At 41.5% G+C, this 72,089-nt stretch overlaps 2 protein-coding genes across 2 annotated transcripts; both read right to left on the minus strand.

Annotated features, from left to right (window-relative positions):
* Positions 1–6,007: 6,007 nt before the first annotated feature.
* Positions 6,008–11,272, minus strand: RDH14 (retinol dehydrogenase 14). The gene is made up of 2 exons (XM_056344081.1): positions 10,896–11,272; positions 6,008–7,546 (listed from the first exon to the last, which is right to left on the minus strand). Exons 1-2 carry the CDS (start codon positions 11,247–11,249, stop codon positions 6,929–6,931), a joined length of 972 nt encoding a protein of 323 aa, XP_056200056.1. The 5' UTR covers positions 11,250–11,272; the 3' UTR covers positions 6,008–6,928.
* A 6,035-nt stretch (positions 11,273–17,307) lies between these two features.
* NT5C1B (5'-nucleotidase, cytosolic IB) lies at positions 17,308–24,452 on the minus strand. The gene is made up of 6 exons (XM_056344080.1): positions 23,913–24,452; positions 23,659–23,826; positions 20,713–20,842; positions 20,092–20,214; positions 19,231–19,415; positions 17,308–18,222 (listed from the first exon to the last, which is right to left on the minus strand). Exons 1-6 carry the CDS (start codon positions 24,039–24,041, stop codon positions 17,884–17,886), a joined length of 1,074 nt encoding a protein of 357 aa, XP_056200055.1. The 5' UTR covers positions 24,042–24,452; the 3' UTR covers positions 17,308–17,883.
* Positions 24,453–72,089: the final 47,637 nt, after the last annotated feature.

Consider the following 72,089-nt stretch of genomic DNA (forward strand, 5'->3'; position numbering starts at 1 on the left):
CACTGGTTGTCTCAAGGGCAGGTGGGATTTGGAGGGTGGATGGTCATGCAGTGACCTACTGCTAGGGAAGGCTGCAACAAGACTTGGATAAACTGAAATAACATCACTCATCACCAAACTGCAGTTCAGGTGGCAAACTGACAAAAATCCCAACAACTGCAAAGATGGGCTGACATTTCTTTGGGGAAAACCCACACATTTCTGGAGAATGTTGCAGGATATTTAATATATACATAACACCACTACCACCACCACCACCCTACCACCGTAATTTGTGAAGTATTTTTTTTTCAGAATGCCACACATACACAGAAGTGCATAAAGCCTCATTCATCAAGCTTGAAAGAATCATCATCCAACTGGCTGTAAGAGTCCTACTGCTCAAACCCAAAACCAGAAGATCAAGATTAGCAAAAATATTTAGGTGTCTGACTCCCAAAGCTGTTAGTGGGACCACAGATTCAGACTGCTTGCTTTGGCCATGAAGCAGACAGTGAGAAATGCTCAGTACTTTGCCAAAGTGATTATTATAAATTTCAGGCATGTGACAGCCTCCTGAATCTTTCATGGTGGATAAACTATGGATTCCTTCCCTACCCAGATCAATTATGTTTCTTTTATGTTACCTGAAAAGAACTGATCACTCTCAAATGTAGAAAAAAAGGGCTATCATCCCTGTTAGGTGGTCAGTGTGCAAGCCTTCCCCCCAAAAGCAATCAGGAAAGCACTACTTTCTCCATGTTACATAGGACATTTGGAATTAATTAAATATTCAAATTATTTTCTCTGATCCGAATCCAGTTACGACAGGTGTGAGGCTGCTAGTGGTAGCTAAAACGGTAAGTAAAAAGTCTAGAGGGAGGTCGTCATTTTCTGTTATGAGAAATAGCAGCACCATTCTGGGACAGATCAAAAATAATAATTCAACTGTGGAGGCCTCCTGGATCGTTTTGCAAGTCAATTACTCTCTTAAGTGATTAGTTTGGAAAAAGTTATGTGAAAAAGGGAACAGGCCTCCCATTTTAAAATTATTTGTATGGCTCTTGCTAGTTGTTTATTTTCTTTATAGCCTTAGGTGGAAAGAAATTAAGTGTGCTTGAAGTGGGACATATCCACATTTTTCAGCAAAAGCATAATCACACCGCACATTCACAGGGCTCAGGCTTTGAAGCCTGTGAGGCGTTCACGTAGAGTAGGAAGCCTAGGCAAACCAGGCAACCGCTGAAGAAAGAGAGGAGCATTTAAATACTTCTGTTTTTATTGCATCATGGAAAAAACTGATCATTTATCTCATTAAGATGGAGAATTTTTACAGGAGAACCCCCGCTGGGTTTATAAGCTTGCCTGCTGTGTTGGCTGTAGTAACTGAAAAAGCAGTGTTGTCCCTTGGCCTGGGGGTAGATGTTGGCCTTTGTGGCAAAGTAAGGAAGGTAAATTGGTGACAGATTCAGACTATTTTTTAAAAAATGTACGTAAGTCTCCCTTGACTTAAACAGATGGGGCATATAAAATAAATACATGCAACTGCAATTTCGTTCACTTGCAGAAACCTCAGCTATAATAGCTACATGTGTGTGGGGAGGACTGCTATAGCCAGGGCCTCAGACTGGTAAACAAAAGCAAGAAAGAAAGTTAAAAAAAGGAAATTATTCCTTTCTTAAACTCTTGGTCTGTCCATGAGGGAAGTTGGTTACAGTGGCACTTTCAAAAGCACCACAGCCAAGGATGAATAAATTATACTGAAGCATTTAAAACATGTTCCCCTTAAGACATTTGACGCCTGTTTCTCTTGACCGATACACAGGGAGGTTTCCCCCCTCGGCTGTGCCTGTGTGTTCTCCGGCTGCAAAAGCAGACAGTGGGTATGTCTACCCAGACGCAACCAGGATGAGCTCAGCCCTGAGCTCAGGGCCAACAGATCTGCCCCCAAGCCCAAGGTATCATCATGTACCAAAGCAGTGCAGGTGGTAGGTGACACTCCCATGCTAATAACTCTCTCTCCTCTCCCCTCAGTCCTTGGTAAAGCCTTGACAGCTCTTCCTGTCCATCGTTTAAAACAAGGGATTAAATTGCACCTGCCTGTGTGTTTGCGCACACACACCAATTTTGAAATAGCCCTTTTTGAGTACAGTGTGATGTTGTTGCCATACAAGAGGTGATCATTTTGGGCCAACTCGGAAGCATTCCCACTTATTGCTGAGACTGGCCGAAGGCTCCAGGGGGGGAATTTGCAAATAGCCAAAGTTACTCGCTGCTGTGGCTCTCCACCTCTCAGCTGCGGCAAAGCAGAGGCAGTTCCCCTGTAAAAAGCACAAGGGCAGGGGCTACGTTCTCAGGGGTCACTGTGCCCCGTACACATCTGAGCCAGTTTTTAAATCCCCAGGGCCCAGGTATGGAGCACTGACCCAACACTGCTGGTGGACCCAAAATCAAACACTCACATCCTAACAATTTAAGATAGATGAAGGCACGTCTTGGCTTGGGAAAGAGTTGCCTTGTAACATTTATGTTTATCACAGACCTCAACAAGACCTTAACCTCGACTGTGGCTTCCTTGCATATCCGTAACGTACTTGCCGGCAGTGTGGTCACTGTCTGTGCCTGCCGATGAATACTGCATTTCCCTGGCCACTGTCTACCTCTTCCACCCTTAGCTTTAAAAAGTTTCATTCTTCATGGGAAAGAAGTTTAATTTGAGGGTGGTGGTGTTCATATGATGGTGATGGTGGAAGGAGGTACCTGGAACGTGTCCCAGTTTCAGCTGCATGATCTTGATATAAATCATTTATACAATAGTAATATACAGAGCCTGCCACATCTTTATGGACACTGTTATTCTGGGGTGAAGTGTGAAGATGCTCTTCTACACTTAGACCATTCTCTACCAACTCCAAAAGAAGACACTCAGCAAACAGTCCCAAATCATGCACATATATCTGAGTTTACTAAGATCCTGTAGAGTAGAGATATCTCCTTAGCCAAAATGCTGGGTTCTAACCTAGACTCAGTCAACACTACTGCTTGTTGAAATATGGGCTCTTCTTTGGTTTTGCACTTATATTTTGCAAGATCTGTTGACCTATGAGGTCTCCAGTTCCCAGATGCTACTAGAATAAAAAAGGCATCACACAAACAAACATTCACAGCAGTCTTAAGATAGTAAGCAAAGCTTTCTGGCCCACAGAGGCTAAATTACACTCAGCCTCAAAAGTGACAAATTTTACTTTTTCCCAGATATTGAAAAAAGCTTACCTTTTGGTAAGTTCCTAACAACCCATCCTTTCAAATTGTTTTCAAGCAATATAAATTCATTAATATTCCATTAAGAGTATCATGTGATCACTCTCCTACTTTGGAAGAGGGCTGTAATTCGGTTATGATTGCCAGAATGTAATCCCTTTCTGACAATGGCTCTTGTTTCCGTATGTTTCAAAAGAAATTAAACCAAGTACCTGGTAAATGTATGAAGCATTAAAAGTTCAACAAGGCTGAGTACAAGGCCCTACACCTGGGTTAGGGCACCCAACTCCCAGTATCAATGCAGGCTGGGTGGAGAATGGATTGAGAGCAGCCCTGAGGACTTTGGGGTACGGGTGGACAAAAGGCTCAGCACGAGATGGCAATGTGCACTTGCAGCCCAGAAAGCCAAACGAATCCTGAGCTGCATCAAAAGAACCATGGCCAGCAGGGTGAGGGAGGTGATCCTCCCCCTCTGCTCTACTCTCATGAGACCCTACCTGGAGTGCTGATCCAGCTGTGGGGCCCCCGACATAAGAGGGACATGGACTTGTTGGAAGGAGGGCCATGGAGGTGATCAGAGGGTTGGAGCACCTCTTCTATGAAGACAGGCTGAGAGAGTTGCGGTTGCTCAGCCTGGAGAAGGCTCCAGGGACACCTTATAGCAGCCTGCCAGTACCTAAAAGGTTTCTGTAGGCTGGAGAGGGACTTGTAACAAGGGCATGTAGGGATAGGATAAGGGGTAATGGCTTTAAACTGAAACGGTAGATTTAGATTAGCTATTAGGAAGAAATTCTTTACTCTGAGGGTGGCAAGGTACGGGAAAAGGTTGCCCAGAGCTGTGGACTCCCCATGCCTGGAAGTGTTCAAGGCCAGGTTGGATGGGGCTTTGAGCAACCTGGGCTAGTGGAAGGTGGAACTAGATGATCTTTAAAGGCCCCTTCCAACCCAAACCATTCTACAATTCTATGTTATGCAGCCATACTACATGACTGGGACTTCTTATTCTGCATCCCTTGTTTCAGTAGAAATTCACCTTTGCTGTTTTGAAGGCAAGTGCACATCCTATGTTGGTCATTCAGTATGAAAACCTACATATTTCTTTGCTCTTCAGCCAGTTTCAGTGCAGTTCTTTACTACAGCATTTTCAGAGTTGCCATCTTGTTCACTTTCCGCCTCTGCATCTAAGGCTTTCCTTGCAAGAGGTATACACCTGTGTCAGCAGTGAGACAATACAATAATGTTCCCTTGGTATTGCTACAGAAGCATCGAAAACACAAACCCATGTTTGACTCGGCTTCTCTGTATCTCTTCAGAGAGAAGTTAATAACCTTTTAATTCTTAAGCTAGCTGCTTAAAGCTGTGTGCAGCTATTTACAAGTATTTAGAGTGAAAATGTGAAATGCAGCCTGAAGATCAAAGCAGAACTTCGCCAAGTACGTTACTGTGCTGGGTCTGGCTGAGCCCCATAGCAGCCCCCATAGCGCTGTGCTTGCACTGGTAGCCAGAGAGGTGGGGGTAACACACCGGTGTGTGGCTACTGCCCAGCAGCGCTCGCACAGCATCAGGTCTGCCTCTTCGACCTTCTCCCCCACCTCACCAGTGGGCTGGGGGTGGGCAAGGTCTTGGGAAGCGACAGAGCCAGGGCAGCTGACCCAAAGTGACCAGTGGGATATTCCATACCATATGGTGTCTGCTCAGATATAAAAGCTAAAGGGAGGAGGAAGGCCATGGCAGGGCATGACACACATTTGTTATTTACGACATTTGTCCTCCAGAGTACCTGCTAGGTGTACTGAAGCTCTGCTTCCCGGGAAGTGGCCAAACATCACCTGCTGATGGGAAATAGAGAATAACAACTCTTGTTTTCCTTCGCTTCTGCACACACAGCTTTTGCTATTGCTTCATTAAACTGCCTTTATTATGATACACAAGGGTTTTTTTCATTTGATTTTCTCCTCCCGTTCTGTTGAGGGGAGTGATAGACCAACTTGGTGGGCACCTGGTGTTCAGCCAAGGTCAACCCACCACAGTCACACATCTCACTCTGGCATTAGAGAACTTTGTTCAATGCTCAGTTACGCTTTGACAACATGTCCATCTCTATACCTTGCCTTACAGTGAGCACTGCAAAACGCAACATGTTACAAAACCTTAAAAAATTGCTGTTTCATAGCTTGCCTTGTGATTTTCTGGAATGCCACCTTCTGCCTCCACCCAAGCCACTCACCCAGAACACAATCTTGCTGGTGAAGGGCAAGGCTAGTTCAGGTCCATTCCACTGTGCAAAAGTTAAAATACGCTGACAGTCTGAGGGAACAATCAAGAGAAAGAATCTAAAAAATTTGGTTGGTTGTTACCTGAGCTGCAGAATTGATATGTATTTATGAGTAGGTTAATAAGGATCTACTGAATACATAATTTATTATTGATAAACCTTCCCTCGAGTAATATTTACTAAGATAGATCATCCTAAATCATTCTTCCATATTTATTCTATATTTTGTAACTGCTAGAACATTTTATCGATGTAGAGCAAAACAAGCAGTCATAAATGTCATTATGAACCCTTAAGTTATATAAATTAGAAAGAATAAATCAGTACAGCTTCACGTAACACCCATGTTATTTATTTGGAGCCCATTTTATTTCTACCAACCCCACATGACAGGCTCCCTAAACTGATACAGGTGCATCTTCTGTTTTGAAACAAGGCTATTGTGTCAACTACGGATTTCAGACATATCTTTCACAGTGAAAGAATGAATGCTGCCTTTTTAAAAAAGATTTTTATTACAGAATATTCAGCAAGCTGTATTACACAGACTTATCTGATCTCATTACTGAGTTCAAGTGCCATCAGTCAAGCCAAACACACACTGAAAAGCATATTCTCTCCGGTCTAATCTGGGTGAGGTCTTATGAACTTTGTATGCACACAACTCATGACATGCAAAGCCCAATCAAGACCATAATACATCTGTCAACTGCAATATTGATGAAACCCAAGGTATCTGCATATCAAGAAATAGCAAGTTCAGCACACAAGAAAGTAAAAATTTTGCACAGCTTGCACAACCAAGTATATTACTCATTGAATCACTAAAAAAAAGTTGACTTTGTGCTTCACAGCTAAACTGTATACAGCTCAATAGTCTTGTTCACTGAACCACGGGCCTGACAACAAGTCTTTGAATGGCACGCAAAGGCCTAAATGATTACAGTGTAAGATAACAGTAAAACTGTTTATTCCATTTTTCATTATGATGGCTCAAAAAAGACAACAATCCTATTATTATTAGGACCTATGTTCAAAATCTTATTACAGAAGTGTTTCACCGTCACCTGCATTTCACCTGCATTGTCTAGCCCGACTAGAAGGAACATGGCAAATATGCATATATATTGCAAAACAGTTTTGTTTAATTTTTATTTGTAAAACATGAGTTTCCAAGCAGATTTAACCAGAAATTATTCACACCCTCAAACTCATATTGCAGACTTTCTTTGAACGCCTCTATTTAATATTGTCCTTTATTTCAAAACAGAGCTCCAGCAGAAATCACTGTTATTTAATACTTATTGAACAAAATAATCTGTACTCCCACAGCATTTAAAGTGACAATTACACTGTTGCAAATATGCATTGCATAGTTATCTGCAATTTTTTTTTGCAGATACTCCCTGGCACTCATTTCAATAAGCCAACCATCACTTCACTGATATCCCACAATTTTCTTGCAACCAAGTCATCCATGGCTTTGGGCAGGAGCTCTTCCTCTTTGCAGTCCCCAAAATATTTTCCTGACACACCTTCAACATCATGAGAAGAGGCCAAAAATATAGTAGTCTGGGCTCCTTCCAGAGGTGTTTTGAAGAAAGCCCATGACACCAAGTTGAATAGGGGTTTTGCCAGCAAAGGAATATTCACGTATCTGCCTAGATTTGTTCTGACAATCCCAGGATGAAGTGAATTGACGGTGACTCCTGTCCCTTCTAACCGACGGGCTAGCTCCCTTGCGAATAATATGTTAGCCAGTTTACTCCGACTATAACAAAAGCTTTTATTGTAACTTATTTCACTGTTCAAGTCTTCAAAGTTGATCTCTCCATATTTGTAAAGCTTTGAGGATACTACAACAATCCTGCTCGGAGCAGAATTTTTGAGGAGACCCAGAAGAAGGTTGGTGAGCAAGAAGTGACCCAAGTGGTTAACACCAAATTGCATCTCAAAACCATCCTCTGTCTTCATGTACGGACACTGGAATACCCCTGCATTATTTATCAGAACATCCAGCCTTGGCTCTTCCTTTAAATAGGAAAGAAAAACATTATTCAGTTTTAGAATTGTTATGCAAAACATACTGTTATGCTTAACATTTCTCATTGGCCATTGTTAGAAAGAAATGATTTCATTCCTGGTTTTCTGAATTGCAACTTCCTGATATTCTCTTAAAGCATTGCTGAGAAAAACCTGTAAGTTGAACTATCACTAAACTGAGTACTTGCCCACAGTAGGATGCAGGTCTGTCTCTACTCTTAACAGAGGCAGAGAACACAATCACCTGCTTCTCCAGGAGCATCTTTTTCTGTATCAATTCAGTGATAATTTACCTTTGTGGTGCATTTTGTTTTCCTCCAAGAAGTTACCTGGTTCTTGCACTGCAAAAGGACACATTAATTTATGGCAAACCTTAGCCATAGGCAAGGGGTCCGTGGTACAAAAGACATGCAATTGTGGAACAGAAAGTGTTGGCTCAAAGAACTAATCTCATGGTTGAAGAGAAGCGCTTACATTGTAGACCCACCATCTCACTGGGGGGATGTAATGAAAAACTTTGCAAAACAATGTTCTCATGATTTGAAACACTGTTATTTTAAAATCAGTAGCCGTCATTGTGCTGCTTGGTGAGAACTATGGAGCAGAACTCATCATGCAAAAGAAACATTCATATTTCATACTCAATTTGAGTCTAATAGGACTACTCAAGAACTAAGGGACTGCAGCTTGAGGTATTTATGACATGCTCAGCACATGCTATTTCATGAATCAGTATTCCGGTTCAGGTAGGTAGAACACAGACTCAAGAAGGTATGTTACACACCACAGAATCAGGGAACATAAGTAATTAACAGAGAAGGGGGTATGGATAATTTAAATGTATTATACATCATGCACTTCCTGCTCCAGCATCCACTCAAAAATTAAGAGCTCTCCAATTTACCCAAAGTGGTAACTTTTTCAAAAAATACAGATTAAAATAAGTTCCCTAAATAAGCTCCAAATTCAACACTTTCACCCACCTCTGACAAAAGACTGTGAAATTATCATGGGAAATTTATGCTTGCATGAATCAGAAGCAAATGTATTCACTTTCTATGAAAAGCAGCATGAATTTTCTTTGCTGTTAATTCTTTAAACCCAACACAGGGACTGGAAGACAAGCTGAGATAATTTTGGGTCATTCTGATGATAAAAATAGAGAACTTCAAAATTAATTTTGTACCATTTGCCTTTTATCTGAATGCAGTTAGCAGCAATGATACAAAGAGAGCAAAACCCAAATCTGCACTTAGCATTCAGTTAAAGATGCTGGCATCTGATCACACAAAACTTCAAGTACTTCAACCTGAGACTGATTTCCATGGGACTTGAGGTTGCTCAATATCTCATATAATTGGGTCCCTGAGGCATGATCCAAAGAGCACCAAACTCACTTCTCTTCACCCAAAGAGACATAATGGCTACTATCACTAAACCAGGACAGCACTGAGGCTACTCACTAGATCTGCTCACTGAAGTGATACTGCTTTCCTCTTTAAAGAAAAATACTGCTTGAGAAACTTCCTGCAGCATCTGACTGCAGAATTTCTTTTGCAAGACTTAACACTTCAAGAAGCAAGATCTCCATGTGCGCTACTGACACTCCTATATTTAATAATCTAGAGTAATCTGATCAATGCCAAGCAGGCAGCTACTATAACCAAATGCAAGAGTGCACAAAACATTGCTTTGATGGGCAACACTGCTCCTTGTAACTTCTGAGCTCGCTTCCTTTTCCTCCATTTTTCTGTGGAATGCTCCAACACCTCAAAGTGTTTTATTTTTCTGCAGTGCGACTAAGGAGTGAAAGATGCAACTGCTTGCAGTTGTGCAGAGGAAAGCTCCCACAATTTAAGTTAGGTGGTGGGAGTCCATTGTTTCCCCATCCTGCCAATATTTAAGTTTTCATCTCAAACAAAAAAACACAAAGGCCCCCAAACCAACAACCCCCCAAATAAACAGCTCTAAAGAACCATAGGTTAGAGAAGATCAGTAACATGAACTTGGGTCAAATGGCTCTTGAAACTATTCCTTGAACTCACATCCCTTGCCATTCAGCTGCTTTTGGAATTATTTTGAAAATGAAAGTTAAAATGCAGATGTCAGCAGAACCCTGCAGATAAAAGCACTCTCTTCACCCATTTCTCACTTAAAAGTCACTTGCATCTGCTTTACCAATAAACAGATGCTAACGAATTCACATTTTGGGATATTTTGTACTATAAAAGATGTAATTCTCAGAAGTTAGACAGCATATTTCTTTTTTTTGTATGTTTATAATGCCTGTTTCGTATATGCATATTTTCCCAGAACACTGAAGCAAGATTAGACCTTATCACTGGATTCTTATGTATGAATGTATATGACTACAAAGAGCCCCTCTACAGAACTTAAAACTTGACTTTTTCCAGACATTTAAGTTTTAGAAAAGGTATTTGGAAATTGATGCAATAAAGTTGCTCCCTATTCCCCCCTGCCCCCAACAGCATCTGGGCATCTTTGAAGTCCTTCACAAGCACTTCCCTGAGCAGCAGCAGGACATACTATTCCCAGGCCTTTGCATCTCATGGGTCAGGTAGCTAGATGTGGTGAGATGAGTCCCAAACAACACTTTTCATGGAAATTGAGTAATGCCTCCAGCTGTGCCTCCCTCTGCTCTCTGGTGCCTAATAACACTGTCAAAAGCATCTAGTGGCATTTCTGTCAGGTGAATCAACTGGATGTCCCTGTTCTCCTTACACTCAGGTTTTCAGGAAATCTGCAGAGACTTTATTATATATTCAAAAATGTTTTCTACTGAACTCATTTAGGACTGGCCAAGAGATTTAAGATGGGGGGCAGGGGGGCAGACATTGTAGGTGACAGTCTGAGGAGGTGGCAGCAGGATGGCTGAAGCTGTGAGCAGCGCACTCGTGAACTTTTATTTCTCTGGAGGCAATGCTGAACTGTTAACACCAATTTAAAGTAACAACGGTAGTTAGGGTATAGTTATTTAAGAGAAAAAGGCTGGTACACCACTCATCTCGTACAGAAACAAGTACTTCATTTTCAAAACAGGAAAGGACTAGGCCAGGCCAAACTAGCACAAACATTACCCTTCCAGGTGCCAGCCCACGGCCAATTTACTTCTACCCTCCCTCCAAACGCTGCGGTGAACCCTGCAGCAACCCGCACCGGGCCGGGCCCAGAGGACGCCGCCACCGCCGCGCTGCCACCACCCAGCAGCTCACAGGGCCCGGGGCCTCTGCGCCGGCCGGCGCCGCCCTGCACCTGTCGGCAGGCCCGGTGGGCCCGGTGGGCCGAGCCCCGCGCCCCGCAGCCGTCCCGGCCGTACCTGGAGGACGCGGTGGCAGAAGGCGCGGACGGAGCGCAGCGAGGCCAGGTCCAGCTCCCGGACCACCAGCTCGCCTCCGCCCTCGGCCTCCGCCCCCTCACCGAGCTCGGCCCGGATCTCCCGGGCCGCCCGCTCGGCCCGCGCCCGGTCGCGGCAACCCATGATGACGCGGGCCTGCATCCGCAGCAGCTCGGCCGCCGCCGCCCGGCCCAGCCCGCTGTTGGCCCCCGTGATGATCACCGTCTTGCCCCGCATGGAGGCCCCGGCCGCGGCCCGGCCCGCGGCCCGCAGCCAGCGCCAGGCAGCCAGCAGCACCCCCCCACCCAGCGCCAGCGCCGCCGCCGCCGCGGCCATGCCGGCGGGCCAAGCGCCGCCCCGCGCCAGGGGCCGCCCCCGCCTCCCCGCCCGGCGCCGGGCTGCGCTGGCATTGGCCGGGCGCGCCGCTGGGCGTTGTGGGGACGGCAGTCCGCAGCCCGGGGGCCGCGCCGGGCGGGGCTGCGGGGCCCGGCGGCCTCGGCGGCGTGTCCAGCGGTGGCTGGGTGGCCGGGCCGGCCCAGCGTGGTCCCCGAGGCAGCCCGAAGCCAAGCCGCGGGTGGGGGGCGGCGTGCTGCTTCCTTCCCTGGCTCGGAAATCCGAGGCGGCGGCCCGGCCTGGCCCGGCCCGGCCCGGCGGCTGCCCGGAGGCCGCTCTGCTGGCGGGTGCAGTGTGCCTGGGGCTGCGCCTCTGCGCTGGAGCTGGCAGGCACAGAATGGCCGCTTAAGGCCCGAAACGTCCGAGCCGGTTCCTGGTTTTCACCCGTTGCTGACTCCTGAAGTGTGGATGGGTGCAGGCTGGGAGAGGGCCGCAGGCCTGGCACAAAACCCGGCCAGGGGCTGGTCCAACGACTTCGGAATTAGGAGACAACTACATGAATGTAATGACAGAGGGATGGTTGAGTTCTGGGGCCCAGGAGTGTTTCCAGGGAGCATTTAGTTTGCTAGTAGAGGTTTTACCAAAATGTTTTCTTAATACTTAGCAGTTTCACATAGAAGACTCCACCACAGGAAAACGGATATTAAGGGCACCTATACTATTTCAGTACCAGTCTTTGAGTCTCATGGCTGATTAAATACTTCTGCAAAAGCCACATTCAATTCTGTCTGCCTTACGTCTTCAGCTTGAGATGCAGAGGCTGGGGCAGTGGTTGTGGGGGTGCCAGGGAGCACTCCCAGCACAGGAACGCAACATCTCTGCCATCCTACGGCAGCAGCAGTCTGCGGCAGAGTTTTGGCCCAAGGCTGAGAGCTGGTTAGGGCACTCCCACAGCCCATGAGCTCCTGCTAGGCAGTTTGGAAGCAGCCATCCTGTTCTGGAGAGTTGGCATACAGGTGGACTTGTCCATGTCAGCTAGCTTTTGTGCCAGTGAAATGTTCTGGGAAAGTTTAGGGTTCAAGTGGGGCAAGAGAGTATGTCAGAACAGCACACTGAGACCTACCCCCATGCTGCCTTCAAGACCAGGTTTCTTTCTTTGGTATTTCAGCAGGTTCTGTGGCTCTGGCTCGAGTTGGATTGTGTGTTTAGCAGAGATGTTAGTACATGACCAACCATGTCCTGATAAAGCATCTGCATGTTGCAAGCAAAAGTGATGGGCTACTGGGTAGGGAAGTACACAGAAGTCATTATGGCAGTATCTGATAGCTAATCTAGGCTTTAAACATACTGATGAGCTGACAGTCCGACCTGCTGAACACTTGCTTCTAGGACCAACTTCAGCTGAGTAATACTAGCTTAGATGCAGCCTGTTTGATGTAACCAAATTTAGTGGACTTCAGGACTGAGGGGGTCTGTCCCATCCCAGCCTGGTAGAAGGGAGGCTGCTTGCAGAACAGATGTGTACGTACATGCACTCACCTCACAAGCACACTTGCAATCACTGGTCTTAAATATTAGCATGGACCCTTGAGTACATCCAGTATCTATATCCAGAGATGCTAGCACCAGCTTTGACACTGGGGTTTTCCAGGTGCTGGTCTATGCCTGTTCTCCAGTTTGAAGTGTGGCAGTGGTTCACATATGCACATAATGTGGATCCCTGGAATAGCTGGTTTATCTGGTAGCTTGCACCCAGACTGGGTCTCTCCAGTTTTTGGCACTGAGACCCTTGGGCCCCTCACACCTGCCAACTTAGTTTTGAATCCTTAACCCAAAACCTGTTTTCAGCCATCATATTCATGTCATGTCTCCAGATCCTGCCTTTACTAATCCCAAACTTTGATGAACCCACCCAAACCAACACAAACCCATCCAGGGAGGCAGAAGTGGCCACTGAGGTTCCCCCACTCAGACTCCTTTTCATCCTAGCCCTGGGAGAGTTGCTAGCAGAAATGTATATAGACAATTGAAAAGTATCTGAGTTTTGGTCAACAGCAACGTAAGTTAAAAAAGGTGTTTGCCAAAAAAAAAAAAAAAAAAAAAGCCAGTAAGAGTTCAGTGTGGATATAGGAATAATATAGGGACAATGACTACTAAACAACATGGATCACACGATAGAACAACATGAGAGAACAAGGTCAGGATCAGGACTAGGGACAAGCATGCAGCTGAGTAGAGTCCAGGGGAGACAACAGTTTGTTGGGGAGCCCAGAAACAAGCTTGGCTTATAAGGAGCATGTCTTTGAGTCAAGACCTAGCACATTTGGGGAAATGAGTAAGAAACTGGGGGAAAATTCCTTTGGGGGCGAATTAGAGAGAACTGGGACCTAACAGAAGTACAGTATTACCTCCAGGGTACTACCATACATCACTGGGCATGCGATACCAGTCAGTAACAAAAATATGTATAACTAGTCATACAAACTCCACCTAAACGTAACTGGTCTTGGACTGAAATAAGTCCAAAAGGGGGGAATTGTTGTCTACACTCCCAAATTACCAAACCCTGATTTAGTGTTCAGCTGTATGTTATACATTTCTGTGAACAAAGTTTAGGTCAAGCTGACCCACTCTCTGAACTCCAGACTGATGAACAAAAGGATTTCTAATCAAGGGAGTCAACCGTGGGAAACAAATGGGGAAACAGACAGGGGAAAGGACACTATTATCTAAATTATCCAGAGAGAAGCCTCTAAGTGAGAAAGTTCTGGCCAAGCTGATAAGGTGTTGCATCCACAGAAAATTAGTTGAAAGTAGGACAAAGGTAATTGTGGTAATGGGGGATTGTGACCTCCAACACAAATAGCTCCTCTGAAAGAGGGCAGAACCCCGCTTGGAGAGCGTGCGAGGTTAGTGAAACATTTCATTAGTGCTGTCTGAGGATGCGTACCAATTTACATTAGAATCAAGAAACTTGTATCCATTCCTGTGTACGATGATGAATATGCAATGTGCTATGAAGCATTTAAAGTGGACAAAGGAGGGGAGAAGTTAGGGAAGACTCCATTGTGACTTTTGGGATCGGTCGGTGGGCTGAACCTGTCTTCTCCCCCATAGGGATGCCTACTGGGTAAGAACTTTATTCTATGACTAACTCATGCTGGCTGTGAATAAGCGTGTTGTTTTAAGCTTGTTTTGCAGTGTATTATCACCAGCAGTCTTTGAACCTTATTCTGTCACAAACTTGCATTTTGTATAATAAAAATCTTCAGCAGAAGTTCATTTTGTATAAATCTCTGGAGATTTGAGTAGTTGTGATAAAGGATTTGACTCAGTGATGCTGTCAGCAGGGGTCCCTCAACAGGTTAGTCGAATCACACACACATACACACGCCCAATACAGTGGGCTGTCAAAACGCAGGTAGCAGACAGACTGGTCAGACACAAGGGTCTTGTCTTTCTTGCGAAACGGACAGGCTGATCAAATACAAAGGGTTCGAGGAACCCCTTCTTCTTAATGTGACGGAAACCCAAGAGGAAACCCATGAACCATCAGGTTTCTTGTGGCTGATCTGGACATGATAACCATTTGCAATAGTAACCTCCCCTTAACTGTCACGTGTTGACAGTGCCCAGTGTGTGTCCCCATCACTGCAGTCTGTTTTGAGGCTGACTTCAGCTCATGTTATAGCTGATTTTTCTGGAAGTATCCTTACTACCCCTATCTGTCACACTTCTCAGGCAGTTTAAGGGCTCTATAGGTACTATATCTAAACACATTGGATTCACTGAGAGACCTCTTCTATCTTTGTCTTCACCACAGAAAACTCATTCTCTCTTCATTCTTGGCTTTTCAATTCATCATGAGACTCATGGCTACACTAAAGGGTATTTTAAACGGGCCACACTCTCACATATGTTTGTGACATAGATGGCTTTTGGCATCCTTAACCTGATGTAAGAGCCATAACAAGTTTGAAGAGTTCTTCCATATGCTCTGTTCATAGTAAATCATATCTTTGGGAGATGTTGAAGCCATGTCCACCTCTGCTGCCTAATGACCTTACAACCAAGGACCATGAGAAAGGGACAGTGGTTGCCAACAAGATGCCAAAATAAGAGAACCAGGAAATGCCGTGCTAGAGGAACTGCAAGATATCCTTCCGGTGGGAGGAGAAGAATCTGTATTCAGCTTCTGGCAGTGGGGACTCTGGCAGTCATCTCTGATACACCTACTACTTCAGAAGACTGTGAATATGTTGGAAAGGGCACTGCCTCAAGGATTCTGCCTGGGTTCATCAGTGGTCAATCCAGCCTTCAGCACAAAGAGCATTGTGCACAGGAGCTCATGAGTGACAGCAGTCAGAAGCTGCTCATCTAGGCAGGGATGACATACACATTCAGATGGTGCTCCCATCTAGAGGAATGACCCTCTAGTACTAGGTGTGTACAGATCAAAAAAGATGCAGGAACTGGAACTCCTATGTCCTGCCAGTAGGTTTGATTTTTGCTCTAGGTGGCCGATTGGAAATATAGGTAAATGAAATGGAGCAGATGATTCAGTTTCCAATTTATTCACTGATTTACATGCTTACTCTGTCAGGCATGAGACCTTCACCTCTGGAGTCCCACAGGGATCAAGGATCCCATTAGCCTTTTTCAGTATCAAGCCTGAATTTCTATGTTCAAATGAGAGTCAAGTGCCAGCAATATGTGCATAGCCTATATCCTTTATATTTTCCTGCACCCAACCTCTATAGCTCTCAGAACGCATGGATGAAGAATGGTTGATCCATGTTCTGCTTCAACAAGGCAGGACATGTGTTACTGAAATTTGCAGCCATGCTTTTGTGGTGAAGGTACACACAAAATTCCTATTCCAGCGAAGGAGTATTTTTGGATTCCTTGCTGTTCTGAGCTCTCACATAAAAACATCTGCTAATAAAATTTTCTATAATCTCCATTTGGCGAGGAAACTCTATCCCATCCTGGCAGACAATGACCAGGCCTCAGTCATTCATGTCTTCCTTACCTTCTGGCTGGGCTGGGAAATGCGATATGTTTTGGGCACAAAGCCTTTAGTCCTTAGGAAATTCCAAGTACGCCAGAAATATGCAGTGCATCCCGTCAACAATACATGCTGGTGTGAACATAAAAACCTTTCTAATGGTCTCTGTTCGCCTTTCATGCAGGATCAAGGCTTTTGTCTTTGTTTTCAAAGAACTTTGTGGCTTGAACCCAGAACATTTACAAGATGTGTCTGTGTTTCTGGGAGGAAAACCATGATTAATGCAATGAAGGCTTCTGCAATAACAGGGCCATTCATCCGGACAGAAGGGACCAAACTTTCTCAGAGGCTAACATGAGATTCTGGAGTGAATTGCCTCAGGAACCACAGATCATCAGAAGCCTGTTCACCATTTTCTACTCCCACTGCAAAGCACATTCTTTTGGTTTTGTCTTTTCTGGTATAAATACACAACCACAATAAAAATAGAACAGGACACTTGTTCCACTAGGGAGAGAAAGAGGACAACCACCACCTGACAGATGTTAGTTGTGTCATTTGGGTATCACTTAAGACACATGGATGACACTGAGATACAGGAACTTAGCATAAAAGAGGTAGAATAGACCTATGGAGTAAATTTGTATTCATGTTGCAACAGGCACGTGTCCCCTGGAAACCCATTTGAGGTTGCCAAACTGAGTTCATGCAGATCACAACAGCTGCAAATCCTAACTGAATCTACTTTAAAAACAAGCAGTTCCATCAACAGCATTATTTCAGGGTAGATTCTCTGCTGTCACAAAGGTATGCTCTAAAGCTTCAGTCTTTGTCCCAGTCAAGATACTCACAGCATCTCAGACTTCTACCCAGCTCCATGAAATCTGTTGGGACTTAAGTGTCTTTGAGACCTCTAGCGCTCTCTCAAATTTGGCTGAAATGAGTAATTTCTGGTTCTAAATATCCGGAGGAGGCAAGAGACACAGAAATGCTGATTACATAGACTCTGCATGGGAAATTATGCTAACACCTCTATAAATACAAAGGACAATGTTCTGTAAAGCCAGCTTTATTAGAATAGGAAAATAATATAGAAAAATAAAGGGTTCCTGTAAACACAAGATCAGATAAGCTAACATTTCACTGCAGCTGAAACCTTGTAATAACAGACCTACTGAACACATATTTAACAAGGAATCCACCAACAGGTAAACAATTATATGTAAACTGTACTTTTGGTAACTTCAGAAATAACCATCAAGGACTATCATTGCAGCATGGTTTTTGCTATAAATAACCCATCAACAGTATTTTAGAGAAAATATAACTTTTCTGTCTCTCAAAATATGTGTCAAGCTCTAAAACCAGTACAAATCTTTTTCTAATAATCAAACCCACAGTATTAGATCCAAACAGGTAAAAAATCTAAACTGCTTAAAATGCTATTAAAATAACTTTATTAAAAACTTAGCTATATTACAAGTACTTCCTTTAAAGGCTGTTCTAGCCAGAATTTGAATCTTTAAACACAGTGCTTACAGTATACAAATGTAGAGGGTTTCAGACATAACTATTGGTATATTAGAGGCTGGCTGAGTTAAGAACCTTATCATTAATGCTGCCACCCTGTCATGCAGATTTGTGGTATTTCTGAGCAACGCCATAGGGAACATGCGCAGCTATAGTGCCTAATTTCTGTGCTCCTTCGATGTGAAACATCTGGTCATCAAAGAAAATGTGAGGGCGGATTTTCACCAGGACTGGTCCTTTAGGAGCTCCTTCTAGGAAAAGTGTCTCATCAATCTCCAGACCCCAGCTACGAAGAGTATTCAACACTCTGGCTCTAGAGCTTGCTGCACTTCTGGCTGTGACCAGGAAGGTCCTTATGGGACAATTTAATTGTTCGTTTTTTGCATAGAACTTCTTCTGGAGTTTCCCTAGGTCTTCCAGAAAACCTTTCAAAGGACCCTGGGTATGAAATACCAGAAGTATAATTAGTATTTGTCCACAGCTCCCAAAATCATTCTTTTGCTTTCTTCCAGATTGCCAGTTTCATAAATGATTCCTTCCCTACTGCTACGCTACTCAGCAAACTCACTATGTAATCTGTCCAAATAGGTCTGCATCTTCACTAGGAATTCACAAACTGGAAAAAAGTTAAAACCATAATCCTACATAGTATGTTCAGTGGGAAACTGACTCTCACTAAGGCTTACAAGATCTCTTACAATATAAAGTTATAACTATAGTCTTCTTTAACTTCAATAAAACGTTCTTTAAAAACACTTAACTTTTTACTATGAACCATGAGCTGCATTTTTTTTTCTGTGCAAAAACCAGTAAGAGACCTAATTACACAGACATTACCAAACTTTTTCCAGATAAATGACAATATTAGAATTACACACCAATTAAAATAAGTAAATGACAGACTGGGTCAAATCGCAATATACTGCACTGTCCAGTACTTTCATAAATCAAGCTTTTATTCTGAAATTATACCACCTTTAACAATAGCAGCGTTGGTCTTTCAGTTTAAGCTAATGTTTCAGCATTTGTGTTCAGACAAGTGGAATAGTTCTGCTTGGAAATAAGCACAGATATTACTCCGTTTCAATAACCAGAATATCCCACTGTTTGAAATTAACATTACCTACACAATCTAATTAAAAAAAAAATAAATCAATGAAATCGGCAGAAGCCTTTCCTTTTTCTAATGATACAATTAAAATACAACTGTAAATCATTGTCTTATATATGCAGTTCTCTCAGTGAAGCGGGAGATCTGGTGAAAGGGCTGCAACGGTGGGCTCTTTTATGTCAAACATACATTTTAAAGATATCCTTGAAAAAGGAAATAAATAGGGCAAATCAGTTTCCACAAAGAAGAATCACACACACTGGGAGACTGGAGAAACACAGCAGCAATGAAAATTAACAGTGTTTTGAAAACTCACTGATTCAAGAAGTACAAACCTGTGCAAGAGGCTTATTTTCATTCAGCTGTTCATGTTCAAAAAACGTATCTAATCCTTCCTCTTTGACAATCTGTTCTGATTCATCAGAAAAGAGAACGGCATCCCCATCAAACGCCACCCTCAACTGTGTATCCGAGTAAGCAACATCTTTGTTGGCAGTGAACATTGTAGCTGATGCGATACCTGAAAATGAATCAGAAAACGTCAGTTAGCATGTCCTGCAAAGTCATTCATTAAACTGTAAGCAGTTAGGTTCCAACAACTTCTTTGTGGTGACCTTTATAAATGATGAGCAGAAACGACCACTAAAGCTAATTAGTAATGGCTGTTCTGTATCACAAATGCGTGGAAGCTGTCCCACTGACATAACTTCTTAGACATTCTTCCTCTCACTTCCATATAAGAATATACAAACCAGTGTGCTGCAAATAAGATAAAGCAGGAAACTCCAAGGAGACCATTGAATCAAACTATTTGCTACTTTTTAACTCCTTACAGAACACAGAAGTTGTTTTTTGTAAGTTATATCAAAGAGAAGACTGTTCAAACAGAAGTTAATCAGAGGTGAGTAGGAAGTGTGTATGGGAGTTCATTTCTTGTAGCACAGAAGAAGACAGAAAGGTGTGACAAAGGTAGAGAGTGATTGAGTTGTCATCATCAGCAGGCTGAAGGGTCAGAGAGGAACATAAACAGAAATAGCCTGATTTTATTTGTTTAAATAAAAATCCCTGATGAGTTTGCCCAACACAAAGCATTGACTTTCTGCATTTGATAAAGCATCACTACTTTCTGTGAACTAAACACAATATACTTATTTTTTAACAAGCTCAACAGATAACAGAAGAAAGTAATTTCAAACCTGCTTCTACAGCTTCTTGCACTTTTTCAGAGTCTGCTGCGAGGTACAAGTTCGTGAGGTACACAGTCAGGTAACCAATAGGGCTTTCTCCTCCCGTCATACAGAAACGTTCAATTGTTAAGCCTAAAGTAAGAACAGCACAACAAGGTGTGACTCTGCTTCAATACTACAAACCTGTAAAGGAATCTGTGAAAAGGTACGCTAGCCTACAGCTGACAGTAAACTTGAAAAACGAAAATATGTTCACTGTAATTTCAGCAAGTCCGACAATTTAAACTGACTACAATGTTTGATCAGTGCTTCCTCCTTAAGAATTTAGGAAAAAAAAATCCCTCTAAGACAGCAGAGCAACTGCTGTGAAGGTGTATGTATAGGGGCACAAATATCAAACAACAAAAAGTTTAAGGATTTCTTGGAAATTAAGATTCACACCTGACAAGCTACATCTGTTGAACACTCTCTCACTTACGCTGACACCCAAAAATAAATATCATCCTCTGAGGAACTGGTGTCAGTATCGAAGAAGCTGCTTTTAGCAAGGTCAGCACAGGAAAAATAAAATAAATTTATTTTCTTATGTAACAGCAGACAGGTCTACAAGGTAGTATTTATTTTACTTACCGTAGTGATTGATGCTGTTTATGAGTCTCACTCCCACTTGGGCATGGTTACTAGTCATCAGGACAATATCAAATCGTTCTTCATCATCAGGGTATAGCTCAAGAAGCCGGGCATTGACATGCTCCAGCGCCTGCAGGTTAAAAATGTGGAAGTCAACAGACAACTGGAATGTGCCTTGTTTCTTAATCACTGTGGGTTTAGCGATAGGACTGTCTTGAAGTAGAGTGTGAAATACCTCAGTTAACTTGCTGAACTTGTTTTATTCCTTTCTGCTCTGTTGCTCCCAGCAACCATTTGACTGGGTTCATTTGAAAGGAAGCGAGTTTCTCTTACTGAGTTATAGAATTTAACTTTATTGTGGAAATCCTTTTTCTTGGGACACCATCATTATCCAGAATAAATCAATGCACTGCTGAATATTATCACAGTCCCTATTATCTTTTTTTGTGTGTGTGTGTCCACTTGAAACTTGGGCTTGGACTTTCTTGTCCACTTGAAAATTGTTCTTGTGAAATCAAGGAGAAAGTGTAAAGGAATTTATATGTGCAACTACTCACTTTGCATGAACAGATGCAAATTTGGGCCATGTACTTATGCAAAGATTTACTGACAGTTCAGACGGTCAGGTGTCAAAGGCTGTCCTTAAGTACTAGGTACAAAACATATCCTGTTAAACATGATTACCTTGGCAATTTCTAATTGCAGTACTGAATGAAACAGATTTTGATTGATTTGAAATCTCTTTAAAGATATTGGGCTAACATGTTAGGCATTCTTATTTCCTTGACCTTTCAGCTGCCCACCTCTCTCTGTAGCCACCTGTTCTCTCATCTTATTTAGAGTCTTATCCCTTTGGAGTAAGACTTGCTATTTGCTCTCAGTTTACATACACACCTCTGCTTCGGGATCTTGGCCCTTGAATGGAATTCCTTGGGATTATGTCAATAAAGTCAACCACAAAACATCACAGGAAAGCTAGATGGGCTGATTTTCATTAAGGTGCTTTAAAAAGTAGGGCCAGTTGTTAAGAATTAAAGCGCAGATTTCATAATTAAATTCTGGGAATCTAACTTTTAAAAAGCATGGCTACATCATGTAGGACTGTGCTTAGGAAAACTCTGAGTGAGAAGCTAGTATAAGGCCCAGGAAAAATTCTTAGTATGTGGTCATAACCCATTTCTACTGCTAATATGAATTACACTGGCGATTTCTTAAAGTATTAAGAGAATAAGGGGGCGTGGGGGAGGTGATGCCACTTTTTGTCTGGTGCCTGTACACTTTGCAGCCTAAGGAGATCCTGGCCTGTGATTAAGCACTACAAACTTCTAAGTTTCTTAAAGGTTTCAACAAAGGAATACAAATAAAAGTATATTATTTCTTTTTGCCTTCTTTGTCTCCACGGAAGTATCACCCAACAAACCCCTAATTCCCCAGCCTAATGATTCCTATGATTAAGCAATTTATGAATATCTTAAAAAATATGAAGAATTAAAACGCAAATAGCATACTGGAAAGGAACAGAGATCAAGGTGCATTTAGTTGGGCACAGCTAACAGCTCTGCTCTTCAGAGTGTGAGGAGATAAACAGTCAAATCTTGTTTTATATTCAAAGTGAATCTGACACTGAACTCTAACAAATCTCTTGAAAACTGTGCTAGCAGGGCTGCTATCTCTACCTATCTACAGATAGGAAAAGATGCAGTAAATTCACTAGTGAGCCTAGCCTCACTGGTGTATGAAATGAATTATTTTATGACCATGCTTTTATGTTAGAAACACCTTTACAATGCTTGTGTAGTTAATGCTATTGACAGCTATCTCTTATATTTACAACAGCATCAATATTGACCTAAGTAATTTTCCACTTTATATTTCTGAAAAGCGATCGATGTGGAAAATGTTTTACATTCCTGAGACTAAAACTGAAGTAATTAAAATCTACTTTTAAACCCCTGAAGTGTTCTTCCAGAACTCTGCTGTCAGCAAGTATGATTGATAATTATGATTTAATAATTTTTCTAATATTGCTGTGGTAGAGCTTATCAAACGATTCTCAATGGACATAAAATGAACTCTAGGTGGCATTTTTACAAGTCAGTCCCACTAAAACCTGTGTCCCTCAAAACCTGGGGTAGTTTTGGTGGGTTTTTTTGTTTTGTTCTGTTTTTTAATCTTGCTTGCTTTCCATGCTGGAGGCTGTTCACCTTGGCCATTTCTCTTGTGCAATGAAAGCAAAATACTCCATTTCACCTCTGCTTAAATGGTGACTCCGAGCTAGGGGTCTGTTTCTTTTGCTGGTCCTCTAGAACAAATTCCAGGGCGACAATGAAAGCAAAGAAAAATTAATGCTAACAACAACAAAAAAGGTTAATTTCTGAATAAAGCCATTGGATTAATACAGAATCAATGCTGTCTTTAATCGCACTAGTCCTACTCAAAAGTGAGACATAAAAATGGAATGAGGAACTCAAAGGTTTTGGTTTGGGGTTTTTTTTTGGGGGGGGTGGGATGGGGGTGGGGCGGGGAGGTACGTTGCAACAAACGCAAAACCGTTCAGGGGCCTATCTCAGCTGAAAAAGGTCTCGCAAGGAACGGCGCCCCGCGGGCCCCGTGCCAGCGGCAGGTGCCGGCTGCTCCCCGCCGCGCCGCAGCGCCGGGGCACGCAAACCGTCCCGCTGCGGCACCTCCCGCCGGCGCGCAGCTGGTGCGGGCGAGCGCGGAGGGGCGCGGAGCGGGGCCCCCTCGGCCGGGGCGCCGCGGCGCGATGCGGGAGGGGGGCGACCCCCCGGCCGAGGCGTGGTCCCCGCGGGCGGCGGCACGTCCCCGCCGCGTTTTCCCGGGGCGGCCTCATCTCCGCCCTGGGCGGCTCCGGGCTCCTCCTCTTCCCGAAATTTGGCCTTGCGGCATCCCCCGCGCCCCCCGCCCGGCGCGGCCCGGCCCCGGTACCTTGACTAAGTAGAACGCCGGGCCGGGTTTGAGGGTGACGTTCTCGTTGTCCTGCTGGTACTCCAGGTACTTCTCCAGCCCCTGCTCTTCGTAGATCCGCTGCTCCTCCACCAGGTCGAAGAGGGCTCGGGAGGAGACCGCTACCGTGATGGCGTGCTGCGGGTTGGGCTGCGGAGCGAGCGGAGGCTAGCGCCGGCCCGCGGCCCCCAGCCCTCGGCCCCCGGCCCCCCCGGCCCCGGCCCGCCCGCACTCACCGGCCGGGGTCTCTTGGAAACCAGGCTGTCGTAGAAAGCCTTGGCCGCGGCCCGGTCCTGCTCAGCCTCCTGCTGCCGGCCCTCCGCGGCGGCGCTGGGTGGCGGCGCCTCCGGCCCGGAGCCCCTCATGCTGCCGGCGCGGCGGCCAGGCGGCCGGGCAGCGGTTGACCGGTAAGCGGCGGCGGTTGCCGCCCCGCCCCGCTCGGGCAGGGGGAAGTCACCCGGGCGCTGCCTCTCCCCTTCGCTCCGCTGCGCCCCGGGCCCGGCCCGGCCCGCCCCCGGCACGGCGCGGCTCTGGGCGGCCCGACCCCGGCACGGCGCGGCACCGGCCCCGCGGGGCAGCGGCCCCCCCGCATGTCACGTCCCGCGGGGCAGCGGGGCCGCAGCATCGCCCTTCATGGAGGGGCGAGCTGGAGCCGCAGCCCCGCCCCGCGCCCCTTCGGGGACCCCGCGGCGACACCCGCAGCGTGCCCTTCCCAGCGGACGCTGTGACACCGGCCGCCCCCCGCAGCCTCCAGCACTTGCTCTGTCCGCAGCGTTAGGGGTTTACCAGTCAGCCGCAGTGGCTTAGCTGATTTAGCATTAACTGCAACAGATTTCCAGGAGATCCCTTACATAATGTGGCGGTGACTTTAGCAATCAGAATGGGCGGTCACACATGGCAGTGACCTGGGGTCCTGTGTGCCACAGCAACACTGCAAGCACCTTTAAGAAACAGTAGTTTGTGCCGTGATGTTTGGGGGTCTGCAGCACATGCAACAAACCGTTATTCCGCCATGGGGTTTGAGTGGTCCTAAAGCTCAGCATCCGCCCCCGGAGCGAAGGGCAGCATCTAACAGGTACCTCTCTAAAGCGCTCCCAGATGCCTCCGCAGCCTTGCTCATCTGAACCCCAAACTGATGTGCTGCAGGAGAATGGGAAGTGAGGAGGGGGCTGTCTCCTGAGCTAGCTGGCACAGCGGACCTCTTCTGCTTCAGGTAGCCAATGACTCATGGTATTTGTAGGTCATAGCACATGTAAGCACCATCTAAAGGACTCCAACGTTTTGAAAGGAGACTCTAAACATTGCTTCTGACCCTGATCACTGCATAATCTTTATCAAATTGTCAGGTCTTTCTGCCTTCACCCAGTCTCCAAAAAGGAGCATCATTATTTTTGCTGCTTTTGCCTGTTTGGGGTTTTCTGTGTGTGTGTTTTTTAATGTGGCTTCCCAGTAAAAGGAGGCTTATGTAATTATGCCATCTGTCCGTCATTCCCCAGTGATGTTCAGTTGCAAACAAATTTGACAGAGGATAAAGATCTCAAAGAGATTTAAATTCTTAAAACGTTTAATGAGAGTCAATGACAACATGCAATTTGTTGCCCTGCTGGGGAAAGGACTTTATGTGCTTGTTCTGCTATGTAATAGCAAATGAATATTCCCTGGCTGATCTGCCACCTCCCAGTCTGCCACATTGCCTGTTGCCCAGCTAACCAGGGAGGGATCTGGAAGCACGGAAGTGGTGGAAACTGGGAGGTTAAAGTAAATGGAAAATGGGAACTGACCATACTAGGGAAGGGGAAATGGAAATATGAGGTAAAAGGAGAGGTACCAAGTGTAATGTATTGGGAAGATAGATGTGAAAAGACAAGTTAGGATCATTGTATGTGGCAGTTGTCATGGGAAGACGTAAAAGGCATAACACAAATCCAAACAGACCTGATTTCAGTAGCTCTGCTACTGATAGATGTGCTTGTTTCCTTTGAACGTTGATCCTAAATATTTCATTGTAGTGTCCGTACTCAGAGCTGTAGTGTGTCACATGCTGCTGAAAACACCTGCTCCCCTTCCTGCAGTCAGATGAGGCACATCCCCGCTTCCCAACCCTCTTCTCCGTGACTGGCTGCAAGCCTGTCACCAGGCTGAGCATCCAGGCTGAGCCTGGATAAAGGGTTCAAGCCACAGAACACCTGCTCCTGGTCCCAGTCACCACCACGGTCCTGCTCAGAGACTTCAGCATCAGTGTAAGAGACGACGACCTCTGAGAAGAGGCTGTTCCTGGTTAAATACTGCAGATGGGTTCACTGCCCATGGGGAAGAGGGGAAAAGAAAGGAGAAATCGGGAAGCAGTTGTCTGGTAGTTACAAAACTGAATGTTCATCTCTGCATGAACCTGTGGCAGTGCACTTCCCACAGGTGTGTCCAGGCTGAATGCTTGAGCTGTGTTCCCCATCACCCTGCATAGATATTCAGGAGCACAATCAGAGCTCCTCAGCCATGTTCTTTGTTTTTATTTTTTGTTCCCTCCCTCCCTGTCCGCCCAATAAAAGAATCATCACTCAAGCAATTGAGACTCCTTTTAATCTTTGCAAGACACCTGAAAACTTAAAAGATGGTAGCTTGGTACAGGGCCCGGGCAGTGCTGAAGTGCTGCTGCTGAAAACAATGCTATGCTAGCATAAATGTTTCGTTCACCAGACCCACATGGTATCTCTACATAGCACTCAGCTGTGTGAACATATGCAGTGAACTGAGATGCCTCGCCTCTGTTCTGTGCTTGGTTGCTTGCCACTGACATACCCTTCATTTCCTCTCTTGCTGGAGATTGTGAACTGAGGACCTAACATAAAAGCCTTCCAGCTTCAACACCTTATAAATGAAACCTTGACTTTCCAAACGCAGAGTGTAGCAGCCTTATCTGCATGTAAAAAATGTAGTAAAGCCCGTGGGGTTCCAGGAAAGAGCTATGTCTTGCTTTTACTAAATCTCCTGGGGAGTCTGTGAAATAGGAATGGATCCAAAATTGAATGACTTTGTGGTTTCTGAGCTAAGCTAGAAAGGAAAGGAATTTTCTGCTATTGCACATTAATTTCTAGGACATTTGCATTTAAACAAACAGAAAAGAATGTATTTTGCTATCTTTGTATGTACTTACTTTTAATAGTAAGCATGCGGCAAAAGTAAGTAATAGTAATGCACATAGACTGAAGCCTGTTATAAGTAGTCAAATGAAAAGAAAGTTCCCCTGCCTGAGCTGCCAATATTTTTCCTACATTAAGAACAACCACTAAGTAAGATTAATATGTTCTTGTTCAAGGAGATCAAAGTGCATTACTAATAATAAAAAAAAAGGTGGGTTTTTTTTCTTCTTTTGATACCTACTTCTCTCTGGAAAGATGTGAAATATTCCCAAATATTTAACATAGTGAGATCAGAAGTAAGGAAAAGAGCCTCAGTGGAAGAACTTTTTTCTGCCTTCAGATGTGTAGATCCTAATATGTATTGTGCATGATTATATCACAAACACAGAGACTCCAGGGCCTAACACTCGGAGAGTCATGTGAGGGTCACTTTGAATTGACTTACTGTTACTTATCGTGATTTTTACTCCATATATGCATTGTGGTTTTTCATGCTGAGATCTCAAGACCTGTAGCACAAGTATGGGTTTCCAGAAGAAAGGAACCTGAGAAGGACTTTGATCTAGGTCAGCTTGCTGTGGCAAAATTACATCTGACCTGCCAGATAAATAATTTGGAAAATCCTCCTGTTTGTAGACGATATAAGTACTTCTCATGCAATTCTAGAATTCAAGACCTGATTCTTTCACAACTGATTTTCTACGTTTCCTACAACTCCTCAATGTGGATCTCAGTCTGTATTCCTTTGGTTGCCTGCCTCCTGTTGATCACTTAGTCTAACATGGGCAGAAATGGCAAAAAAGCAGTTTGTTTGTGCCACAGATGTCCATGATGAAGCTGCATCACGCATATTTATGCTGAAGAAATCTTCCCAAAGTATTCAGTTTCCTTTTTCATCTCATTGGCGCTTTCTAGTTTATCTAACGATTGTTCCAGTTGTTTTAGTTCCTCCTCAGTGGTATTTTCCATTCTCTCCCTCTTCTTCCCTCTCCTCCTCTCCCTCTGGGTTTGTGCAGGGAAACAAGAATGCAAAAACCTGTGGCAACCATCTTGTGTCTTTTCCTGGCTTGGCTTTGCTGCTAGTCTTTCTTTAATAATATGTTCATTTGCAACAATTACATAAATTACCTAGTGACATAGATCTTTTGTTCTTCTAAGGCAGTCTGTTCCATCTCCGTCACTTTGAGCATTACAGCGTTCATGTGACAGGTTAGGTGACAAGTGAAGCTGAATCCAGCACAAGTACAGAGGATTGCTGCAGAGGACGCATAAGGTTCGGTGACCTGTGATCCCTTCACTAAGCAATCCTGTTTAATTATTACAATAGAAGTTTTGCCGCTCCTATTACTGAAGTTTTGGATTCCTTAATCTTGTCAGGATGAAATCAGCAACCAAGTTGTGTCTTTAGCTTTTTGAATATTTCTTCTCCCTAGAGGGCTTAATGTCATTTTTCTTAGGAAAATATAATTTATAAAATATCTCTATAGAACTGAACTGTCTTCCTAACTCTTCTGAGCTGAGCAACGAATTTTTAGCTTACTTTACCCCAGGAAAGGCTCATCACGTAACTGTAAGATTTCAAAATGAATCAAGAATTCTGAAATTTGGATAAAATCCTATTCTTACTTAGATGTTAACTAAAAAGGTAAGAAAAAAGTGCCTTAGCTCTAATGCTGAATATGCATGCCCCATCTAGTAGCTTGCCACAGGGAGAATTCAGTGACTTCTCTTACAATAGAGCGAAGTCCAGCTTCAAGCAATACTGGCTGTCCTGCCAAGAACATGGAATATGACAAATAAGACACTAATACCATTGTTGAAAGTCTGTGGTCAGAAAAGGCTCAACAAAAGGCACATATGCTATCACAAAATAATTATATTGGTGTTTTTTTGAGTTGGAAAAGAATCAGTAATAAAGTCATAACTACTGTATTAAAAAAAGGAAACCAACAACAATAATAGTAGCAATAATAACAGGTTTAGCTGGTGAGGATTTGACTTTGCATTACTGGTTTTACTCTGCAGGCACCTACAGACACAGGAAAAAAAAAAAAAAAAAAAAAGAGATGTGCTGCTGGAAGGTTTGTCCCTGTTCCAAGCTTGAACACAAGAATGTTTGCATTACAAAACAACCATACATAAGATGGAAGGTTGATAAATTAAAACCACACAAACCCTGTGTGGATCTTAGCTCCTACTGAACAAAAATTTACAACATCATGAAAAATTTTAAGTTCATCTCTATATAATAGAGACAGTTGTTTCAGTATTTTTCACTATGCATCAATTATCTCTTTACTAATAGAACTAAATGGAGGCTCCAGTCATGCAAACAGCTCTACACAGGGACATGTCTGTGCAAGACTGAAACCTAAAAGTTGAAACCCTATTGTTTCATTTTACCAGAACAAAAGAAGTTAAAACTAGTCTACAATTCACTCTGAAAATTGCATATTCTATTCTGCATTAAATACCCATGATTTAGCTATTAGGTTGTGCTCGCTTCCATGAGGGTTCAAGTTAAGTATTAAATTAGGTTAAAATCTTTAATGAGAAAATCATATTGAAAAAGTTTCTTAGATACTTTTGTGTGCTTGTACAAAAATAGCATAGATATGTCACTTAATCCCTGTTGCACTGTGCTAGTTATGGTTTCGAAAAAAATGAGAGAGCAAGCAAGACCGTTAGATGTGTTTCTCCTCGCGCTCTCTGAGGCATTCAAGCAAAGTGTGGTTTCTCACCCATTTCCTGGAAGAAGGTATCAAAACATGTGCGTGCTTGAGTGACACTGCTGGGACTACCGCACAGACCCTGATGCAACAGCTGAGCAATCCCACAGGCTTTGGGCTGCAGGAGCAATGGCAAAGCAGAACCATTGGAGCAAAAAGGTCCACTGATTGTGTTATGGCACTGACTGCCTTTCCACATGTACTGGGGAAAACAGATCCACTGTTTTCCTAAAACGGAACGTCTGCCTTTCCTCTTCACATACATAGTAATCTCATTCTAGCCTTATCCCATGGTGTAACTCACAAATGTAACTAACACAGCAGACTGGGAAACGGGATTTTTGTTTACCTAGCCAGCCCTCCTGCTACTGTCCTTGGGAAAAAACCTTTTTGTTTGTTTCTTATGAGTATGTGCAAAAAATACACTTTCTACACACTCCTAGACAATGAAGGACAGGGGTATAGTCAGAAAATGTACAAATTGCTCCAAGCAAGGGGTGTAGGACAGTGTGATTATACCTATTAATAGAGACAAGCTTTAATTGCAGTGAGAGTGCTTTTGACTGCACAGTTACCACCCAGTTCCAAGAAGAGGATTGTAAGTGATTAGTGCAGTGCTCCTGAGGGGGAAAGAGGAGCCAGAAGTGTAAATACAAGAGGAGATTTAGGGCTTCTCTAAGCTATGGCTTCAAACCTGTCAGCAACCTGCACACAACATCTCTGTTATTTAAGTTATGACGTGATTCTGTTTTACAGGGAATGTGTATCCCATCGCTGGGTCAGGTCCCCTCCCTCCTTTTGGCAAGTGAAGCGTTTGGGACAAAACAAGTAAGGACTAAAAGTGATGATAATGCATTATTGTTTGTGTTATGCTGGTTTCCAAGGGCCTCAAGAACCATCGGGGAGCTGTTGTGTTTGATGCTGCAGGAACACACAGGAAGGTGCTCCCCACACAATATCCCTCCTCCCTTCTTGAGTCCTCTCAGTAGGAGGAAGATTATTTTTGCAGACCTCTCCAAGCTCAAGCATTAAGTGTGAGGGTCGTACAGTTGCCCTTCTCTGTGTGCTTTCCCACAGCCAGGCTGCCATCCTATGCATTCGCAAAGCAGTGCTGCAGTCCCTCTCCTGCACATGGCCCTCACATGGCCAGAGGAACTGTGCTGACCTAGTCGGTGTGACCATTAACGGGAATTGCCTGGTGCAGAGGGTCATGAGACGAGGTTATGGGACCCACCTGCAGCCAAAGGTGAGACCCATGCTCAAAAGCTGCTTGTGCAAGGCTTCCTCTTTTGTCATGTTAATTAAACATTCCTTGGGCACATTCATCAATTCACACTATGCATTCATTGGGGTAGAAAATACTCCGGCAGTCTGCTTTTACTTCACTTGAAAGTGACTTTAAAGTTGTGTTATTTACATCAGAGCAGTATTTACATTTCTCTGTTTTCAATATTTTTCTGGAGGGCATGGAAAGATAGCAATACAAGCAGTAACGACAAGAGTAACAACAGTAATAACATAAAAGCAATGTTTCCAGTAGGAGGCTTTTATGATGTATAGTTCCGTAAGAGTCTACATCACAAAACCCAACCCTCATTTTACATGGTGCTATAAAATCACAAAACAAAAAGATAAACTCAGTAGGATTTCAGTAGTCTGTGGATCATATAACTGGGTGATCTGAGTTATATTATCAGCTTCAGCTCCTGACTTTGAACAAAACACATAAACTGTCCTGCTTTCATCCTATTTTCCTTCCTGCACAGAAATTTCCAGGTTGGATGCAGTCATTATGGTCTTTCTCTGTAGAGAAAATGGTATGTGTTAGAAGACTATTCATTCCACTGAAGGCTTAACCTGCACCTTGGATGCTCTTTTACGGAGAGCCTAAGCTGACTGTATTGCTGAGGCCAATGCCTTTGGTAAATGCGTGCGTTATACTGGCACAGTACAGGGCAATGAATCCAGTCCTCTGAATCCAAGAGATTTAAACAAGATTAATGTTCCGTCTCTCCAAAGGTACTGCAGGATTTGTAACCTTCCTAGCAAGTCCTGTGTAGGACTCAAAGGCTAGAAGCTACAGCCCTACCAAAAGACTGAGAGTCTGTGAGAACTGCAGTCAAAGGTAATGAAAGGGTCTTCACCCAAGGATCTTCAGAGTAGCTGTGTTGGGTACTGGTGTGGCAGCAGAAAGGCCACTGCACGACTAGCAAGTGTTTTTACAACCTAGGCTGGCCCAATGCGTCTGTGCCTGCTCCTGTCAGTATGAGATCATTCAGGTTTGCCCTCACGGCCTGTAGTCACAGCCTTGACAACCTCCTGCTGTGTGAGCATACCTTGACAAGTAGTTTCTGTTCCTCTGAAATGCATATTCTGTGGTTTTGTTGGACTTGTATGTATATTACTGTGTGAAATTGTGGTGTGTGGCATGAGGGAAGTTATACAAGTTGATAGGAAGGATTGTTCATGTGTTTAAACTCGGTGAATCACTGTGAGATGGGACTGAGGAGAGTGTTTGGAGAGACAGACTGAGAGGCGGAATGTGCAGAGAGCAGGGCTCTGACAGCTCCCGATGGCCCGTTCGGATTTGCCAGTCCCCTGGTTACAGTGTCTGTCACAGCCTGCGTTTGGTTTTAATTAGACTGCATTGAGTGTTTGTGTGACCTGCAGCCATGTCCTTTTATACTGCCCTGTCTGCTCACAGAGGCTGAAGAGACTGTTGTAAATCAGGACTTACGTGATGCTGGGGTGCAACTGTTGAGTCAGAAGGCTGAGCTGGTCCTGAACTCACCCTCTAACAACATTATTACAATACCCACTGTGAGGCAGTAGTCACAAAACCGAGGCTGAAAATCTGCTGCCTGGCTAAATTTTGATTTGGGTAACTAAATATAATATACTGCATAGAAAGTAGAAAAAGCAATGAAGAGTAAGAAAAGATTTCCCAAGTATTTCCTTGAATTCACAATAATGTGGATATCTGTCCCAATGCCTATATTAAAACCAATTAGATTTCTTTTGTTCTCGGTTGAAGTCAGAAAACTGTTATAGAAACTTACTCAGATATATCTTCTCTACTTTCTAGACTGAAGCTAATGAACATGCCTGTCATACCAGAGCTTTTCATGATGTTACCCTTCTCTCCGTGGTAGTGTATCTTTACAGCATTTATTTTGGTGAGGTGTTTTCCCCACCAACTCCAGGTGTCCTCCGCATCTGTTCCAATTCCTGTAAGCCTTCCATGAACCAAGAAACCCCAAATTTCATTGAGTATACCAATGTCTTACTAGGACTTATGGGAATTACATTTATCAGAATACTGAACATGCTATTTCATTTGCTGCAGGTCGTTATGAACCACCCATTTTTCAAGGATTTGTACAAACAGACATAAGCCAAATGCTGTACCTCAAAAAGCTGCCAGTCAGCAACTGAACAGGAATAAGAAAATTGGGCTCCTTCTAAGCCTTGACTTGTGTGTCGCTCTGTATATACTCACTGCAATTTAGCCATATTTACTAATTATCATTGTTTCTTTATTAACAGCTTTTTTGACCACTGAGATGCTAGATTTCTTGTTCTTTTTCTTAAGCTCGTGAATTTGTACCTTGTATTGTTCTGTTTCAGGGACATTCAACCTTACTAAAAAAAAAAAAGCAAACCTGATAAAAGTTGCTGACTTCTCAAAATGAGGAAAGATTTTGACTAACAACTGAAATAATTAACAGAAATTAAGTAAAAATCTGATTGATTAATTAATTACTTAGGGGTAATTGACAGCAGCCAATGAGTTTCCACGTCTCATATAGCAGTTCCTTCCCCACTCTAAAATTCTAATAACATTCATTTTTATATATAATACTGATTTTTTTCAGTATTAAGTCATAAAATATGCTGTCATATCACATAACCAAAATCAGCTTTTCTATAGACCTTCAAGAAGATTAGTTTTGAAGTACTTCCTCTGTATGAAAATGAGATGGCAATGAAAAAAAAGGTTTATTTATGCATTACGTGCCTTTGTTCTGTGAATGAATGCAATTTTTCTTTCTTTTTAGTTTTGACTTAAAACTTTAGATACTATTTAGTATCTTCAATGTATTTTCACCTGCTTCAATATTTGTTTGATAAAAAGCTATCTATAGCTATCTCTGTAGATATTGCTTCTCTAATATCCTCAGCATTTATAATAATCAAGTAAAAATAACATTACTTCTTATCCAGCCAGGACATCTGTGATGAAATGTGTTGTTTATCAAATCCAGAAGTAATTAGCACTTATCATTACTGATACCATTTGTTCTCCAGTCTGTATCCACTCATTCCTACCAAAATGACACAGTTCCTGCTGATATCTTATATCTAAAAATATCACAGATATTTGGATATGGTATTTCTCACTGTCTTCTCTAATCAGTTTTATAGTATTCCTCCTTACCACGACCCTCTTCCACATGACATCTTTCAATTAAGGTCTATGGTCAAAATTCTGTCTTTCCTGCCAATAGTGAGATATTTTCATCAGAAGAATTTCACTCTTCCAGAAACTGGCTCCTCTGTCCTGGAAGAAGCTCAAATGAGCCACGGCAGACCTCCAGTGGCAAGGGTTGCATACAGCCCCCACAGAAGTTAAATCTTTAACACTTGATAGACCATCTCAGAAATGGAAAATGGCATAGGAATAGCTGGGTTGGTTCTGTTGGCTACAAATTCTTTTGAAAGGGAAAAGTTGCACCATATCTGGTAGTAGATTTCTTCTGTCTCTGTAATAATTGTCAGTTAGAAATCCTGTGCAAAAGTCCCTTAGAGCTCCAGTTCAGCTGAATTTCATCAAATTATTAATCCTTGCCAGTCATGAATGTCAAAAAAGTACCACTGAGAGGAGGAGAGGGGGGGATTTTCTGTATTTTGTTGTAGTTTCACTCACCAAAATAGCTTCTGAGGAATACAAAAACATTAGTCAAAAAGGTTTTGATACTCTAGAATCAATTTTTGCTTTTTTGTTTTGTTTTGTTTTTGGTTTTGTCTTTCTTGTAAGTTACAGCATGTTGGCAGGAGGTTTTTTGGCATCCAGGTGAGAATGGAATATGTTCAGTGCAGATTCTTGTTAACTCAAGTATATCTCACCTGAGCATGTGTAAACAGATTTTCCAAAGCCTCAGAACCTGGCAAATTTAAATTGATTTTCAGAAGTATGGCAAAAGTTTGTTTAAAGTATTAATGTGAGCCAAAAAATATACTGTTCCCAAACTGCATTTTAGGAAGCAGAAGAACAAATTTTGCTGAAATAACTTTTCTCAGTCCAGATTGAATTTAGATTAATAATAATAATAACAATAAAAAATATTGCAGAGAATTAAAGTTTGGCAAAGTGGAAAATATTAGTCAGCTTAAACTATAAGTATTAATACATATTCTGCCAACAACGTATTCACTTGAAAATGGGAGAACTGTTTTTGGCTGGATAAAAAGCTGTGAAATAACTGGTAGCCACACTCTTGGATATTACTTAGTGCCAGGAAAAAGACCCTAAATAGCAGACCATGAACGGTGTATGATACTGATGAAATGCAAAAGAAGGTAAGTAGTCAATTGAGTTATAGTACAAACACATAGATAAAATGAATCTTTCAGAAGTTTTGGAGACCAGTTCCATAGTATGTCCCAATAAAGATAGGAGATATTGCAAAAATATGTGAAAACAGCAACCATAAATTTGTTATACTAACCATTCTGATAATAATAAGCTATAATAGGCACATGTTTTCCTATAAGCCACTCTGAGGCATTTTTTGTGAGATGGTCTCATGGCATGTTGCATCAGTAGAGAGTTAAATCCTGTCACCCTTTCAAAATGCTTCTTCCTATTTCAGTCTGTGTAATTGCACTGAGGTCATCAAAATTCCTCAAAGTTTCAGCTATTTTAAAAAACCAAAAATGATAAATATCTCTTCTTATCTCAAGCAGACTTTTTTTAGTTTGTCCTAAAATTACTGTTGTTTTTTTTTTTTAAAAAAAAACCCCAACCAACAAAAAAAAACAACCCAAAAAGAAAACGCCAGCCCCAAGCCCCCAAACTAGTCCAGATGCACCTGCAATGACACTACAGGTTCGGTTCTTGATGTAGGGTTTCAGGCCAGCATCAAATGGTATTTTCCCCAGCAAATAAGCTACACCATTCAATTCATAATTCTGTTGAGGGTCTACAAATGAAATCATTTATTCAGTTAGCACAGAACACTAATGATTTGCTTGCACGGGATCCTCTCCACCTTGCACTAAAATCACAGAGATGCTCCAAGCCTCCATTTCTCCCTCTGCAGCTGCCAGGGACACTCCAGCTCCATAGCAGCTCCTCATCCCATGAAGCCACCAAGAGGAGCCTGGCATCAGAGCCTCCAGCACACCTGATTCCAGCTTTTATAACTGGTTGAAACCCTGTGGTTGCTCTCAGTTTTTGAGGATGCATGTTGAGTGCTAGGTAATGTATATGTGATGACTAATAACACTAGAAGGTTTCTGGTGCTCCAAGTCCTTTCCAGTATGACCTTCTCATTTCCTTTAGAGGTGAGACTGAAATCTCTCCTCACTCTTGCCATTGGATTTTAGAGTCTTATTGCATGACCTTATGGAGAATGAATGAAAAGGACATGTAAGACCTTTTAAAATGTTTTCCTACATCCAGCCACTGCTAAAATAACAATTAGATAATGTTTTTAGTTTCAAATTTCCTGCCAGTGACTTTCCTACTATTCTAGGATTAGCGTGGCCTTTTACTTTGTATTTATTGTGAAAGGTTACAACATACTTAAGGAAAAGAAAAAAAAAAAAGCAGAAATATTTATTTTATGAAATAATACATGTGTAAAATATGCGATGTGTGATATAAATCATAAAGGTGAGATGAGTGATTATTGTTTCCCTAGAAAAAATCCAGAAAATACAAACAAATCTTTTAAGGAGGGCATATACATTAAAATGGCTTGTCACATTCAGAAGACATGAATGCACATGCTGGATCACTAATACAGAATCCTGCCTCTGGGTGCTTTTTTTTCTCTCCCTTGGTTTTTAAATGTAGACATATGAAATAGCTGGAATATACCTGCGAAAGGAAGGTAAACTGATGAAAGGAGTCCAAGAGCAGAGCCGGGTACAAGTCTACAAGGCCATGGTCATGTTAAATGTATTGAGGGAATGATCCTGCAGCTGGTGCTAATGCGAAAAGTGAGGAAGGTAAAGCCTTCATAAACCTGTCCATTAAGAAATGCTCTTGTAGCACATGACATACAGTACAAGCTGTGCTACTTCTGCTTACATTGACTGGGTGTAAAGCCCAAGCCAAACAGTTTGGAGGTGCTCTGTTTTCTGATGCTTATATGTTTTGCTGGTGATGGCCATGGGGATACTCATTTACTGCTATTTGCTAAAAGGCTTAGTTTGTATAGTCCACTCATGCCAGGATCAAGGCTTTTGGGCAGAAGATTTCTGCATTCAGGTCTCTGGAGACACCTTTGCCTGTGCCGACTCAGTAGTTAACAATGCCAGGGTGGATATAGAACAGCAGCAACATGGAGCAATATTAATTTATTGTTAGTGATATCTCCATCATTTAGTAAAAGGTAGCCTCAGACTCTTTGACATATCTCCCCTTTCGCAACGTGTCCAGTAACATCTATTCAGTATTTACTCCTGGAAAAAAACATGGAGATAACAAGGTAGTTTTATGTGTCTTTTTGCTATATTTCTTCCTAATCTCCTGCCAACGAAATATATCATCTGAGTTTTCCACTTCAACAGAAACGTTTTTCCTAACAGGGGTTTTACTCCTCCATAACACAGATGATCAGAGACCTGGCAGGGCAGTGGTCTGTCCAAGTGCCAGCAGAGAAGCTCCAGCTTGATAGCAGACTCAAAGCTTCTGGTCTAATGGATGACGGTGGTGCCAGCACGTGTGTCTTCCGGGAGATAGGAATGTCGATCTCATGCTGTGGCAGGATTTCTTTCCCTTTACAAGGGCTGTGAGGAGCAGCAGCAGTGGCATTGATTCCAGCTGCTGCTGCCCAGCTGAATGCCAAGACAGATAAACTGTGGGATGTCCTTAGCAGCTCCTCCGTGAGGTAGTAAGATAAACATAAGGAGATATTAAAGACTGGATGATAATCCATTTTCAGGAAACAGCATTTCTCCACCAAAAGAGGCGGAACTTTATCAAAGGGAAAACTTCTCCTGGAGGACTTGCCAAAGTAAATCTCTTTGATGCAAATGGTTTAAGGAAAGACACTCACCTTAATCTACTGTGCGGTGACCTGGTCTTCTGATACAGAGAATAATTATGGGTGTTTTCAGAATTGCTGCAGTCTGCAAATCCTCCAAACCTCAAATAAGCACTTACAGTGTCCCACTTCACCACTCTGATCTTAAAGTCACCCACATTTCTCTTGAATTTAATAGTACTTAATGTCTTTAGACTTTGCTACTTGAAAGGATTTCACTGCCTTGTGAACGACAGATTAAAAAAATGCAAGTCCTCGTTAACAAGTTTCTTTCAGCTTTACAGTTTTATTATTGTGCTTGTGCTAAAAGGGATAATGTCTAATAAAATGAAGGACCCACAAAGAACTTGCCCAAAGGGTAGTACAAAATGGAGAGGAAAAGACTGTGTGTTCAGCTGCTGAAATTAGTATTTTCATGCAGCTTGATCCTTGTGCCAGTTTGCCACCCCAGACATTTTCAGTTTAGTTTATTTGTGTTGCAGTAGTAGTGACAATGTAGTTAAATATAGCCTCTGAAAACAGGATCTCAGCCTGTTTCATTTGTATTCTACTGTTCTTTCATTAAACAGTTCTTCATCTTTGCAGAGCCAAATTCTTACAATAATAAATCAGAGACACCTAAGGTTCTTGCCAAGTCAAATATCTACAGTTTCTGGCAATTATGTAATTTCCAGATTTGCTACAATGGCTCTTGCTGATAAGTCAATTGTCATAAAAAGAAATGTTCCAGACCAATCTTTATTAGGGTGTCCTTCACTGATCTGTGTAAAATAATCCCCCTCCTGCCCCACTCTCTTTTAGAAAAGAGAAACATAATTACAGCTTTTTCCCTTGCTTTGAATGACTCTTCATCATAACAATTTATATCTGGAAAATGTCACAAGAAATGTGAAAAAGGTAAGTTTAAACCAAAGAAATCAGGCACTGCTGTTATTAATAGAGCAACTCAAAACTGTTTCCCATGATGTGTTGTAATGGCTCTGTCTTATAATAAAATTTAACAGTGATGTATTTCCCTTGTTCTCAAGTTGATTTTGTATTAGAAGTCCAGACAAAAGCAATTTGTAGCAAAGGTCCCTGATCCAATGTCTGTATATGGAAAAGACTCAAAGGACTTCATGCCCATTTAAAAGCCCTTTAAAATGATTAATGGCTAAATGCATTACAAATTATCAAGTATTTCACACTGACAAAACAGAGGACTTGTTATGAGTTTAGGCCAAATTTTCCTTCCTTAGTACTTAGAGTATAATATCACATAAACAGCAGTTGTGAGCATTCATTCAGTGTGGTGATGAAGTAAGGGTGGATTAATAAAAGCCCTGCATTTTTTGCCCAATTTTGGTTTTTTAAATGTGGTTGTTTTATACTTAAAAGCGTGCTTGCAATCCTCATTGCCACCTCTGCTGCAGAACATTCTCATATTGATGGCAAATGAGGAAGAACAAAATGAAATTCCAGGACTTAGCTGCAAGTTCCCAGTTTCTGGTCATACCTGAAAATGATTCTGGCACCAGCTGTCAAAAAGAAGCCTGTCCCTTTCTGCACTTAAAATCTAATGATTTATTTTCCAGCTCTCATCATAGCTTTCTTGAGTAAAAAGGCAAAGCTGGGATATATAGAAATGGGGCCTGTCCTGGCTAATGGAGTTGGTCAATCTCATTCCCCATGGCTGGTTGGAAATAAAGTCCTAAAAAACTGCTGGTTTTTCACAAGCAGGATTGTGTAGTATTACCACAAAACCAAACACAAATCCCATGTCTTTCAGCACTAGTCAAAAAAGTGAACTTATTTTGCATTCCTGGTAAATACTGCGTTTGCCTCTGATGGCATTTTGGACGAGTCAGCGCTGGTGATGGCCACACAGGAAAGCAGAGAGAACTTCATGCGCAGCAAGTCCAAACACAGCAGTTCATTCATTCACATGGATACGCTGGCATCCCCAGAAGGTATGCTCAGGGCATCAGTCCACCTCTGAAAAGCTCCCCCTTCTATCAGCAGCCAGCACCCCAGTCACACTGGCTTGAACTGCCGCATAGGAACACCCAGATCCCAATCCAAAGCCTGTTGACAGCTAAGAATATATCGAATTATAATAGCTATTACATACATTTAATGACAGTGTGCTTACACAACTTTATTAGGTCATACGCTTACTTTATGCAGAGAGCTGCTAGCTGTTAACAAATGTGTGAAACTGCTGATCTTGTGTGTGAGATCACTGGTATCTTTTTTGCAGTTGCAAGAAGTTTGAAACACACACAGGAAAAGCAAATGGAGCTGAATTGTCTACCATCTCAGAAACATTGGGGGGGTCATAGCATAGAGGAGACTAATTAATCATGCACAAGACATGGCCAGCCTGTGAAATATCACAGAACAAAAAAATGGACCCTTGTATGTCTGTTTAGCCATTAACTTATTATTTTCCAGTTTCTGTCTCTTTCCACAAAACATTGTTTTTTCCTTCATGCGTGTCATGCCTTGATACTGTGCATATAACTCAATAACTATTCTGAAGTTTGGCAGGTTTCCAGCTGCCCTCATGTCATCTTTATGAAATTTGAAAACACTGGGGTTGCACATATTATCTTTTGAAGTGATGATGTGATTCATTATCCTGCAGCTCTCATTAGCCACAAGGGGCTAAGAAATTTATATCATGTGCAAACTCAACTGTTTAGTGGTTTGTCGAGGGGCAATGTTAGGGTCAAATTGAAAAATGCTGAACCTTTCTCTTCCATCTTTCATGCTCCCTGCCCTCTATTATCAAGAGGTTCCTGTAGGAAATAAATAAATAAATAAATACATCACTTTTGCTCTTAGTATTTATAGACTTAAGGAAAAGCCTCAGCCAATAGAAAAAGAAACCCCAGTATTCATTCAAGCAAGCTGAAATTCATTACAGTGCTAATATTTTAGGAGGTATGTGAAATAATTCCATTCAAGTCTTCTGTGATACCAAGGCAAATAAAATACCACATCACCGTCAAGCTTTGCTATAAATGAGGGCTTAGCGAGCTTTCGAGGGAGCTGCTGATAAGAGTGTGGGTAGCTCTCCACTGACTGATACCCTGCCCTCCAGTTCTCAGGGATTTGTCTCTGGGGCTAACTTCCAGGCTGGCATCTGTTATACTCATGTCAGTAAGTCTTCCTCTGCTGGCTGGAGGTCCTGGAAACCTTTTCCAGTAAAACTTTATTTCTTCCCATTCTTGCTAGGATGTTGGGCTGGACAGGGAGGTCCAAACTAATAAATAATACCAGGCTGGGGAAGGACTCAGGTAGCATTCCATGATTACCTGTAGTGCTTTGGTGTCAGCGTGCTCATGGACACGATGGAGCTGTGCCAGGCAGGGCTCTTCCCAACCACAGCCAGACCTGCTGTGGGGATTGAGGGTGTCAGAGCACTGGCACAGGCTGTCCAGAGAGGCTGTAGAGTCTCCTTCTCTGGAGACATTCAAAACCCGCTTGTATGCGACTGTGCAACCTGCTCTAGGTGAACCTACTTTAGCAGGGGGTTGGACTAGATGATCTCCAGAGGTCCCTTCCAACCCTGGCCGTTCTTTGGTTATGTGATTCTGTGATTTCATGTGACAGGTGTGGCTTCCAGTAAACTATTTCAACACAGACACTCTGGTTTTGGACAGGAGAAATTTTACCCTTGCAGACATGAGTTGTGCCATGCTGGCTGTCCTCAGAATATAAGAATAGCCCCTGAGCTGGTTTGTTTTGGTTTTTTTTTGTTGTGGATATGCCATAAAATTCCACTGAAGGCTACTCTCCTCTGCTGTAGCATCATGCTTGGGAAACAGAGGAGCACACCCAGCTGGAGAAAAGGAATACAGTACATGGTCCCTCTTCAGCTCTCCCCACATCCAAGTGCTGAAGCAGAGAAGGAATTCAATCAGTTTTACCTGTGCTCTAAGATAGCAACTGGGGCAGGAACAAAGGGGTCACAAAGGGACTAGCAGTAGGACACAAAATTAGCAGAGTGAATACAAGTCTGTTAACATCTAATAATTCTGGCATTGTTTGGGACAGGGGATATTTAAGACCATTTCCACAGAACTATTGCATCTCCCATCACTATATTCAAGTATTAAAATATGGATTATAGCTAACATTAAAATTGCCCGCATGGGACCCAGGAGACCCTTTGCACTTTGGTGAATTACAGGAACGTTTTCAGTGAAGTAGATTCATTGATGCAAATAGGGGAAAATCTGCTTTTAAACATATGGCTAACATAATACAAGCTACATCTGAGGGATTATTTTTTTGTGTGTATAAAACTATGTTCCTACAGTTATCCTAGCAAGTAAAAAAATTGGGCTTGCAGAACAGTTATCTTTTGGGTCTGTGGAACTGACATAAAGTATCTCAGCAAATGCAGTCTTACAGTTGCAATAGAGCCAAAATCACAGCTGTGACTGTGCTAGGAGAACTGCCATCAGTATGGTAGTAAAAAAGAAACAGGCAGGAAATCGGTTTCGCATTCTGGCCAAATGTAACAGTAAGGAAAAATGTTTATGTCCTGAATCAGGACAAAGAAGTCAAAATCTGAAAACATCATGGGCCATAAATTCAGAAGATATGCTTTTGGTTGAGATCAGCTGTAACATTTTGTTTTAGCAATTTGGAAACATTTTGGTTGTTTTCAATATATACTTTGTGATTTAAGTTACTTATATTTCTCTATGACAAGTAATTTTGAGCCATAGAATGGTCATTTCTAGAGACAAAGTCTCAGTTACTTCAAAAAACATTTGCAAATATTTTTCAATCCATTTCCCCAAACCAACATTTCTCCTTGAAAAAACATTGTATGAAGTAATCAATACTTTCTAATTTGAAAAGTAGAACAAAAATGTTCTTGACCAAGTCACTGATGTATCTGTAATGACAACAATTTTCCTTGGTAAATGAGACTTGGAACAATTCATATAAATTAGACTCATGTATGTGGGTGTTGCAGGACTGGCAGTGATAGTTTTATATGTTTTGATAGTTTTATAAGCTCTGTCTTCATTTGCTGGAGTTGATTGTTATTTTTTATTTTCGGACGGTATTGAGGATTCTTTCTGCCGCACTCACAGACTTCAATGACTAGAGCTATTCCCACTACTTAGCAACAATTTTGAATTGGCTTTTTGTTTGAACAGGACAATTACAGCATCTAAATAATAAGTGAAGAAATTTAAGGAGGTAAGGCAGATCTGAAATAAAAACTGGAATGGGAACAGCAAACATTTTTGCAAAGTTGTATCCCTTTTTTGTGGCTTGCAATATTTAAGAAAAACACATCCGAGGAGGCATTTTGGCAGAAATTTCTGATATGTATTCATTTTGCTCTGGAGGATGACATATTCTCCTAGTAATACATGTGCAGAACACCCACGTCTGCGTGCAAGACATTCGCTGATGTTCACAGCAGAATTAATATTAGCTGAACAAAGTGCCGTGTAATTAATAGAGGATAAATGATTAACAAATGTGATAACAAAGGCTAACTCTGGGCACAGAAAACTGGTCGTCTTAGGTTTCCTCCATGGTTGGCAGCGAGCAGTGGATTCTTCTAGGGGATGATTCAAAGCAGAAACTTCCCACAGGGGCTCTTTGGCTGAGCCAGCACGATAGGACTGACAGGTCCTGCAGCGAAACCTTGCAGGCTCGGTTCACGCAGCACCGTGGCCCCATTCCAGCGTTGTGAGGGGAGTAGACGGGGTTGTGTTTCATTCACTTGTGCATCAGGATTTCCTTCCAAAGGAAATGCAGGTCCACAGGTAGAGAGAATATCACATATCATTCCAGTTTATTCCCTGATGGGAAAAACCATGGGGCAAACTGTGGAGCATATCTTTCCTGCTGTATGGATGCACCTGGGGTGCACACCCTGGGATCAGGATTGCAAGGGGCACTGTGGAGTGCCCTCGTGGTATTACAGGGTAGCCTCTTGCTCTCCAGGACCTCTGACTCCCTCAATCAGCTACAGATGAAGTGTAGGGTAAATTACTTACTTCTAAAGTTATGCTCTGGAATTTCTCTCTCTTGAAACTCTGAAAAACTTAAGCTGTTAACCCAGTTATTGTTTCTTTATCATCTGGAATGAAATCCAAGTGCTGTTGAGCAAAGTCTTGCCTCTTAATTTCGACAATGCATATCCTTTAAAATACGTTATCTCCTGGAAGTAAATTATGGAATTGCTTGCTGATGCTTTTTAAAGACCAGCTTTAATGATTACAATGTCAAAATAAGCCTTCTCTGGAGACTGCAGATACTTAAAACCATAACCAAATCAGTGCTGATCAAACTGTTTTGCTTGATCTGGAAATATTAGACCTCCCCCTTTGTAGCTATCTGTGAAATGCTTGTTTTTAGAGTTTCTGGAGTATTACTTAAATAGTGTTATTATTCAGCTTAGTTTACCCGTACCATAATTTTCACTGCATGGTCCTTTGCTGCTGTGCTGTAACAGCTAGAAGCAAATGACTTTGCAAAAATGAAGAGAGAATCTTGAGGCCATTATGCTTTCTTATTCCAAATGTTATTTTATATACCTATAGAAATTATATGTTAGCTAAACCATCTGCTAAAGTCATGCACAAGCTGTTATTTAACAGGGTCTGCAAATGATCAGATACAGCCTCACAAGCAGGTCACTCAGTCGCAGCAAATTACCAATGCGTTTCAAATAGGATAATTTGACCAGCTGAAAGAGATATAGAAATATTTTCTGAGGAGAAAAACACTAGAAACTGCTTGCCTGTTACTATGTTTTAACTTTGAAAATATCTCTAGAAAGAGACTGGGGTCCAAACCACAAAATACAGAGCTGGATTTTAAAATCCTTGAATTTGGGGAATCTGCTCTGAAACTTTAGTTCCTCTCATTGTGAAATTCAGAGCTGCATCTGGGTTTGGGTTGGAAATTAATGCAAAAATAGGGTTATTTGCTTCCAAAAATCTTGGTTCAGACCCCATTTCTAATTATTGTCCCAACTGAGGAAGCACTGATCGCTAATGTACATCATTCAGGAACTCTCTACAAGCATACTTGAACAAAAGTTTCACTTTACTCAATTGGAAGCAAATGTAGTGGTTGCAGCCAGACCTCATTTGGCCATGAGTAAAAACTGCTTACAGCTCTACAGAAAGCAAAACTGAATCTTTAAAGTTAGCAGATTACGGTTTCTACAAGCAGTCAAAAGGACATCACTTTTCTTGGAACTACTTTAACTATGAGAAAATAGTCTGCTATGAGTCCATTTTCCACCAAAAATTGTTAAAAAATGAACCAAAACTCAGGAAGTTCTTTGAAAAGTTATTATTTGGTGGTTTGATTTTGTTTGTTGGTTTTTTTTTTTTTCTGTGTGTTTTTTTTTTTTTTAATTGGTTTTCTATTTGTTTCCAATAGAATCAAAGGTTATGGGGTGATGTGTTCATATCTCTGGAAGCTTTTGAAATTCTTGGCTAATTTCAGATAGAACTACTAAAGATATCAGGTACCTACAGCATTCAGGCAGGGGCTGTTTGAGTCACATGATGATTGAAAGAGAGTGTCACTCATTGTTAACCCTTTTGAGATACTAGAGTATCTCTTTCTGAAATCCCAAGCCATAGGAAAACAGATTGAATTATATTTGTTGCCTTAAGGACTACTACTATTTTTTTTTAATGTTTATATAACTACCATGTGTCTGTTATGAACCTTATTCTTTGCACCTTTCAAGCTTCACATGACATTTTCACTGTGAAAAAACTCTTAAAGCTGTACAGTGAAGTCCACTTCATGAGTGGGTTTGCAACAGATCGGGAGCTGATTGAAAAAGGAAGATACATATTTGTGAACAGGTTCCTAAGACTCTGAACTTGTTCCTGAGAATGATGCTGCCACTTGATTTGTGTATGAATGTATATATAACACGTAAGTTTTTTTCAAGAACAACTGCTTTAATTCATTCAACTGTACGGAGAAGAACTCACTCGTGAATGGGAAAGGTGATTCAACTTGTGGGAAGACCTCTTCGAAGCAAATAGTACTCTTACCTACCAGGAATACCATAAGAGAAAAAAAGATAAAGATAGTATGTTGCAATTAATTACAAACATAGTTTCCCTCTTCCTTCTCAGAGGAGATTTTTCAATTTGAGAACTGTTTAACATACCTTGGGAAGAAGGCTACAGAAAGTGCCACAGCTCCATTGTCTATATAGTCCACCAGCCGGTACCCAGCAGTGATTGATGACCAGAAAGAGGTGCTTCAAGGGAAATGATGGTTCATCTTCTCTTTCTTTAAGGTCTCCCAACGTACACCAGTTTTAACATAATAATTAGAGATGGGTTTGTGCCTAGAATAATAAGGTTTAATATGCCAATTATACAAACTAATTCTGTGCAAAGGAAAAGGGGAGATAGGGATTTTTTAAAGGGCTTAACGCTGACCTGATGATTATTCAGCTTGATTCAATGGGTTTTGTTTTACCATTCAGCAGTAGTAGAATCACAATGAGAATGGACAGGTTTTTTTGAAGACTTTATCCCAGGCAGTCCGACACTCAACAAGCCTACTTATTGCTCACTACTTGAGAATTCATTAAAGTTCTAGGATTTGTTGGAAGCACTGCAGAGTATGCAACCTCCAGTTAACTGGAATTGTTTTTTCAAATAAAGCTGAAAAGTTAAGATGACCTGAACAGAATTTTGAATCCTACCTCTCTGTACTTTATTTTATATATCTATGTTTAGCATCAAAACAGCAGATGGATCCAATACTGGAAGGGGCCTATTCTCTGTTTCAGACATTCCTGAATCTCATGAAATCAGCCTCAGGATATTACTATTAATATGTCTGAGCATTTGTCCAATTTGCCCTCAAACCTAAGTTATAACCCTAATGTAGCTCTGGACACTATCAACCCATTCCTAGTAAAAAAAAAAATAGACTTTCTTTATCACAATGCATAGTTTTATCTGTCATGGTCCTTTGAGGCCAAATGTCCTAACATAACATTAATTCTCTGTTCTTTTATGATGGCTCTTTTGTAATCATCTGAAAGCACTTTACAAAAATCACTTATGACATATCTGTGAAATACGTTGCTGATATCATATTCTTTATGGACAGTTCAATGCCCAAAGACATCTGGAATCTGAAACACAAAGCTTGTCAGTTGCACCTAAGAAAAAACCCTGAAATCTAGCCACACTATTTCTGTGACCAGAAAAAAAAACCTGTTTAACAATAGCCGAGTTGCTAATATGTTTTCCTGCAGTTTTCAAACTCCTGTGATTTCCCTAATAGCCAGCTGGAAAACTTAAAGCAGTGTGAATTTAAATCAATGAGCTTCTTAATACAGAACGAACAACACAGGAAATCAAGCTGTGTGATGATGGCACTAGATTAAGACACAGAATACAGATTCACCTCATCAATTAACCACAGATTCCTGGGGTGACCTTGGAAATCACATAAACTTTGTAGGTAGGTATCTCTGTTGGTTTAGAGGATTAGTGGCACTTCTGATTTTTCATTTCTTCTTTGATTTCAAAAGCTTTGAGGACAAAGCTGCCATTCATTAGAAATCACTATATCATCATGATCACCAGACTGATCTCAGCTTGGGCTAGTTGATACTACTAGAATGCAAATTTGAAATAACATCATAGGAATATTATGTATTTCTCTTGTATATTAATTTTCCTGCTCACAGATATATTGACTAATAGTATAACTTGTGTTAAGGTTTTGAAGTCTTTCCTTTTGTCTCATGGAAGCCAAAATATAGTAACTGAAGTGTAAGGTGATTTAGCATCCAGTGCTGTTTTGCGAATGGACTCTGTCACAGCTTTAAGGAAGAACCACAGTAAGTCCCTGGCACTCACACCCACTGCAGGCAGTGCTGGTGGTGTGACCTAGCATGGGATGGCGGCTGGGTGGCTGCCCTTCTCTCTGGCACCTCCCAGACCCTGCCCCGCTCTGCCACCCCACTGTTACGTACTGGCTGAGATGAACGATGGGAGGAGACACACAGAAATCTGGAAGTACTCAAAACCCAGGCTTCACCCTTCTCTTATTTGTACACTATGGCCCATCAGCCTGTACATTGAGAAGTTACAGTGCTGTTGGAAAACCCCATCAAAAGGCAATAAATGTGCAGAAAGAAAGGGAAATACAGAGATGAGTTAGCAATAAAGTGAGCACATTCTGCACATTCATCTTGTTAGGCATTGTGTCCTGGCCACTTCTCAGTTTAAGACCTTCTGCTGGCTATCCTAGTGGTTCACAACTGTTTTGGATTTTGATTCCCTTTCCTATGCTGGCATTCAGCAAGAGCCCTCCTGCCATGTTCTGGGACAATCTCCTGGTTACTGATATGGAGAGGAAGGGATTCTGGCCTCTGCCACCTGACGTCTCTTCATCTCAGCCCCACGAGGGAGATGATATTTTATATTACAGAGGCTACATGACTGATTTCATCACATTGCTTCACAGCATTTCCATTTTCAGGGGTGAAACCTTCCAAACCAAACTGGTAACTGAAGGTCTACTTAAGCTATCCCAAAGAGCTTTAGATACTGGGCAATTGCTGGTGCTATAGGAAGACAAATAATATTAAGTGGTAAACAGAGCAAGCAGCTTAGCTCCAAAATACCCCATGGTCCTGTGAACAGAAACAGCGTGTGTTATTCTCTTAATAATGATTGTTACAGACTGCCATGAATGGTCCCATTGGAAATGGTAGCAAATAAGCTTTGGGAAGAGAGAAAATGTTCTGATTAATCTGTTTATGTGCTTATCCTGAAAAGTGACAGTCATGGGTGGTTGTGCCTCATGCTCACTAGTTTTCAGTATATCTTGGGGCATTTTTTCCTATTAACTGAAAAAAAAAACTTAGGGAAAAGGCAAAAAATATTTCATTTTTTGCGAGAAAAGTCAATTAAGGCTGCATTTCCTCAGCTAGGGCATTGCGGTAAACAGAAGGTGTAGTATCTTGGAATTGGCAGATATTTAAAGTTAAAAAAGGAGAAAGGAAAAAAACCCCTGTCAGTAAATGTGAATGTGTCAATAGTGCTCCGTCATGAATGGATAGAAGTGCCAAATACACACCCACCACACTCCCATTTCAATTAGACAAAAAGTTTTACATCATGGCTGACAAAAATCAGGACATTAGGAGGAATGGAGAAAGTGAGTGGTTTGTTAGTGGAATGAATGAAGTCAAGGAGCTAATTCTGGGATTTGTGTGCAATACAATTTTGAGTTTCCCAATGCAGCAGGAGTGAAAGAATGATTCTCAGTCTAAATATAGCATTGGCTGATTGCTATGTGCTGGGCACTCATGCTGAAAAGTTTCTGTCCTGATGGCCACATGAGCGGGAGGCAAGCTCTTTGCAACCAGGCACTCTAACGTTTTGCACTGCTGTGCGATAGGATTTCCTCTTGCACTGAGTAATTTGTGCCAAGAGCTTCAATAGGTAAAGGCTTTTTTTTGGGCTTTGCAGTCTCTGCAGTCTTGGCAATCTCTGCTCATGGTCTTTAAAAGAGAAAGCTCAGGTGAACATCTGACTTTAAAGCTTTCCTGCAGACTAAGTGTTCAGCAGTTCAGTATTTGTTCACCGCTGCCTCAGTTCATGGGACACTGTTAGTCCACAGGGCCAGGAGCAGCTGTGGAGTGAATGGCAGGAGGGGGCCCTGGACAGTCCCATGGCCTCTCCCTCATCATCTAATGTGAAATGTGCCACAGTGAGGAAATATGATAAAATAAGTGGATGGAAGAACAGGATTCAGCTTCCTGAATTGCCATAAACCTGATCCTGTCCGTTAGGTGAAGTTAAGGGTTATCTTTGGGCAGGTGAATTAACTCAACAATACCTTGACTTTTCTGTGTTGTAGAATGGGGATAACATACCTTATCCAGCCCTGTAAAGGGCTTCAAGGTATCTGAATGAAAAGTGCTACTTAAACATTGGAAGTTATTTTTAGAGCACTCTGCTGTCTGACTATGACAGATGCAAATATTCACTCCTCTTTCTTCAATAAAAATTGGAGAAGATGGGATTAGAAACTTGGGCCATTTCTTGAGCACTTTTGGACACAGATCTGGGCTAATAGTGCCCTTTCTCCTTTGGAATAGCATCTTCTGGAGACAGGAGAACTACTATTCCTTGCTTAATTTCTGTTTCCTCATTGATCTTCTTTGCTTCTGCATTGATTGAAAGTAGTGCTCACTAAAAAGAGGTCAGAGTTGTTGTTTTGTTGTTTTAATTTTGATATTATGAGTCTCCCTGGTTTAAATTGTAAGTAAGAATAGTTCCCGTTCTATACAGCTGCTTGCCATATGTGTTGGAGGGAGGAACATGTGATTGTGAAGAATATGATGACATCCAAACCGATAAAACATTCATCCCAAGGTGAATGGGTGTATCCGTTATATATTTAGGCATTCTCTTTTACTGGCAGTCTTAGAGCAATTCAAAAGCATAAAACCGTAAAAGGAGGAAAGATCATAAGGGTTTGTGAGGGAGACTGACAGCAATGGAGAAGAGGGCTTACCACGAGCTACACTGATGAAAACAGTGGGAGGTATATAGATGAAGTGGAACCACTCTGAGGTTCTCCTTCTTATACATTAAAGTGAGAATGGCTGGTTTCCAAAGAGGTTTTTATCACCAGGAATATCTGTTTTGCTGTTGATTGCCTTTTACTCCCTTAAAAGAATAATCTTTGTTCTCAATTTGTTTTTTTATCCTTCATCCTGTGTCTCACTATCAGAGTCCAAAGCACCTCTGGAATTGGCACCAAGTTAACATGATACTGATGTAGATCAGCACAGCATATCCTAACAGCCCAGCCTAAGATAATCCTATGACTTTGACATATCATAATAGACCATTGTTAGATAAACCTATATCTTTGCCATATGTGAAGGAAGAACTCAGTATAAAACAAACTCTGCATTTGGTGCTTCTTCCCTCAGGGTGAAGCTTCCCCCTAGACAGAAAGAAAGCAAGACCTGTTTGGGCCCTTCAAATAGAGCATCAGTGTATGCGAACAGTGTAGAAATGTCCTTCTGAGGCTCCATAGGGCATGCACATTTGGGTTTTGGAAGGAAGTACCTAACAATTTTCCATGAGAAATGGTACTGATCAGCTTCCTTTCCGCTTTCCAGCTTTTCTCCTCTGGCAACAGCATCTGCTGCTAGAGTAATGCTGAGCCTGTTCTGGTCAGCCTCTGCTGTGCACATCATACCTAGCTGTATCAGTAGACAGGGTTTTTTATCCCCTTGAACTCCTAATCCTTTTTAGAATATAATACAACTGGGTATTTGAAATATGAGAGCTCTTTTGATATTCCAGTAGTATTTTTTCACTTGCCAGTGTTATTCAAGCATGGTGACCATCACATGACTGCAGATGATAATTTTGGGTTTGTTAAGTAAAGAAAAAGAGTTAATTACCAGCCAAGTACTACATGATTTAGAGGAACAGGGACAAAGAATTGGTAGAAAATCCAGAAAAGCAAATAAGAGATTGATAATATATCCGATAATGAATAGTTAAGGCACAGGTCTGAGCACAAATATGGTCCTTTAAAATCATTAATTTAAATGGGAAGCAAAGTCATGGTCTTTTTGCAGATCATTCAAAAAACTTTATTTTTATTTAATTAAAAAAAATACAATGGGTGCCTAGATCTGTTTCAGTACTTGTATGAAAGCTGAAAAGTACTACCCACATAAATTTCAAACACAATCTAACTGGGTAGAATTGTTCAACGTGTAGTATGGTGCTCAACAGGTAATGTAAGGCATAATTGTATCTCTCTATTCTGCCATAGATCCTAGTGATCATTTCCCTAAGAAACCAGAATTTGTGGTTATGTCTGTTAATTGTAAAGAAGATTCTCAAGAGTGGCCAGAAATGTGTTTTGTCTGATCAACGTGTCTCCCATATTCCTGGGAACCATCTCAGGTAGCCTGACAAAAATGCCTGATAGTAGCTTTCTGGCTATACAATGAAGTATACAAATGGACTGGCCCAGACAGCTGGGCTCTAGAGGGTGACTTGCTACATGTGGCTGGGACTGGGCTGGAAAGTATTTAATGGCAAGGAAGTCCAGATTTGAGAGAAGAGTCAACTATATAATTCCTATATCAAAATGGAAATAGGTGTTTGCATGCAACACCTAATACAATCAGTTTGCTGGTGGTGTTTTCTTCAAGGCAGCAGGTTTAATAGCTTCTTGATGTTTGCCATATGTATGATCTGATCTAGATCATCAGCTGGAGTGCTTCATGCTTACAAGGCATAGTGGAACGCATATATTTACAGTGCCACATTAAACTTAATTGGCTACTGCTTACCCTCAGAACTTCACTGTAAGCGAGACATAAGTTTTAAGAGAAAAATCCATAAGGATGTGTTTATGTACCGAAGTGGAGTTTTAGATCAAATCCTAGTGAATGACTGAAGCAATTTCAGAGTAATTAATGGGCTTGATGTGATCTCACACGTAACTAATGATGGTAATATCTATGCACATGAGATAGATCTGGATTAGTCATCCAGCATAGCAGATACAGTGTCTAGATAAGATATGAAAGGAATGGCAAGTGAAGCTGTATGGAAAGAGGAGTACTTACGTAAGCATGACAGCTTCACTGGATAAAAAGAAGGATGTGCTATAAAGTTCATAGGAATGATATTTTTATTTCTTGTTTTAAAATAGTAATTATTAAAACACTGGAGATTGATGGCATTGTATTTTTAATTTACAATACCAATATATATGTGAATTTATATATATATCTCACAAGGCTTAATGCTAGATAGGATGATTGTATCATTCAGCCTAACTCTCTGTGTATTCCTGAGTGTTAGTTTTCAGGCAGAAGACCCAGCTGGCTGAGGGAACCCTCTGTATCATCGCAGAGTGCTGCTCTGTCCTAAGGTTGCCACACCTCCAGCAGCAGTCAATGTGTAAGAGGAGAAACGCACCAAACCAAACAACCCAAAATAACAACCTGCTAGCTAAACAGAAAATGAGCAAATAAACAGAAGAGCTCTTGAACTTTTTCATCAGGGTGGAAAAAATATTTTTCTGACCTCTTCAGGCAACAAGCTGAAGCATGAGATTGAAACAGAGCCTCTGCCTGAGCCCAGAGCAGTTGATACGCTTCGCTTGCTGTGGCAGCCCACACAACCCAAAATTCTGTGAGAATGGCGATATGCTGAATCTATGCCCAGGAGAGAACCATAAACTCTTAATTTGATGCCTGTAACCTTAATCTCAGCAGCTGCCTGAAAACATACTGTAAAAAGGTACTGAATTCTTCCAACTGATGAGGACGTGATCACCTCCTCACAGCATCTCACACAGAGAATGTCTCCTCTTATTACAGGCCTGATTTGTCTAATTTGACCTTCCAGCTCGTGAGCGTTTGACAGAAGGCTTACGTTGGCAGTTCTGCTCATCTCTCACCCATGTGCGTGTGTGGCATGGTAGCTTGCCCAGCAGACAGAAAACCTTCGTGAAGGCCCTCTTTAATAGTGATAGAAACAAAATACAGCAAGAATGGAAGCATTTGCTTGCAGCTGTCTGTGAGCTAAGCAAGTGCAAAGCAGAAATTAGCTTTAATTGTGAACTTTTTAACCATCAGAAGGATGTGGTTAAGGCAGTTGCGTAGATCTCAAGTGAAATTCAGTGGGTGTGAATGGATCCCGTGAATACATCACCAAGCCCTGCCAGGACTCCAGCAAGAAACAGCACATGTCCCTTGAGCAAGGCAGAGCTTTCAAAAGCAGAAAATTGCAGCCCTGGGTCCTTAAAGGACTTTGTTAGTCAAAGCTTTACATCTGCAGATTTAAGCATTTATATAATTTGAGTTTTTAGTTAATATTATTTAAATAGGGCTTGGAATGTTGTAGGCAGCCAAAATTAGCCTTTCCTCTTAACATATGGTATGGTATAACAGAACATTTAAGCCTTTAATCTTACTAAGTAGGGGAGCGAGAGAGAAATCAAACATTTTTAAGTCAATAGGCAGCTGATAGCAATATTATGTGCATATGAAGGAGCTATGTTTTTCGACTGCAAAGGAGAACTGTTATATTATGGATTGCTTAACAAAATCCAGGTATTTAAAAAAAATCACTTAGAATGAAAGCTAACTTACACATATAAGACCAATGTCTGCTTTTAGTGCTCTGCAAAAAAAGTACATTTAATACGCCAAGCCATAAGTAAGTTACACAGATCCAGTGTGTGACAAACCATTATACAGCAAACCCACAGACATCAAAGGTTTTGTTCATAAAGTTAAGCACAGGCATTCAGTTTGCAGAACCAGAACCAAAATTTCATTTTCTATAAGTTGTTTATTCTTTGTCTTAGACAGAAGTTTCATGAAGCAGAATGAATCACAAAGATTTCATATTCAGCTTCAGGCCATTCTAACATACTCATTTGAATTCAAGTTGAAGAAAATCTCTACAAAGTTTTCTCCGAGTTCTCTGAATTTTTATTTTGGGCACAGTAGACTACATTCCTGATCTTGCAAACACTTAATGCGTGTTCTTAATTTTGTGCAACCCTTTGATCCATGTAATCATAAAAGTTTACTCTTGTGTGTTAACATTAGAAGGACCAGGCATGTCAGAGTAGCAATATGTGTTTACTCTGTGAAATAAAAAGGAACAACAATACCAGAAGCTGGAGTATTTCACAATCTAAAACCAGACAAATTCTCCTTTGGGGCACATCTAGCAAATATCAAATTCCCACACTTTTCTCCAAAATAGTGCTTGAGGTTTAACTACTGAAGTAACTAGGTGGCCACTTTAAACGAGGATGTTTTGAACGGCACAGCTAAACCTCTACTTTTCTGCAGAAGAGGACTCCTAGACCCTTCTGCTTCCGTAGTACAAAGGTGGTAAGAGACGTGGGACTGCCCAGACATGCCTGGCTGGGGCAAACCTGCCAGTGAGAGCAAGGAAGGTGGGGGACACAAAGACGGAAGAACTGAAAAGACCTAACTCCTCATTAACACAGCACATGTGACTGGCGTCCTATGAGAAGGGACAATTCTGCAGCTGTTCATCACTGTTGGAGCTGCATCCAGCCTTGCTCTTCCTACCAGAAGGGGGAGAGAGTGGCATTGTGTAAGGAAGTTTCTGCTGGTGCTATGGGGTATCTCCCACTATGTAGGAGAGAACAAACACAAAACAAAGCATGCAGTTCCCTTGCTACATCTGTGCGAGACCTATAGACATCAGTCAAGGTGCGAATGGACTCTAAACAAACCAAATGGATAGATATCGTCCCTCTTCCACAGCTAAAATCCCATCTGTTTAAATACCTGCCATTTGTTATTAAAGCTGTGCCAAATAGAAGATTGCATTTGGTAAAAGATAGAAGTAATGCTTTTAATTAAAACAGATTCTTAGAATGTTTCATTTGATAAAGAAGTCTTAAGATAACTTTGTTCCTTAGTGGGGTAGTCCTGTTGATTTTATTTTAATCCAGTGGATTTCTGTCATTTTGGGAAAAAAAAACAAACAACCCACCCAACTATAAAGTGTTTGCTTACTCTTTTTATCTTTATTCCATTTTCCTCTGGCTTCATTTTAAAAAATAATTTCCTTATCTGCTGTGCAGCCTCTGCTTAGTCCTTGTCAGAGACGTGTTTCTTCTTTGACACTATCAGCATTAGTACATTTGCTGAAGTTAAGCTATCTGTGTTGTCTAGAAAGTGGTTACTTTGCTGGCTCTAGACTTAAAAGAAAAGGGAAAAAAAAGTTGGCAAACTGCTTTTTAAAAAATGCATGGTATTTAATGAAGCATTCCTAACTATAAAGGATGTAACACCACAGGTGAATTGCAAAACTAATGAGTTGCTCTCAGAAGTCTTATTTTTGCCTTCCTGACACAGCAGTCCCATCCTGACACCACTACCTCCTCTCTGCCAAGCAGTAGCAGACAACAAACCTTTTGTACTGATTTCTCAGTGGAGGATCAATCAGAAATGGTGAAACTGGGTATAATCCAAGAATAACTGTATTTCATTTACTGTCTTGGGCCAGAGGTGGTCAACCAACAAGCAGAATAAATTTCTTTCTCTGTTTTCCAGAAAAAATTGACTGACAAGTGCTTTAAGTCAGAGACCAAACCAGAAAGTAAAGCCTGCACCTTTGCACATAGTAGCTTACCTTAACCTCTTGTTTCTGTACAGAATTTGGCATAACCAAAAAAAGAACTGTGCCAGGCTTCATCTTAGATATTTTCTGGTGTGGAAAGACAAGTGCAGCCCTCCCACACACAGAGAAGAATTCAGGAGTGCGTGCTTAACTGTCCTGCTGCATAATACCTTCTCTGAAATGTAATTCTTTACAAAAACGCGATGCTGCTTCAGCCTTAGATTCCACAGATCTTGCTCTAAAAGATGGTTAGCAGCCTAAAGGACAAAACTGATTTTTCAAAAATCAGCAGAATCTGCATCACAACATATTTGTGTGATTTGTGCGATGAGGGAGGAATTTCAGCACCGTAATAATTTTTAAGTACATTTTTTGAAAAAAGTCTCCCTTTATCCTCCATGAAGCACACTGATGCTCCAAACTAGGAGGCATGGAGGTGTAAAAATTCTTTAAGGCCTGGAGCACTTTCCTCTGCAGGACATGTAGTACCATTTAAGCCTTGCAGGATGTGGTCATAATCATACAGCAATTTCTCCATCCTGTCCTGAGTTGTTATAAGGTATTTCTGCTCTCCTCTCTTCTTGTTTGTGAAGGGAGGGAATGAAAGAATAGAGAGAAACCACTTCTAGAAAGAGACATGTTTCCCCCACTAATTGGGAACAAAAAGAGACTGAGTTCTTTGAACCCTCCGACATATCACAGGTGTCAAAAATAAGATGATGTTGGGATGAGTAAGAATGAGTTGCCTCTGTCAGAACAGAGGAAATAAATGAAACACAGGTTCAGAACACCATCTGGGAGAAAGGCACAGGGGGAACTGGATATTACATTGCTTTTCATTTATATTTGCCAAATGAAATGAAGTTTACTCCCAGAAGGCAGCTTGAAAATAAGTCTTCTAAGAGGGTAACCTTCCTGTTAGGTTGGGAAGGGATGGGAAAGATATCCAAAGAGCAGAGCTTTTTGTGTGTGGGTATGTCTATAGGAATGGCTGTGGGCTGTATGCTGAATGGCCCAGACATGAACCATCTGCAATTTGGAAATTACAGAGCTGTCCTAGCACCCAGTACTAGTGTAAATATACCCTAAAACATACTAATGCTCTCTGTGGTGTCTGAAATGCAGATAGATTTTGTCTGTCGGCTCAGAGAATAGACAGAAAGAGGTCATCCCTTCCATATAGGCATGTGCAGCATTATCATTAGCTCATAATGCACATTAGCCAACTAAAAGGAAACATTTCCAGGAAAGTAATGGATCTCTTAGTTCCTCTACTTCAGTAGCCAACTTTTCCTTTTGTTCCCATGATGATTAGTTCTCATAACATATGAGAAAAGTAATTCCCTTTGTCTAGAAACATTAAACGTATCATTAGAAGTTCAACACTTGGCAATTTGTAAACTAGATATTAACACTCTGAAACAAAAAATCAATGGCTACTTATGACATTACAACCAAACTGCATAGCCGGTTTTGACTTTCAAGTACTGTGGAGGGAGAAAGGCAGCTTTTAATGTAAATTAAATATTTTTCTGGCAACATTTTAAGAAAATTCTACACATTTTTTAATGACAACTCTGGATTTTTTTTTCACTAGCTTTGTGTCGGACTAATATGCTTCTGCCTCCCAAACAAGAAACTCAAGACTTGAGGCTGCAGACAAATCAGTTTTTGGTGATGTGGTCATAAAAACATCACAGAACTTAGAGTCCATCCAGCAGCTGATGTCCATGAGCCAGTTGATTATTCCTTTAATCAGAACTGTGCACAACTTTTTTATTTCCTTTTGCTGGAGTCTGGCCGCAGAAATGGTGTTAACAGCAAAGCAAAAGCAGAAAGATGAGTTTAGAGCTCTCCTTCTGAGATGGGGTTACATGAACCTGACTCCACATTAGGTAGTGGGGACAGCAAGAGTATCTAATTTTCTGAGGAAGAAGAGAGAGCAGGCCAGCTGGCAGCTCCTGAGGACCACAGGGAGCAGGAAAAGAGCCAACTGGAGCAGATAGGCTAAAGGGTTGGGAGGTGCTTGGAGACAGAGCGTGGGAATGGGCAGAGGAGTCTTCAGAGGTAGGTGGGAACTGTATTCCAGAGCTTTGGTCGACATGAGTAGGGAGCTTGCTTCTGACATGATAAGACATGTCAGACATGCTGGTGAAGGGATCTGGGGGCAGAGAGGGACAGGAAGGGAAGGAAAATTTAGCTGTAACTTAAATGAATGGAAAAGCTAGAGATGAGAAAATCACAGAGCCAACGTAAAGAAGCAGCCAAGATCTGAACCTGGCTTGTACTAGGAAGAACTGGTAGTATTTTGAACAACAAAAAGGAATAGTTAAGGAATAAGTTGACCCAATTTAATGACAGGGTTCACATCAGAAATATATATATATATTTATACAGAGGCATATATTTTGTTATCTTTTTACACACCAATGTGCATAGAGGTGATAGTCTCACAAGTTCTGTTTTAAATCATACTCCTCCAAGTTAATAATGTGCAAAACTTGATCTGTGTTATAATTAATGAAAGTTTGGAGCAGCTAAGCTAAGGAAATGTGAAGTTTTAAGGTGTATAAATAAAAATGAATTGCACAAAAGTCCAGTATTTTATCATAAAATGTAAAATATATTATGACAGAAAATGTAGGTAGCATGTTACACAACACGTCAGGTGGCCATAATGATTTCTTCTGGTTGTGGCATACAGAAAAATGATAGATAGAGTTCAAAATTTGATACGCTGAATGTTTTGCTGTGCTGTTCAGGATTGGCTTCTTTGCTGGTTAAAGGACATGCATGGGCAAAGCCAAGTTAACAGATAGGAGAGACTCAGATGTGGATTGGTACTCTTTGGTGTTATTGAAAGGCTTTACATAAAACTAGGTCAGCTTTCATTTGGTAATTGAAGGTAGGTCTCATCTGCCTGGGTAACCTGTACATGTTCTAGAGGGAGTCCCATTTGCTATTCTATTGTGCCTAAAATTAGGGAGCTTGACTGTTGTGATAGAGTCCTTTAAAGGCACTAAGTTTTGCCCATTGACTGCGCAAGACATTTAGAAAACTCCTTTAGAGTGACTGCCACATTAGGAATATAATCATAGAATGATGGAATCATTTAGGTTGGAAAAGACCTTGCTGTAGACTGCTCACATTCGGTTCACTGGATCCTTGGCTGCAAGGGCTGCCGTGAAAGGGTCGCTCAGACATTGCATTAACGCCCTATCCACTGAGACAACTTGAAGTAGCATTTTTCTCTTAAGTCTGGTATTTGTGCAATACTTGCTAAATCACCTCGGATATCGTTAGATGGGTGCCAAGGAAATTTAGGATGAGCTCCAGTTCAATGGAAGTACCTTTCCAAAAATCTGTACATTTTGGACACTCACAATATATCAATTAAGGAATCTCATGAGATATTTACAGTGCCAGAAGATGTTCTTTGCAATTCAGGCTGATAATATTTTCTCAGGAGGCCAGTATGTATGAAATGTAATCTTTGGTGAGTAAGAGCAGAATCACATATGCTAGCTGCTGAATTATCAATATTTGCAAATTGTGTAGTATTATCTCATAAAAAATCTGCTGTTTGCATTCCCTAGACTATACTGAAAAGCTCCCCCCTTTTTTTTTTCAGTTTTGCACTTTTTACAAAATATGCTGATGACCTGAGCACAATTTGATTGCCATATTTCTCCACTAATCACAGCTAGAAGTTCTCTTCTCATGCTTTATGAAACACAAAGTCAAAACAGAACAGAAATCGAGGGAGTAAAATGCAAGGTCAGACAAGCAATGTGCAACAGGGCTAGGAAGTGCAGCCAGACAACCTTGTGCTTTCATTGCAAGGTCTTTTTCCTCCTCCAGCCCATTTTAGCAAAAATGCCTAACACCTTGGTGCTTTGGGCAGGTTTCCATACTCAGCACATCTCTGGAGATCAGAGAAGGGTGGGAAGATCTCGCTTTGTCAGTGCGTAGGATGGCTTTGACAGCTGCAGGGCGGAGCTGGGGCCCATCTAACCAATTTGGCAGCCCTTGTTCTGCTCTGGCCTCTGGAGATGGTGACCTGGAATGCAAAGCCTCCTCCTTTGTGTGGTCTCATGCCTATACATGCTGCACAAGCCTAATGTTAGTCTGGCTAGAAGAGATAAATTAAAGAAATTATTCAGTTATGTAGAAATCTTAATCAAAACCCATGAGCTCAGCACAATCCATAAATATCTCAGCATTATTTCTGAGAGTAAAGTCGAAAAACAGGAGAAGAAGCAATAAAATGAAGGAAAAAATTACCTTACTACAGCCAATTAGTATGAAAAGAGTAAACATGTCTTGGTTGGAACTTTGAAAAAGGAAAGTTTTGGCCTGGTCTCTACTGTGGCATTATCTCAGACTAAGAAATAGGGTGATGAATTTGTTGGGATACTCACTGGAGAAACTACTTGATTGCAATCTGGCCTGCTGCTTAAGGAAAATAAAATTGAGTTCTCATCAGGCAACAAGCCTGTATAAGTTAATAGGCTTTAATAATAACACCTCATTACATTTTTATAAAACTGCCTGGGAAATGAATGCTGGAAATACAAAGGAAAGCTCTATGGGATCACAGTTATAAAGCAAAGATAACACAGTCAATATTACAGTGTTTCAAAATAATGCATACACTATACTGGATACCACACAGAATTCAGTGACTGGGATTAAGGCCAAGTAAGCTTTTTTGAATGGATGTCCAAAGCAGATGGGAGACCTGACTCATGCTTTGGAATAGAAAAATCATTTCTGGGACAAGGTGTTTGGGAAGCTTGATAGCAGTCAGAAAATTAGGGGGTACTAACCTCAGTGAACGCTGATGTATAGCTACAATATTGTGGTCACTATTAAAAAAGTTGCATTTGCCAGCAAATAATAATAATAATAATAAATTAACTTTTGTATCCAAGGCACACCACTTCTTTCCCATGGATTTTTAATACCTCTGTGCAGTAACTGTTGACAAACATTTACATTTTTGAAAAATTATGAGGACTGTGTTTGTGAACTTGGAGGCGTTTCTGTTCCCAACAATTGGTCATTAATCAATGCAGTGGTGAAGAAACTGTTAGACTCAGTGGAGGTAAGAGCAACAGAGAACCCTCCTGAAAGGATGCATGAGCAGACAGCACACACTGCAGAAGATTATGTTTGTATCAGGGAGGTCATTCACAATGGCTGTAGAAGGGATATAATTTAGGTGTTTCATGTGGGAGCTAGGGCTCCCAAGGCTGACTGATAGGGGCAAGAACCTCTAGAGGATAATGCAGAATATCTGAATTGAACTGTAGCTAGGTTATTAATTTAGATACCTTCTTCTTTCCATCTACTATACACAGAACCTGAGCAGGTACCTAAATTAAGGGATTAAAATTAGTCAAGGCAAATTCCGTTCCCTCTGTCTGCTCCAGTGCATTCAGTGCCATGAAGCGCTGAGGTCTCTGGGAGCTGTGTGTGCTCCCTACTTAATAAAGGTGTTTAGTACATCATCGGGACACCTCCTCTGATCTCATGTCCTTAGTGGTAATGCTATATTTTAATTAGTAGATCAAATTTATCAGCTTGTCACTGCCAGTTGCAGACTAGAGATGAGGCTTTCATCGAACACTCAGTGACTTTTTCTGAAAAGCAATATATCTTATCTTTATCTCATTTGAGGGATGTTCTTATGTGAGTTTTTGATGACAACTCTCGATATATGGCTAATTCTTACCTGATGGAGGCTGGCTATTTTGGCTCTGAGGAAGGGTGTCATAAGAGATAGACTCAAACCAGAATGTGACACATTCCTTGAACATGGGGAGATGCTTCTCCCCTCCCACTGAGGAGACCTGAGGGCAACACTAAAGCCTTGACTTTGAAATGTTTTAGAAGGCAACATTTATATCTCTGACTTCAGTAAAGACCGAGTGTGAGTGCTTATTAAGTATTAAATAATAGTACAGTTCAGATCTGCATCCAAACTTCTCATCTTGCACCATTCCAGCGAAGCTGGTTATGGACGGGAACACTACTCCGAAACCCCTTTGAACTTTGGAGGAATTTTGGTTCTGGATCTAAAACCTGAGTTCAGTAGTGTGTGACAAGGGCTTTCAGTCAAAAAGGAAGCATGAAAGGAAATAATTCAGGATTATTTTTGTAACATGTTGGAGTAAACAGCAGAGAAAAAGAGGTCAAGTCATTTGTGACTTGTATTCTAATAGCCAAAAATTATCTAAAAATACAAATTAAAAATATGAAACAGGCTTGTATGAGTACATTTGAACCACTATTTCACAAAAGCTTTAGCTGCAGAAAAAAACTTTATAACACCACCTGCTGTTCTGCTGGTTTTGACCTGACCCCTTTCTCCTTTTCTTGTTATTATAAACAGTGAGCTCTTTAAGTGAGAGCTGTTTAAAGGATAGGGGGCTGTAAGTGTTCCTTCCTAGATCCCAGATGCAGTGGGAGACGGATGGGCTTTTTGATCTTTATTTTATGAGTGTCTGATAAATTGCCTCTGGCACCTGGCAACTGAAATTTCACTATCTGAAAACTAACCCTTATGTCAAACAATGTGGCCAGTCTCATACTCCGAGTTAAAGAGCTGCATGCGTTTAAGTACAGGATGTTTTCCAACATTCAGTACAGTATATGGTGAAGCTATGCTTCACATATTATTATTAGACAGATCCTCAGCTGATGTAAATTGGCATAGCCCCATATGATTAAAGGAGCTGAACTGTTTTACATCAGCTGGCAACCTGGTCCAAAGTGCAACGCACATACTTTTTGATTTAAAATAGTATTTTGTATGTGATTCTTCAAAGGTTGGTATGGTTCAACTTTTTCAATATATTGCTCCGTGGCCTCTGTTTTTTGTTTCTGAGGCAAGTAAAGAAAAAAACCCCAAAGTATTAAGATAAAGCATCATGGGTAATGTTTGTTGGCTGCTTCAGATGGAAATTGAGCTATCGTGTATTTGAAATCAAAGTCTCAAATGGTGCTCTGGCTAATGACTACCAAATTGTGTTACTTCTTGTGCCCTGGGGAAAGACACCCAGGTCTTCACTTTGTTTCTCATGTGTTCTGGCAAATGATAGGAAGCCTCATGCCTGTTTGTGTCAGAACTGAAAAGATTAGCAACAGATCTGCCTGAAAAACTGGAATTTCTGTCTAGTGGGTATTCCCAACATTTCATATTTTTCTCATCCTGTTTTGCAACAAGGATTTGTGAGGGAAAATTACAGAAATGGAGGAGAGGGCTTATCATGAAGAACAGTGATGTGAACAGTGGGAGGGGCACAGATGAAGTGGCACCACTGTAAGGATATAAGAGCAGAGGTAGCAACTCACATATTTAAAGAAACCAGAATATGGTGCAATCTTAAGTGAAGAGGTTATGCCACCATGAATGCTTCATGCATGGGAAGCCAAGGGTGGCTTAGAGGCCTCTGCTGGGCTTGGGGGTGGAAGGAAGGTTTGGAATGCTCCTTTGGTCAGGGGAGTTTGGAAATATCAGCTGGGCAATATAGAGCATTACATCTGAAATAAAGCAAGAAACACTAAGTAACTGAAGAGCCTGATCAGCATAGTAAACAATATATGCCAGTAACAATAAAGGCACGGTTTCCTTGCTGCATCCTTGAAGAGATCTGAAATCTGAGCTAGCTCAATAGGAATATCAGGGTGAGAAGCCAGACTGAGTTTATATTTGTCTCCTTTTGCAGGATCCATTTCCTCTAACAGGCATCCAAGTGGCACCAGTGTGACTGAATCTACAACCCAGCCATGTTCACAGTCATAATTATTTTGTGTTGACTAATACACATGCAAGTTTTATTTTTCTCCACAGGGGAAAATGCTGTCACCTACCACATGTGCCTCTGCATTGGTTGCTACTGGCCTCCAGCACCCCCATCTACCCACTGAAGGGGCTGGGGCTCTGATTTTGGAAGGATGCCTGTATGCAGCACCTAACATTTAAATGCAGGTTAGATGGCTCCATGGGAGACATCCTGTTGGAGGATGACATCCCACCCAGAGTGCTAATAAAATGGTTCCTTTTACAGGAAACCTCATGCTGGCAAATTATGTTTGAAAACAATGCTGTTTGCTTAGACCAGAGCATTCTGTGTTTTCTCGCAGCAAAGGCAGCATGGCTGGCGAGGCACTGGGTGAGGACTCCAGACATCCAAGCTCTGGCTTTGCCTCCAGGCTTGTGCAGGGGTACAGGCAAGCATCCCTGGGACTACTTACTGTGCATCCTTTGCCCCCCCCTTGCCTATTAAAATGGGATCGTGTAAAACCTAGCACAAACTGAGCCTGGAGCTTAGAGGAGGCCGTTAGTTGCTACTGAAGTGCAAATAAAAATAATCCATAATTCTTCCATAGAACATTTAAAGCAAACAATCGGGGCTTTTTACTTCACATTTTACTTCACTGAAAAGTCACATAAGACAAAAGGAAATGCAGATGTTCTGACTGAACTGTCTTATGAGCTGTTGACTAGTCAATTAATCAAAGTTGTCTAGTGATTTATTGATTAACAGAGGTTCTTCAGTCATGAACACGTCAAATTTCACAATGGAAAATTTAGCAATGGAAAAAATCTGGTCTTTTAGTTCCTTCCTCAATCAAGACAGAGAATGGTATGAGAACTGAGGACATTTCATGTATTAAGCTTATGCCAGGCAATCTAATTGTGTGATAGTATTGCTTAGGCAATTTTGATTGTTTTTTCCATGCAGCTTTTTTCTAAGTGGATGATTTTTTTCCTATTTTTCCATTGTTAGTATAAGCCCTCCTATAAGAACTCCTATAATGCCTTTATGTATGTACAGTCAAAAGTATGCAGTGTTCACTGTCATTATAGTCACATTAAGAAGTCTAGTAAAATTTAAATACCGCAGGATTTGCCTTTCCTGTAGTTGGGAAACCAAGAAGTAAAATATATTTACATTTTCTTGGAACACTGAGAGTTACCTTAACTATCAGTTGTTTTGCCACCATAGCCATCCCTATGAGAAGAAAGACATGATCAGGGTTTTTTTTTCACAAACGTCGGCCTATCTGTAAAGTTTTCTGTAAGTATTCAATGTGTGCAAAAAGCTAGTTAAATACATGTATTTGAATTGTTTTTCAGAGAATGTTGAGGTCTGCAACTGTGCTTATATGATCTGGAAGATTAAGTTTCTCTGTCATAAGATGATTAGCAAGAGGCCCATCTTGCATGGTCGTAAATCTCACCTTTTAACCTGGCAGAGGTCAGCTGTAAAGAAGTCTATTTCTCCAATGCACAGATGTGTTGTATGCATCTCTAAGGACAGTTGTGCAAATGACTGTACTTGGATGAGACATGATGTTGTAGTCTGCATGTAGTCCTGCAGGAACGACCACCAGCAAAGCAGAGGGGGAACAGCGCTCATCAGAAGATACGATTTGTTTTGTATTGTATTGTATTACGTTACATTACACTACATGCTATGATATTGCATGTTATTATTTACACAAGTAAATCTGTTTCCAGAATAGGAAAGGTGACATGAAGCTGATTCCTCATCACCTCTTTCTGGCTTCTGGAGCAGCCCATTGGAACAGCCCCCAGCTTCAAAAGAGCGGCCTCGATGCCGCTCTATTTGACTCAAGTGCTGGGCTAATCTTTGGCTCAGTAGTGCTGAGGAAATTCCATCAGATCCCTTAAACACACCTGCACTGACAGCTTAATGAACTTAAATGATGAACTAATACCATTTCAATGACAAGAAATCCTCAGATTCTTGTGCCGATAACTTGGTTCTGAGAATGTAGCTGTTTTCCTGATGGGAAGAAGGAAAATAGTTTTTCCCATTAATTGCAATACCTGGATATTCAATCCATATATATATTTTTTTTAATATAACTTTGTATTACCTATGTTTAAAAAACATCTTAAGAGCTATTTCTAATAAAAATAGTGAAGCATGCATGAAAAATATGAAAGGGTGTCTTTAAATATAAACATTAGATTAGTCTACTGAAAATACAAGGCCTGTTTTTAGAAGTATAGCGATATAGTGTTGTACTTATGTGTCCTATCCTGCAAAGATAAAACCTCCACATAAATTAGTAGAATGGAATTACTCAAATATAAAGAAAATGTAGCTTAATTAATGAGTCTACTTTTCATGTGCCAGCAATGATCATATTGTGGTCTCTTAGATGTTTGGACAGTAAAAAGAACTTTAAAAATTATTTTTAAGGGGATTTTGCTTAATGACTAGCTTGCTGTCTTCAAACCTGCACTGCATCTTTTTGCACACAAAATTTCTTCTAATGTCCAAAGAAGCTCTATGAGAAGCACAGGTGTAAGATGCACAGTAACTGGGGATTAAAAACCCACAGTGAGAAGACAGAAAGTACTTCCCTCTCAGAATCATAGAGGAGACTTTTAATTAAGCATCAAGTCTGAAATGCATAAAGAAGTACTCTTGTCTCTTCATCCAGCTGCTTTCTGCCATGCAAAGCATCCATGGGTGACAGGCACTTTCCTCAAGGGACCACAAAGACCACAACGCTCTCATTGATCTGTTAACAACCAACAGGGAAAATATGTATCTGGATACTGAAACAATGCATGGTCTTCAAAACCATCTCCTCCTTTACTCCCTGTTTCCCAGAAGTCATTTGCTTTAGTGGTCAACATTTTGTTTCTGTGTGCATTGTTTCTGTGTGCATTTTATTGGACTTATCCCAGCCTCACTAATAACTGTGGTGACTAAAGTCACTAATCTTCCCGAGGTGCAGCCTGTCTAAAGCCAGCACTTGACATACAGGCACCTCAGTTAAATCTAAAAGAGAGGTGGGATGAATCAGGGCCTTCCGTTACAATTAATAACAGTTTGGCTCTTGTCCTGTACAAACCTGACATAGTATTTATTACACCTATGGATTGCAAGGGATCTACTCCAGCAGTAAATATTACACCCAGAGTTCACAGGATTTGGCTCTGATGTTTCATACATTCTGTAATGCACGCTACAAAAGGGGTGATTTTTTGGCTCAGAAATGGGACATTTCTTCACAGAAATGGGAAACAAATGCAGCAGCCTCCTTTGGACACCAGGCTGCAGAACCCCATTCTGAGGCACACTATATCAGTGTTTTGCAACCTTTAAGATGCATGAAGGGGAATGATCTTGGGTTCAGCTGCGATCCCAAGCCAGTTAGTCTTGCAGCCTGGGCCCCTCTTCCCAGCCTCAGCCCACGCTGGGGAATGGAGGAGTGATCCAGCTGTCGCAAGGTCTCCAGAGGTACCTACTGGGGCATCCAACCGCTGCTGACCAGAGCAGCATGCAAGGGCCATGGGCAGCTGAGATTTCCAGTTGTACAGACAACCTGTGGGAGTTTTTGGTTCCTCAAACATCTTCCCTCCTGTTTTTTCCTGGTTTTGTCATCTTCCTTTTCATTGCTGTTTCTCTCTTTTCAGAAGAAGCTAAAGAAAAAGCAATGAGACCGTGGAGTTCCCCGAGCAGTCCCCTTCCTCTTGTCGGTTTTGTGCTCTAAGAGGGCATGTCACCCTCTGGTCCTGAACTGACACCGGTTTGAGCAGTGGCTTTGTAAATCCAGGGCCGGCAAGTGCCTGAGGAAGTCAAACCTTTGATCAGTCACACAGCACCATAGGTGAAGTGGCATCACAGAGTCAGAGACTGCACTTTTTAGTCAGGGGTTACCTTTAATCTCTAATTTGGCAAAACAAAACAAAACAAAGCAGAAATTCCCCCGAAGCGTTTCATTTTTGCCTTTAATGCCAGAGAGCTTAAGTGTGGCAGTTTGGTGATGTGCTATGCAAATTAAAGCTGTGAGAAAACAAAGCTAGTTAAACACGAGTTTTTCTTTAGCAGGTAATTATTCTTAGCTGTTTCCACATGCCTCCTTACAGCCATGAAACCCTGGTACATAACGATGAAAGACTTATTTCAGAACTCACACATGCACTATTTTGTTAGCAGTGGAAGCACAAGCAGAACATCTGGGTGCCAAGTTCAAGCAAAGTGCAAGGGTTTTTTCTGAATTCAATGTTGGTGTGTCCCATCATGTAACTATGATATATGATAAAAGGAAAAATCACAGCCAAACTCAACCTTGTTCAAAGCAAGGTGCTAGTGAAAGGATGGGATGGAAAATAAGTACTAATGGATTAATGTTCCATGATAAATGTTTCATTATAAAAGCTAGTGAGTGATTAGATAATTCTTGCTTCCAAAAGCAGGATTTAAATATTTCTGCTTGGCTTCCAACCAAAATAAATACATCACTTAACTGTCTGGTTGATGGGAACATCTGTATGAATAAAAAAGAAATAAGACTTGCTTTCTTTTGTACAGTAGGTGTAATAAATAGCCAGTTATAGCAATATTCTGCTTACTGTTTGGAGCTGTTATGTTACACAAAATTAAGTCATTACAAGTATTAAAGGTATAGCCAGAATTCTCTTCTGTGCAAGCTTCACTGTCATTAATTCAAACAGTAATTCAAATGGTTGTACAGTAAAAGCTCAGGTAAGAAATCTTGCATTTTAAGGAAAATGAAGATATAAACATTGAAAAAATCTGAATATTTACTTTTGTAAACTCTACACAAATACTTGAACCTGAACAATTTCAATTTCCACCAGTACAGCAGACTTTGAGCACAAGTGGACTTGCCAAAAGGATATAAATATATTAGATATAATAACTTGTAAAACTTTTTCTTCTATGGCTACCTTTACTCATTAATGGATCTCGAAGGACTTACACGGGAAATTCATGCTATTCCTGTTTCACTGATGAAGAAATCGAGGTGTTCAGAATTAAAAGAGCTTATTCAGCACCACCCAATTAGTCAGACCCCAGATGTCTCAGGTCCAGTTCAATATTGTGTTTACAGGATTGTGATAGCACTGATTGCAGTAGTTATACTTGATGCACTTGGTTGAATACATTTGACACTTTCTGTTTAAAGAACTGTCTTCAGAGGGACAGTGTCCTCAAATCAGATTACAATGGTGCTTTCTATGTGTTTTTCTTAGAATAACCAATGTCACTTCAAATAACATTTACAAGAATTCAAACAATCTGGGAGGCCTGGCTGGATCTTAAAGAGAGAAGGCAGACCCTATCACATACATGAAAATACTCTCCTCCTGTGTACAATTATTTAAACACTTATAAGAAGGTCAGAAAAAATGATGCAATCTCTAAGTCACAGATTCGGTCACAGTCACAGTTCATTGACTTAACAGACAGTGAACAAACACAGGGATGTATGAGTTATGGAAAGGAGGGCACAGTAGTTATTTTACTAGAACAGCAAATTAAAAGAAAGAGGAAAGCAGTACAATGCAGAGAAGTGTGCTCATGCTCTTTCCTCCTGTCAGCTTAGCATCTAAGCCTGCTTTCTCTGCTTCTTATTGACCACCCCTGATTTTGTTTGCTTCACTCTGGCTACCTGGGTTAACTGAGGGATGTGCCAGGTGCCAAGGCAATAGAGAGAATATGCATAACAGTCAAGGCAACCATAGGTTGATCAGTATATATATACATGCTGAAGTCACGCATTTTTAAAGTATGACCTTATGATACTTCAAAATTACAACACTTCCCAAAGACTATACTTAAGGGCTCAGACTATTCTCATTGCCAAAGGGAAACAGACCATTGTCTTAGTACAGGCAGCCTAGGGATAAGTGCATGTTTCTAATTTTTTTTTCCAGCTGTCTAGGACATGATTTATTTAATAAATATATTTACTACATGGTGTCTGCTGACAGTGGGATGCTTGATGTGCTGCTCAGTCATTGCTTTGGCTTCTGCAATCTCACCATGTTGTGCTGTGAACAGGACCAGAGACTTGAGTGCATGATTCTGAGTTCTCTGGACGTTGGGGAGATTGTTCTGGCCAGCACTTTTGGGCTCAGGCAGGCCAGCCCTAAACTGAAGCAAATATGGGGGTACCCAGTCTGTGCTGAAGTCTGTGCTATCACAGCTGTGCTGCAAACAGTCCTCAGATATTCTTTAAAACGCTTGCTCAGGAATGTCTACTCACACTACACTCACTCCAGTGTAAACACACCCTTAAAGCAGATGTAGAACATGCCCCAGGGGGAGATAATGCAACACCCAGGGACGGCTGGCAAATAAAGTAGTCTACGTACAGTCACTTTGCCCTGCATATCGTACTAAGCAGAAGGTCAGGCTTCAGCTCGGTGGAAAGCTAGTGGAGCATGACAGCCGTATAAAATATGATATAATAAACATATGGAAGTGTTGCTTTCTTCTGCGTCTGTCGGTCTCATGGATGTCAGCAGAACGAAGAGTTGGCCTGTGTTGTATTGCCCTACAGTAGTTTTACAAACAAGGTAGATTTATATGGCTTTGGAATTAAGCTACTGCTGCAAAAATAAGTCCCGCAGAAATGTTTGGTGCGAGATTATTTACACAGAGGCTATGCTGGCTCCTTTCGTATTAATGCTGAGGCTCTCTTAAGGTTATGCTGAGCATAATTCTTTTCCATTTCTGCTTAGGGAGGGGTTGAAAAGTTATATTTTTATGGAAAGATCCACAATCCTAATATCCCCGGCTTAAACTAAACCCCTTTATGAAAGGACTTGAATTAAGCTATGCACTGAAAGCCAGCAAAGGAAACTTTATATTGAATCGTCTTGAGTATATAATGCAAGCTAATAAGAAATTCAGCTGGTGATGCTGTGTATCACATCGATGGGTAAAGATATGTCACCACCATCACAATTTAACAGAATATTTCCTCTGAAGTTCAATAAACATCAGAATTTGAGTTAGATGGCTGCTGAAGCCTATCTCCCAAGGTTACCATGGGCCCCTAACTCCCGTATAATTGAAATAGGAGATTTGATTGCTTTGATCAGATGAACACAAGTTTTGTATCTATCAAACTTCATCATATTTTCCAAACATAACTCTAATATTAAAATGTTGTCAAACATCAGAGAAAGAGCTGTTCACATGGATGTTTAAACAATTATTTCAGCATTCCCACAGGAGCCTGAAAAGAGTGTGCCCATGAGCTACCTGAGCAAGAGGCAGGAAAAAACTTTTCACTGTGTGGTGCAGAAGTGGTATGAGGGCTCCCATGTATCACTGTTGCCTGTCATATTGCTGAACTTCTTAAAAAGTAAATTAGGACTACTCCATGCAAACGTGTGTGATGTGTGTGATGTGTGTGAAGGCAAGGAAGTTTCCTCTCTGTTGCAATGTGTGTAGAGACCAATAACATATTTCTCTGGGTGCAAAGTTTAGAGCTGGAAGGAGGATGTTGTCAGAAAAGGGCCTGGGATGGGCTTGTAGGAGTACTTTAAAAAATGACCTTTCCATCAGAAAATACGTATTTTCTAGTGCTCGTAGATTTGGGGCACTGGGGTGTATCCTGCACTACTTTGAACCAAAACTGACAGAGAACAGAGTGCATGTCACCATCCCCATTTGTGTGAGGGCTTGGGATGGGGTTGATGTTGTGCCTGTGTCCCCAGCCACAGGGATCTTTGGGATTTTCCAGACTTGGAGCTGCACAGAGCAGTAGGTGGGTGTTTTTATCCAGGCTGACTGTGGGCTCTTATCTCAGGTAGGAGTAAAGTTTATACACTGCTGGGAAAGGCAACTTCTCTTCAAAGAATGGATCACACCAAGGACCTAACTAGGATTCTCTGAACCACTTTTTGAGGTGCCTATGTCTCCTTAATGACTGTATAGAGAGTGTAGAGTGACTGGCCTCTGAAATTGGTTGCTTCCATTGAGATTGTGAGTATGTGCTGAGTGCCACCTGGAAAGGATTTGCTTCCCTCTGAAGCCCTCTGAAGACTGACCCAATTCACTCAGGCTCTGCTCCTGGGAGAGCTTTTGCCCCTGTCTGAACTCAGATAGAGTGAAGGTTTGTTTATATCCAAACTGAATGAAAATTTCCAAATCGTTCAGGGTATAGAGCTGTGTGAAAACTGCAGCTCTGACTCCAGGGAGTCTTGGTTTACAGTGAACCTCTTCAGCAAACAAACGTGAATTTTCTGTTTCCCCCCACTTC

This window comes from Falco biarmicus, chromosome 6 (assembly GCF_023638135.1).
Source record: "Falco biarmicus isolate bFalBia1 chromosome 6, bFalBia1.pri, whole genome shotgun sequence".
Classification (NCBI taxonomy): Eukaryota; Metazoa; Chordata; class Aves; order Falconiformes; family Falconidae; genus Falco; species Falco biarmicus.

Excerpts from the sequence above, each read along its gene's own strand:
- RDH14 (XM_056344081.1), bottom strand. The coding sequence starts at position 11,249 with ATGGCCGCGGCGGCGGCGGCGCTGGCGCTGGGTGGGGGGGTGCTGCTG. Across the intron at positions 7,547-10,895 it reads TCTGCCACCGCGTCCTCCAG|GAAGAGCCAAGGCTGGATGT; the intron begins GTACGGCCGGGA and ends TCCTATTTAAAG.
- NT5C1B (XM_056344080.1), bottom strand. The coding sequence starts at position 24,041 with ATGAGGGGCTCCGGGCCGGAGGCGCCGCCACCCAGCGCCGCCGCGGAG. Across the intron at positions 20,843-23,658 it reads CGGCGTTCTACTTAGTCAAG|GCGCTGGAGCATGTCAATGC; the intron begins GTACCGGGGCCG and ends TTTAACCTGCAG. Across the intron at positions 20,215-20,712 it reads AAACAGCATCAATCACTACG|GCTTAACAATTGAACGTTTC; the intron begins GTAAGTAAAATA and ends TTCTTACTTTAG.